The sequence below is a fragment of the Cyclopterus lumpus genome, chromosome 9 (assembly GCF_009769545.1).
Source record: "Cyclopterus lumpus isolate fCycLum1 chromosome 9, fCycLum1.pri, whole genome shotgun sequence".
Classification (NCBI taxonomy): Eukaryota; Metazoa; Chordata; class Actinopteri; order Perciformes; family Cyclopteridae; genus Cyclopterus; species Cyclopterus lumpus.
Window position 1 is genome coordinate 5,968,575 of NC_046974.1, and position 68,366 is coordinate 6,036,940.

Here is a 68,366-nt window from a genome sequence, read left to right on the forward strand (position 1 = left end):
ATAATCCCCAAATAAAACATTCTTAAATTTGTTTTATATATCATAAAACAATATGCTGATCACCAGATTACTTCACAGCTTATTATCTTTAAAGTGTTTTATATAATAATGTCATACAGTTCAAACTTATTTTTGTGGATTGATTTTTGAATAATTTCTGTTTAACAACAGATCCATAAAACTTATTTTCTTAATGTATTTCTGAAAAACAAATCAATATTTAGTGTTTTTTTTGCATTAATCATTCGCAACATTAGAGACAAGAAAAACATTTTAAATTGTAAAAATATAATAAGAGTCAGAATGTGTTATTACATTTATAATGAAATAAATCAACATAAATAAATCTTATAGATTAAAACTGATGTCTGATGATGATCAAAGTTAAAGAAACACAACTGGAAACAAAGTATTTGGTTTAGTGGATTCACTAAATGTGAGATTGAGTTCTGATGAAACAAGATGCTGATTTAGTTATTATTGAATAATCATTTGTTTCTGTGTGGAAGTTTATGATCTGATGATGTGATACAGTTTGATTATTACATATATCAGTTTCTGTTATAACTGTTGATTGTATTGATTATATCAATGAGATGTTGACACACAGTGAAGTCTAAATAAACACAAACATGTCTGAACATCACAGAGAAATATCAGGTTGACAGATTTTGATATCAGCAGTTTTAGCATCACCAGCATTTCCAATACTGAACCACGGGAAGAGTTCCTCAGTGAAAGTGTCTCTGTGAGTGTAGATGTGAGTCATGTCTTCAGGGTCGTAGAAGGACACCTCCCCCCTGTCATAGTCCAGCTGGACTCTGATCCTCTGGAGACTCTTCTCCACTCTGACAGTCTTACCAGCTCGATTAGTGTATTTTCCACTACGATTACATAAACACCAGACTCCATCTTCTGGAGAAGAACCTATCTTTCCCTTCCTGTCAACGGACTCTTTAACCAAACCTACCAACCAGACAGGATAGTCTCCCACCTCCACATCCCAGCTGTGTTTCCCTGAGCTGAAGCCCTCAGATCCCAGAACCTCTGTATACTTAGAGAATCTCTCTGGATTCTCAGGAAGCTTCTGGTTTGTGTCTCCACGTCTCAAACTGGTCAGATCATCAGACAGATGGAGACTGTAGGCTGCAGTGTTTGGGTCCAGAATGACAGGACTGAAGTGGACCTTGTCCTTCATCTTCTCCCAGACTCTGAAGGACAGGTTGCCCAGGTGTTTGGCCACATCTATCAGCGCTCCTGAGACCAGCTGTGGATCTGACCGTGAGCTCTGGACTCTGGCTCTGGTCTGAGTGTGTTTATAACTGCTGAGGAAGGACACGTTGTGTTTCTGCAGGTCTTCTTCAACAGCAGAGATGCTGTCTGACAGAGAGGAGATCTGCTCCTGAATCATCTCCATCTCTCTGCTGATGGTCTTCCTCTTCTGCTCCTCTTCCTCCCTCAGAGCTGCCAGTCTGGACTCCTCTTCCTCTTTCAGGAACTGGTGGAGCTTGTTGAACTCTGCTCTGATCTGCCTCTCTGTGGACAACAGCTGCTCCTTGGAGTGTTGAATCACTTCCTGGTATGTTTCCTCCACTTGTTTGTGTTTGCCCCTCTTGTCCTGCAGAGACTCCAAGTCAGATCTCAGCTGGTCCTTCAGGTCACTGACTGCTTGTTCTAGAGGAACCACCTTGTGACTCTGGTGGAGAGGAAACTCACAGACACGACACACAGCTTTCTGCTCGTCCTCACAGAACCAACAAGGGACTTCTGGATGTTTCTCACACACGACCTCCTCTTTCTCCTTCTCTTGTTCCGTCTCAGGTGAAGCTTTATTCTGCCTCTCAGCAAAGGAGTCAGCCAGTTCCTTCAGTACAAAGTTCACATTTGGATCTTCTTTTGAGGATTTCCTTTTACAAATGGGACAGTTTTTGTTTCCAGCTTGTTTCCAGAATAGTTCCAGGCAGCGTGAACAGAAGCTGTGGTTGCAGCTCAGAGACACAGGATCTCTGAACGTCTCTGAACAAACGTTACAGTTCAGGTAACTTTCAACAAGAACTATTTTCTCAGCCATTTGTCTCGGTATATAAATGATCCTTCAATATCAAGACTCACCAGGTTACTGTCCCGTCTCTTCACTGCTTTAAATACTCCGACCGTGTGTTTTCCAGCAGAGATCTCAGTCCCTGTATTGGCGTCTCAGCTCTGTTCAACAATGACAACATCTACTTTTATTTTCAATAACCTGTGTGACAGGTTTAATTAACAGGAAGAAATGCTGCTATGTCATGTAGTCACCAGCAGGTGGAGTCATGATGTCTTTCTGAGGTAAACTTTCTCTTCTTGATTAAATACAAATTCCATATTTAAGCAGCTGTTGTTTTAAAGTTGAGCTCAAAACTAATGTCTCGTTTTTTGTTCCACTAAATAAAATGATAACTGATCATAAAATGCCACAAACAAGGAGAAGAGTGTTGTGTTGAGGACTGAACATGTCAACAGGCTCACTGACACTAAACCAGTTTCACAGCATATTTCATTTTTTCAGCAGCTGTAAGATGTTCTGATAAAATGTCTAAAAGACTGTGTTCATTTCCTCCAGGTGGACTAAATACTGATCACACTCTTCACCTGCACTTATAAGAACCAACGCTGAGGTTTTAATCTGATTTGCTTATCTCATTTTCTATATTCATCACGAGTCAAAGGGGCCAAATGTTTAGTGTGATTTATTTAGTGAGTATTTATAAAAACATGAGATCAAACGCACTAATATGACTATTGGTTTTCAACATTGTGTCTACTCTATCTAGAAACCTTTTTATCTCATTATTAAGATTTTTTTTTATCTCATTAAGCAGAATAATGACAGTGGCTACAATAGAATAGTGATGATAAAAGCATTAATGAAGTTATTGTACGTGATGCACGACTTCTACCCACAATGCTGTGCAAATTACACTAAGTAGCTGGACAATCCTCCTGTCCATGTTACCAAATCCAAAACGTGGGACAATATGATCAAATCAGACGGTGACACAAACACCACGTCACTTACTCTCTTCGTGAGAGAGAGTTCTACATAAGTTTTGACAAAGTTTGTTGAGGTTGGGCGTGTCACATTTCTTCTTTCTGAGTTTTACAAAACAATCATTGTCTCTGTCTGTCTGTAACTCGTGCGTATAATAACGTTGTGGGACATAAGTTAATGAACTCTTAAAAGTCCGTGTGAAACGTCTATATTTGGACTTTTACAAGTTTCTCATCAAGGTGGCGAATAATATATTCGCCGTTGACGACGACGAGGCATCTGTTTATTTATTTCTGCATCGTAGTAAAACTTTTCACTCTGGAGTGACACACTCTTGTATATTCACACTGACAAACTATGTTGGCATAAGCTGAGTTCTCTTTCCATGTTTTTAAAATACCTCTCAAAAACTGGAGTCCTAAAATGTCCAGGGAAGAGATGGAAACAATCATTAAACTCCAAATTACAGCAGGCTGCTTCCGGTAAAACACTTCTTTTTTTTATTTTAAACCCAGGCCGTGTACATTTTAATATTTGGTTTTCCAGACCTGAAGGGTCTCTGTCCAAAATGAGCTTTAAAAGGAAAAAGGAAGAGAAATATTGACTATAAACAATGCAGGGTCAATGTTTAATCTCTTCACCCATAAAAAGATGGAAGATAAAATACCCATAAATGAAATCCTCCATAAAAGCAGCTCCTTAAGGAACCTCTTTCCAGGGAAACGTGTGTGTGAATGTTGTACTAATAGACCGTAACATGGGAACATGTCTGCTGAATCTTCTTATTAAAGTCATATACACTTTTGTACAGAACAAATATTAGAAATAGATCATGCCCCCCCCCCCCCCTACATCTCTTCCATTAAGAGGATATTTTAATATCTAATTAAGAACAGGAGGTATAATTACAGCAAACAAAACCTGTTTAAATGTTCATATTAACGTGACTATTGATTTAAAACTGAGACGTGTGCTGTTGCTGAATACCTTTGTCTGAAATGATGGACCCATTGTTTAAAAAATGACTGTTAAATCTGCCACTGTTAATGTAAACTGCGTAAGTGTATAGCAACCGTTGCTAAGGGAGCTTATCGTAGCGAAGGGTCACTTTAACCTTTTGACCCCGTCCAAAAAAAGACAACACAGACAATCGTCCCCTTGAAATCACTGGAACTGAGTACTTTTACTTTTAGTACAAAATTGAGGTACTTTACTTGAGTATTACATTTCTCTGCTACTTTATACACATCTGCTCCACTTCCTTTCAGAGCGACATATTTTACTTTATACTTCACTGAGTGTGTTTGACTCCCGATGTTATTTTCACACGCTAAGATTTTACATTAAAAACATACAAACAATTCATAAAATATGATGCATTTTTTTCTTTTCTTTTAAAGGTGACGACAAGTTCCAACTTTCGTTGCCAGTTGAACTTTTCGTAATTATTGTGCCGCCAACGTCCTTATTTATTCTTGTTTTTAAAATAGTGTATTTTGGTTTTCCTAAAAATCTTAACTTTTTTTTTTTTAATATTCTTTTTTTTTAACTGTGGCCTTATTGTCTGTGATCTTGTATCACAGTGACCCGGAAATATAGTCGGGACATTTTTCAATTTAGTTTATATTATATATGGCCCAAAATCACAATTTTTACTTTACAATCTGTACACATACGTCATCCCTGTCCCGGGACCTCACATCGAATCAGGAAAAACTCCCCAAAAATAACTTTTCACAGGGAAAAAAGTGAAGAACCCTTCAGGAGAGCAACAGAGGAGGATCCCTCTCCCCGGATGGACAGAAGCTATAGATGTCATGTGTAGAGAATGAACAACATGACATATTTACATAAACACATTACAATGAATATGAATATTCTCAACTTTTAAAACTTTATGTTCCAACATTTCTTTAATTCCTATGTGCATTTAAAAACTCACAAGAGAAATTCACTGAAATTCACGCAACACAACACACCCATTACCATTTCACAGCGAGACTATATCGTGCACATAAAGTAGATATATTGCAGGATCAATATATTTTCGACAAGCTTCAGCCAGTATGAAAGAACAAAGTTAGACATTTAGGAAAATGGCGAGAACTTGATGGAAATAATCATGTCTGTGCACTAAATATGAAGCTGCAACCGGTAAGCTGAGCATAAATACTTTTTTACACTTTTAACTTGTGAACCTTGTGAAGTAGTAAGCGGACCTTAAGTTAAATATTGTTATTATTTATTTTGTGTCGGATCGAAGGAGGTCGTGTTGAGACTTGAACATCCGTCGGCAGGCTTTTCGGGTTTTTAAGAGGCATCGACTTTTTTGCACTCCTCGATCTGATCCGCCTCGTTGCACTCATCCACCACCTTGCCGTCGATCACGGTCTGGGTGATGACTTTGACTATCTTCCTTGTCCTTACATTGGGTATATCTGTAACACAGAATTAAACCAAAACTATATATATACTTCATCTTTCTTGTCTACTGGAAACGACACTTAAAAAGAACACAAACAGCCATCTAGCAACAATGCAAAGTATTAGTTTTCCCACCGAAACTTCAGTATGAGTATTATTTCCCTGGGGGATTGGTAACCTTCACATGTAACCTAATGTCAGTAATCCGCATGCCGGTGGGTACCAACTATGACGAACTGTACAAAAGGGATGAAAAAGGAAAAGGATCGAATGCCAAACTTTCACTGTTTGGTGCTGTTTTTTTGTTTGTTGACTGTGTGATAAGAGCAACAAATACAATTATTTTGTATTTCTCTTAACAAGCCAATGCCGGCCAACGAACAAGTAGATTTCTACAAATAACCTCCGGCAAGATTTACCACAGGAACATTTTAAACACATTTTTATACTAAGAATCCCTCAAGCAAAAACAGCCTGTGGTCCTTTTTTAAATAAAGATAATCTGAACACTTACTTTTAGGAGGTTCTTTCACCCTGAAGGACAAAAAGAAGAGGACAATATCATCCAAGAGGGAAAGCTGATACTAGACTCACTCAATATGCAAGAAAGTGTATACTGTCAATCCTAAAAAAATGTCTAAGTATTTCATAGGGTGTGTGCACAATGCATTCATATTCAGGGTAACTACATGTAGTCCCGTGTAAAAAAAAAAGCCATATTAGTTATACCCAAAGCCTTTTATGAGTAACAAAAACTCTTTTTTGGGGGGATAATGGCATTTATTTTTTATTTTTGCTCTTGCTTAAACGTATATATGTTGATGGTTTGATGGTATAATTTGGGCCCTCGCTCACATTTCCTCTCCCTCCAGCAGCCTCCTGTAGGTGGCGATCTCCATCTCCAGGTTCTGTTTGATGCGCAGCAGCTGCTCGTAGTCGGTCTTGTTGCGCCGCATGTCGGAGCGGAGCTGAGACAGCTCGTCCTCCAGGTGGGTCAGCTTGGCCTGAAGACGCTCCATCTCCGCAGAGTACTTGTGCCCCGTTTCTCCCAGGTTCCCCTCCAACATACCGACCTGTCAGCAGAACACACGTGATCAGGGCGATAACGAGTATACTCTTATCCTTCATTACAAAAAACAATGAAGGATAAGATAACATTACAAAGTGATGACGATGTTTTGTTTCTTCTCTTTGTAGATGACGCTTTATCCACACTTCAAACTTGACACTATAGCAAAGACAATGCAGTGTATATTATCAATAATTTAGATTGATTTTGATAAAGAGCACCAACAATATGGACAGTTGGGGGGGAAAGTGACATTTTGGAAAGAACGCACATTTAAAGCTGCATTTATCTTGTTGTGTGTGTGTGTGAATGTCACATTTTATACGTTTTATGGTAAATGTAATTGAGCAGAATTAAATGTAATTGAAACCAAATGAATTTAAGTGCAATATTCACTTTTTTGAGCTCTTTTTTTGTCTGCGCCAACTACTTATGAAAATGCTTATTACATTTCACGGCGTAGCCAATGCACTAATACACTCCAATTTTTATTTAATTTTTTTACATTTTGATTCCCTTTTTATTATTCAAATTCTTAAATGTAACATGCTCAATTTAATTTGATTGTATTGTATATTTGTAAAAAATGATTTGCTGCTGCTTCAAGAGAGTTCCCCCAGGGGACGAATAAAGTACAATCCAATCTTAATTAATTAAAAAATTAGCCTTGCAAATACACACGGAAGCGTTTTGGCGGCCAACACTGAATAAAAACATCTGTTAACAAGAAAAACTACACAGAGCACCTTTCAAACTCGGACTGCTTGCACAAAGCACGACGTATTATACATAATATTCCTCTATTAGGTTGACAAAGGTTGTACATTTTTACCATCCATTATTGCTTTTGTATGTTTACCTGTTGAGCTCATCCATTCACGCCCCTCCCCCTCCCCAGATACTTGAGGCTGTCAGCGCCATAATATCCCTGCATTCAATACTGTGTGCTCTCTATTTGGCGAACATCAATGAGCTATATTTGCCTCAAACATTGGCCTGCCCGGCTCTCCGCCTTGTCACACTGATTGATTGTTGGAGTGCAATGAAACTGCTCGTTTGCATTGTGCCGTTTAAGACTCTTTGTTGACAAGGAGAAAGCAGCTGTTATCTATGGATGACGTGTGTTCAGAGGAGAAGCGGTTAGGACTGGTTGGTGCTTCCTATCTGTCAGTGCAGCACTGTACCTGCTTCCTGTCTGTCAGTGCAGTACCGTACCTGCTTCCTGTCTGTCAGTGCAGCACCGTACCTGCTTCCTGTCTGTCAGTGCAGCACTGTACCTGCTTCCTGTCTGTCAGTGCAGCACCGTACCTGCTTCCTGTCTGTCAGTGCAGCACCGTACCTGCTTCCTGTCTGTCAGTGCAGCACCGTACCTGCTTCCTATCTGTCAGTGCAGCACCGTACCTGCTTCCTGTCTGTCAGTGCAGCACTGTACCTGCTTCCTGTGTGTCAGTGCAGCACCGTACCTGCTTCCTGTCTGTCAGTGCAGCACCGTACCTGCTTCCTATCTGTCAGTGCAGCACCGTACCTGCTTCCTGTCTGTCAGTGCAGCACCGTACCAGCTTCCTATCAGTCAGTGCAGCACCGTACCTGCTTCCTGTCTGTCAGTGCAGCACCGTACCTGCTTCCTATCAGTCAGTGCAGCACCGTACCTGCTTCCTGTCTGTCAGTGCAGCACCGTACCTGCTTCCTGTCTGTCAGTGCAGCACCGTACCTGCTTCCTATCTGTCAGTGCAGCACCGTACCTGCTTCCTGTCTGTCAGTGCAGCACAGTACCTGCTTCCTGTCTGTCAGTGCAGCACCGTACCTGCTTCCTGTCTGTCAGTGCAGCACCGTACCTGCTTCCTGTCAGTCAGTGCAGCACCGTACCTGCTTCCTGTCTGTCAGTGCAGCACCGTACCTGCTTCCTGTCAGTCAGTGCAGCACCGTACCTGCTTCCTGTGTGTCAGTGCAGCACCGTACCTGCTTCCTATCTGTCAGTGCAGCACCGTACCTGCTTCCTATCTGTCAGTGCAGCACCGTACCTGCTTCCTGTGTGTCAGTGCAGCACCGTACCTGCTTCCTATCTGTCAGTGCAGCACCGTACCTGCTTCCTATCTGTCAGTGCAGCACCGTACCTGCTTCCTATCTGTCAGTGCAGCACCGTACCTGCTTCCTATCTGTCAGTGCAGCACCGTACCTGCTTCCTGTCTGTCAGTGCAGCACCGTACCTGCTTCCTATCTGTCAGTGCAGCACCGTACCTGCTTCCGGAGATTGTCGAGTTCGACCTCCAGACCCTGCAGGAAACGCCGTCTCTCAATGATCTCACTTTGGGCAGAACGCAAAGCCTCGTTGTTTTCTTTGACCTCCGACTGCACTGCTTCCACCTGAAGACATCAATATAATAACGTCGAGCATGTAGTCGACAGAATTCCACGAAAGAAAAAGGCGACGTAATAAAGCCAGACGAGGTAACGGACCTTGTTGAGGTACCAGGCCTCGGAGTCCTCCTTGTTCTTGCGAGCGATGCCCTCGTACTGGACCCTGAGCTCAGCGATGATGGCGCCCAGATCCGGACCCTGAGCCGCGTCCACCTCGACGCTCACTTGCTCGTTGCCCAGGCGAGTCGTCATTAAACTCATCTCCTGTGATCGTTTAAAGAGGGGAAAAAGGCAAAGCAGTGTTTAATGCTGGAGGACTCTAAAGCCGTCTTACTCATCTACTGATGAGAAGTAGAAGAAGTAGTCAGAGCCTTTACTTTTAGTTGGAGTATGCCAAATTATATCAGTCCTTAAGTAGGATTTTTTTCAGCTAAACGTACTTGAAGGTTTAAAAGTGAAAGTAGTGCAATTAAGGGTTTATTTGATGGGGTTTGTTGTTGAATAATATGTGTGATTAAGTCCCGCACACTTTGTTTTTATTGAAACGAGTGTATTTAATTAAATGTAACTTTAGTTGACATTTCCGTAACTTGAAACTAGAAGGACTATATAACGGTTTGCTGCACACTGTAATTATGAACATTTGAATTTTGAAGAAATTATTTTAAACCAGGTTCATTTGGCACGTTCTTATTTAGTAAGAATATTTCAAAGGACTACAGTTAAGGACTGAAATGACCCAGTAAAGAAGATGTAGTGCACTGAAGAATGTCGTGTTTTACAAACTGCTTTGAAAGTATGTACAATAACTAGTAACTGTAAGTAATAAGTATTTCGTACAGTATTTCATTTTGTTTCACTCTTCTTCTTTTTTCTTTTTGAGACATTGTTTTCAACCAGATTGCGTTGCGTGCAGTGGCTTTGAACTCCTCCTCCGCCTCCTCCTTTTTGTTTTTACGTGCAAGATGAATATTAATATGAAAAACAAACAGTCTTCAGTCAAGTTTGCAGTCCACATCCTGGATCCTGGGATATTAATCTATGTAGAGATGCAGGAAGCTGGTTTTCATGCGCGCTTCAACGACCTCCTCCGCGTAAACAAGACTGCACTTTGACAACTTGTAAAGTCATTATCTTGACGAGGAGAACCCTGGGTTGATCACGTCTCGACGTGACCTTCACCTCGGCGGGGATCTCACCTCCTCGTGATTCTGCTTCAGGAAGTAGAGCTCCTCCTTCAGGCTGTCCAGTTCTGATCGCATCGCGGCGGTGGTTTGGTCGTGGTCAGACTTTGCCTTCTTCAGAGCCTGACAGTCCCTCTCCACCGACTGGCACAAGGTGGCCTCTGCCTCCCATCTGCAGGTAGGGAAGAAGGTCATCAGCATACATTGTGCAACACGCGTCCCAAGTTGGTGTTTTCATTACATATTGATTAGAAAAGGCCATTTAATCCAATATTTAAATGATTATGAACCCTTTTTGAGAGCCCCAAACTGCTCAGTTTGTATGCTGAATCCACAAAATGAAAGAAAAAGTAGTTTATACTAATTAGAGTGAAAGTGAATTCTTGGGAACTGGATTTTGGCATAACAATCTCACCCCAGAGTTCTTGCATACTTTCTTTTAAATCACATGTTATAGCCTTTATCCAATAATTCAAAAGGAAGAGATTAAACGCCCAACAGGTTGGGTTTTTTTTCTTCTTCTAAATATCTCTCAAATCATATGCTCATCTCTGGAGCTTCAATTTAAATGCTAATTTCAGTCTTTTTTTTTTTAGCCCGGAGTCTATGTTTATTGAGAATCAACCAAAGCAAATTACAGAGTTCTCCTTTTGTTTACTTAAGTAACTGTATTATTACCGCACTGTAAAAATACTTCATAGAAGTAATAATGTAAAGTATTATCAGAAAAAATTATATTTATACATAATATTTCGTTGCTACTATAATATTGTATTACGGGTTTTGACCTTTTTAGGAAAAATTTCGATCAAAACCATGACTTGATTGTATATATTGATTAATTGTCTAACATGAGCAGCATTTTAATGTTGTAGAAAGTAGTATATAATGAAAATACTTAAGTAAAGTACAAGTACCTCGAAATCGTACTTAATAACTCTCTACCATTGATAAGGCGTGAAAATGAGAGCGCCGATCTTGAATGATGCAACACGTGTGAAAAGTACCACGCAAACTCATGCAACGATCTGCATGTGAGGCACACACCATAAATAACTGCAGGTTGATGCATCTCTCCCTCACACCCGGCCACAGAACATACCATCAACACAATGTGAACCCCCCCCCCCCCCCCCCCCCCGTCTTTCCTTCAACTTCCCCCTTTTTGCCAACTCTGGCCTTCTGAAACTGACGATGTGTCTCTGACCTGCACAATCCATCACATCCTGCGCCTCACCCGGTGGCCATCTTCATCCCCCCTGGCGGCTGCCTGGGCGTACCGTGGGAAAATGGGCCTCTTGTTTCACAGCCTGACATAAAGGTCATTTATTCACATTGCTTTGGCCGTCTGGCGCTCGCATGTGAACCCCGAGTCGAAAGAAAGGAAGCAGTGTGTGAGACACTCACTTGACCATGAAGTCATTGGCCGCCAGCTTGCCGTTTTCAATCTCCAGCATGACGCGGGCGTTCTCCAGCGTCTTCTTTCTCACCTGAGCGGGCATACACACAAGGACTTGGAACGTGTGCAGATTTATAGAATGTAGAATAATAAAAAAAAAACTTCTGTGTCACATCTGTCTGGCTGCATCCCCGTCTTCAACCCCCTGAAGTTTTTCTTTATCTTTTGTCTCAATAAGCAAAAAATGTAATTTAGCTCCAGCGAAGGTGATTGTGAATATCGACCTGGAGGTCTTTAATAAGTTTCCACTTCCACTTTATCAAACGTATACATCCCACCTTTTGACCTCTTTACAATATGATTGCAAGTGTGACGATACAAAAGCGAACACATTCGAGCCGATCGACATCACCGGGGTGCAATCAGTCTCTCAATGAAGGAAAATTCTCTACGATTCACTGACCTCCTGCCCGATGGCATGTGCCTGGGCCATCTTCCCCTCGATGTCGTGCCCCCGCGGAACCTTCTCGAGCATGATCTGCTTGATCTTCACCTCCAGTTCGGCGTTGGACCTCTCCAGCGAGCGCACCTTGTCCAGGTAGTCGGCCAGCCGGTCGTTCAGGCCCTGCATGTCCTCCTTATCGTTTGCGCAGAGGCTGGCGCCCGGCATGTTGAAGCCGTTGCCCAGTGAGACGGAGCGGGACGGGGCAACGGTGACGGGGGGCTTGGAGAGGAGGCTGCGAACGTTCTCCCTGACGGACATGCTGGAGAAGGAGGGCTTGCGCACGGAGTAGCTGCGCGCGGAGAGGGCGGAGGCCATGTTGTCCGCTGCAGAAGATTAAGATGAACGTTCAATCGGGGCTTTTATGAAGCTGCACGTACTGCTTGCTCCGGAATAGGATCGGAAGCACGACTTCTTTGTCAATATCCAGGACCTTCAAGCATGCTTTTGATTGATTTGATGAAATTGAAAGTGTGTTGAATCATGAATGAACTTAGAAAGAAGGATCAACAATGAACAGAAAGTCCTTCAAAAAAGGGACAAAACATTGCGTTCTTTTGCATTTCTCTGAAATGATTGTGCATCTCTTTGTTGTCGTTTTGCAGCTCACCGCAGTGGTTGTGCATGTCCTTGTAGTTATTGTGTGTCTCTTTGTGCTAAATATATACTATATATATAAATATATGTTTCGGTTTGTGTTCGTAGGTTATCTAAAAAGTACACCAAAACAATCTATTTGATTTCATCCCTCTATCTGTGTCTTGTAACTGAGCCTTATCTGCTTCCTCCTGTGTGAAAATTAAAACATAAAGTTGTTATTTGATGAGTAAAGCCAGAGGAGAAAGACATCGCAGTACTCACATAGCTCTCGGTTCTTCAGGGAGGTCTTGTGCTGTTTTTTTTCGACCCCGATGGAGCGAGTGACTGCTGGTTTGTTACTGTACCAGATTTCACAGGTGAGTTTGTCTTCGTTGGGGCGGATCCACTGTCGGTGTGTCCCATCCCACAGCAACAAGGAGGAGGATGCAACTGGACACCCGGTAGAGGAGTGAAACAAAAATAAACTGGTCCGCAATAAACTAAACACGTTAGTGTCAAAATTAGTAAACGCAGTTAATTGTCTGCCGGATTGGAGGTTTGAAAACAGCAGCTGTGCATTTTGACACTTCAATTTAACAGTAGAACTACATCTCCTGTCATTTAAATCTTATTTCAAATAACTTTATTATCAAAAAGAAGGAAAATTAAGAGTATAATACAAATATAGTTTTTTTTTTGGGGGGGGGGGGGGGGGGGGGGGTGTTATTGGTGTACTGAGGTTTCTTTCAATGAATTTAAACCTTTACGTTGGACCAAATGTAGATGATGGAAAAAAATTACTACTACTATTATATTAGAGCTAATAATATAATGAAATTATAAGTAATCAGGGAAAAATGAGGTAGGAAAAAAAGCAGTTTTACCACGAGTCACCATCATTGGTGTCACCCATTATCTGCACGACTATTTAGCACACGAAAATGACTGAGCTATATGTTTGGCATCACACGGTGGCGTTCATCTGACCCGTGTGGTGAAACCCGGGAGGACAAACTGGTGTGGCCAGCAGGACTGGAAACCAGCACCTTGCTGTCGCCACAGTGATCCCATTTAGTGTGGACACAATGCACACATTGCTTCACCGGAGGACAGCCCGGTGGGAGGAAAGGGGAACAATGGAGGGACAGGAATGAAAAGAAAGGGAAGACCCCTGAGAAATGCGTGCAGGGGCGTAGCTGTGGCTGAACTAAGAACCTGGATTATATTCCAATGTTGGCCATTTAAAATGGGTCAACTATCTCTCTCACAGTGTGTTACCGGTTTGTAAAATTCCTCTGGTGAGCATTATTCTCTCTGTATCAGAGCACACAGTGACACTGACCTGGTTTAGTGCCTCGCATGCCTCTCAATCCACCTACCCCGGCCTTGTACACACACACACACACACATACACGCACACCCACACACACACACGCACACACACAGAAAAACACTGAAAATGATCTCCAATCTCCTGAGATTATAGCCACATGATCGAATCAAGACTTCAATATCAAATAAAAGAGGGGATGTAATTTCAGGTTGAATGACATTCTCTGTAATCTGAATAGAGGATGTATCACCCTCTCAGGCTTCTGACACGGTAAACGTGAATATGACTTTGTTCAGCTGTCAACATTGAAGTTAAATCAAGTCCAACAAAGTCTCAACAAAAGAAAAGTATTATTTCCTGTATTCGTCCGCTTTCGCATAACACCGTATATAGGTGTGTGTAACAATGCAAACAGCTCTTGCAATGCAAATATCAAATACTTACTGCAGAATATATCGTTACATATTAATACCATATCCTTTTTTCAAATATCGAATGTTATGTCTCTCACAGACACACTTGAGAGACGTATTTCCACATATTGCTGCGTGGATGCACCGCCGCCTTGTGGTAAAAGGACGTACTGCACAATATGGAGGGATCAGTTGCTGCTGCTATGACAACATATAGTCTATGTGCTACATACTGTATTATGCACAACACGTGCCCAGAAGAAGTGGACAGAGAATAAAATCCACCTGTGCACTGATGCTCGAGGTCCATTAGTAAAAAGTCTAATGTTGTCCCATAGATGATATACCAAATTACAGCGCAACAATTATATTTAAAATGCAATCCTGAATAGATTTCTGTAGCTTTTACTTTGGTCTCCACATAACTCCTGATATTTGTGTCTTCAGCTGGAAACCGTCTATCTGAAATGAAGGTTTTTGACAATTAACAATTAGTTAATAGGAATGAGAAGAAAAAAAACTGTGGCGCCGCAGAATTGGATGATTGTAATAAGTTCATCATTACAAGTGACCTGCTTTTCTAGCTAACGGTTCCATTTTGATTCAACGTGAATATGAAACCATGGTTAGTGCAGCTTGCAAGTGATTCAAATTCATCAAATCTTTATTATACTACTTCAGAAGTGTAGCGTATTCACCTGGTACTTATTACTTCTTTTTGTTGTTGTCAGTAATGAAGAGTAGAATTAGCATAACGACCACAGATTGATAATCAATCACCTTCCTCTTTATTTTGTATTGTTTTTTCATACTTATTGTTGTTTTCTGTCGGTAGCCTACCCGTCTGCTGTTTCTGGAAACCCCTGAGCTGCCTCTTTAGGAGAGTGTTTTGTGGAGTGGCACACTGGTGGTTATCATTTTTTTTTTAAAAGGGGTATTATCAGTGTATCGCATCTGCTCAGCCTTCCCGGAAGTTTATTTATGGGAGTTTGCCCATCCGGTCGATGTGTTTTGTGGACTTGGAGGAGGCTTCCGACCACGACCCCTCCGAGGCACCGAGGCCGTCGCTCCGAGCCGCCCCCGTCCTTGTGTCACCAAAGGTGAGAGCTGTGTTCATGTGCTCGACCCAAAGTCTTCCACTTTTCCAGAGCTTTCCAGAGAGTAGCTGGGCCTCAGCCCAAAAGATAGGGTGCGGAGCTCAGACATCCCAAGGGAGCTCGAAGTAGAGCCGATGCTCCTCCGGGTCGAACGGGGTCATCCGAGGTGGTTTTAGGGCACGTGGATGCCTCTCAGATGCCTCCCTTTTTGGAGGTTTTTCCGGGCATGTTCAACTGGTAAGTGGCCCCGGGGTAGACCCCGAAACCCGTTGGAGGGTTTATACAGCTTGTTTGGCCTTTGGGCTACCCAGGAAGAGCTGGAAGACATTGCTGGGGAAGGGGGCGTTTGGAATACCCTGCAAACGCCTGCTGCCCCCACAACCTGGCCCCGGATGAGCGGAAAAAAGATAATGGGTGGATGGACGGTGCATTATGATCCCGTGGTGAAATTCACAAGCTACAATAAATATTATTCTTAAATTGGGCATTCTGCACGACATTTTGAGTGCAGGACTTTTACTTGCGGTTGAGTTTTTCAACACCTTTTGTATTACTACTTCTTTCAGATAGGAGTACAACCACTGTTCACATATCTCTTGTCACCAGAGAACCCAGTCTTCCAGTTTGTTGTACAGTAGCGTCACCTCAAGATCCCGATATATATATATATATACAGCAAACGGGCATCTATACCTCAGTAATGCCCCGAGAGAGAGAGAGTGATTTAGATCCGGCTCCAGCGTCTTACAAATCAAACCGAAGTGCTGCGATATTTCAAAAGCCGTTGTCGTCTCCCCCAATATAAACACATTCTGGGAACCTGCTGTGGAGTCCATGTGTTTATTTTTGCATAGTGCGCGGCTGGCCGTCAGCCTGGGTGAAGTGAATCATGTGTTTCAGCTATTTCCTTGCTTTTCGTCAGCCCTCCTCCTGCTGGCCTGTGCTACTGTAAGAGTCATAGTTTACACACGAAAGAAAAAAGTGTCTTTGTTTATTTCTCAGACCTTCTATAGCACACTATGTACCGACCCATATAGTCCGGAGTCAAGTATTCATTTTGCTTTTGTTTTTTGCCTTTTTGTTTGGAAACATGATACTGGATCCAGTTGTGGGCAGCTTTTATTGCCATGTGTTAAATGGTAGGCCTGTGCAATATCCCCATTTAAAACGTAACACCCCTGCAGCCACAAAGTAAAGTCATCGTGGTCCAGTTTGCCTAAAGAAAGAAAGCTTCACCTATAATTGTTCAGTCATTGTCGTGTTTTTAAAACCCTCCCGGGGTTGTTTGTTGACGTGGCCTCAGAGAGTCCAGTTCTGAATAACAACTTGGGTCACCTTTTTGTGGGAAAGGAGCTCAAGTTGCTCACGAAACAAGCTGATGGATGGCGTTACATTTAGATACGATATGAGAGCTTTCAGAGATGAGCAGCTGCTGGAGGAAAACCACTAAAACAATGCATTTTGAAGGTGGATGCCACATTTATTTTGAAAAAAAAAACAGAAAACAAAAGGAAAAAAACCACTACAATTTTCTGACGCATAAGCCAAGTTTACCACTAACTTAAAAAACAAAACATTGCCCGTAATGTCTTGAGTTTGTTCTTCGAGATCCATCGTAATATTTAAAACAATGGGTCTTTGTTTCAGACAGTCGGATAAAAGCATGTACTCTCATTTCTAGCCTTCAACCGTTGACTTTGTTGGCTGCATATTGCTGGTAGATTTTATCAGCTGTATAGCTTGCATGTTGCGGCGACGATGTCAAGAGGCCAGGTTTTAAATATAACAAGTATACCCCAATTTAACAAAGTGAGACATGAGACTCAGCCCCGCACTCGACAATATGGTTGTACATTTCCTAAAGTGATTATTTCATCAGGAGATAGTGAAATACAAAGTTGTGTATCGCCTGCATTGATACAGCTGATAACTTGCGTTGCCTGTTCATTATTTCACGCCTAACAAAGTCACACAGTGCACTTAGATGTACCTCTATATTGTCAGTTTGGTGGTACAGTTATATATCTTTATTAATGATGAGATCACGAGTTGTTCCAAAAATGTATTATCCATATTCCACATGACTTCCTCATGCCATTCAGCTACATTGCATGCCATCATCAGCTCAGTCAAATAATATCCTGAAGTGAAAGGGGGGGGGGGGGGGGGGGGGGGAGGGGGACGAAACAAGAAGCATATGGCAGCGTCTGAAACAAAACTTCGAGGAGGAGGGTGCTGATGAAGATGGCTCACGTTGCAATCTTCCACAGAGGTTTTTGTTGACTGTTGTGCAGGGGGAGAGCTCATCAGCGTGAAGGAGAGACATGTGAATACGCGGAGACGAGGGGGCTCTGCAGTGTATCTGCTCATTAGGTGGGCGACGCTGTAATTCGGAGAGCGAGCAGCTCTGCAATCAGGGGCCTATTCATTAGCATGGGGGGCCCGCTTTCATCTGTAACCACTTGGAGCTGCCAATCACCCCGAGCGGACCGCACCGACATGATGACAAAACGGCGGCGGCTGGGCTTAAATGCTCGTGGGGATGCTTGTGCACGGCGGAGGAGAAGACATGAACGCTGCCTCGAGAGGGGACTTTAATGGGGAAGAAATGTACGTTTTTTTTTTTACAGTGTAGTGCTGGCAGGTGGCCCAAACTGTGTCAGCCTGATAATCATCTCTCCGCTCAGCATATAGACAGCTTTTGTTCTCTGGGGGGGGGGGGGGGGGCTTCACGAGGAGGAGCATCACTTTCCTGAACAGGTTTCCTCCTGGATTGGAATTGATTAAAAGTGATTGATTGGTGGTGTTTGGAGAGGGGAGGGAGAAAAAAAAGTTTGGTTTGTAGGTTAAGTTTAGGAAAGAATAAGAGTATTTCATCAGTCTTCTCTTATGTCTCCTTCCTCATACACTTACAGTACTCTCCCACACAAAGACACACTTACTTCATGGACCTGAAAAGGATGCAGACGCACTCGCATCCACCTGGCCTAGTCAAGGGGGGGGGGGGGGGGGGGAGCTTTAATTAAATCTTTTGAGTGGTGTAAGGGAACCTTTTGTGTGAGTGTTTTTATCCACTGTAGTCCTGTTCCTCCTCAATTAACACGAGAAACATGGCCGTCACTCGAAAACTGTATTAATGCGGATATGATGGTACACTAGATATGTGTTGGCCTGTTTCAATTCCTCAGAGAAAACGGGTTCACAAACATGAGACAAAATAAATAACCAGCAACCTGAACAATCAGGGTATTTCCCCACTAAATCCATTAAAGGTGTATGTAGGGCAGTGGTCACCAACCAATATCTCTGACCTCTGCCTTGAGGCTTTTTATTTGGCCTTATTTGTAATTTAACTTTTGGTCCAGCTTTCAAATTGATGTGACCAAAAACGCACTCAATGACTTAATTTCAGTGCAACATAAAGAGGAAATTATTTATTAACCGCACACAATATGAAGAAGAAAAAACACATTTGCAACGAGCAGGCTGGATGAACTCCCAATATTAATGTTGTATTTATCAACTGAAGTTACAACACAACACTGACAACATGCTCAGTCAGTTACTAATGTAAGTTCAGTTCAGCTCTGTGTCCAATCACAAGGCCATCAGAAGCCATGTGACTCCAGTCTGTGAGCTGTCTGTGACTGAACACTGTCTGTGAGTACCTTGCTCATCAGCACAGGCAGCCAGTCTGTAATCCGGCTCCTGGACTTTTTGATTTGGGGATTTTCTAAACTCCACTTACGCGGTTTTCGGGACAAATTTTTTTCACCAACGGAAGTTTTCTCATCTTTTCCGTTGGTGATTACCTTCACATCAACTCTACAGACATCCTCATATTTCAATAATTATAATAATAATAAATACGAACATATTTTAATCATTAACAAGCAAACTATCTGTGCAAGAAATAACTAATATTTGACAAAAAATAGCTTCTTGTGGCTGCAATTTCGTACTGAATATAACAATAACAATAAAAGCGCAACCTGTGAAAAAACTAAACAAAACAAGTTCAAATATTTGTCAATAAAGAGTTTTACACTGCATCTAAAAACAACAATATTGTGCAACCTGTGCACAACAAAATTAGTGCAGATATCTGTGAGCCATCACGTTTTATCAGCATTAGTGGATGGAAGTTGGAGGCTTGATGCGGCCACTCTCAATTCATGCTTCAATGTTGAGCTTTTGTTTTGAAGGGCAACAGCAGAAAAGCCGATCTCACTGAGGTTAGGACCTGGCGAGTATCTTGTCCGTCGCGCATGCGCAGACGTAACCTGTTAACGCCGTAACGTAAACATTTACACGAAGGTAGAGGCATTTCAACATGCATTTATTAATGACTTAGTTGTATGTCTGTACTTTGAACTAGTGTAATATGTGATGTTCTCAACAAAGGTCTTTCTGCATGTCCCACCTGGAGCACCACGGGGGACTACGTTCCCCTCATTGGGGGAGAACAGCTGAGAACACTTCGGCTGTGGAAGAACCCATTCGTGAATCAGGCGATCAGAGATTTTTTTCTGACGTTGATCTTCTGAAGTCCGTAAGAAAACATTCTAGAAGACACTTCTGAATTCATTTTTTATTTTATTTTGGAGAGCGACAGGGAACGTCTTCCGACCACTGATGGGGAGTTCAGGAATACCGTATACTGTAGTTTCAACACAACGCTCAACCAGCACACATACAACCCCTGCATGTAGTTATTGTTACACCCATTATAAGATATGATAGACATAATCGTAGCAATTAAAGATGCCCATAATCTTATACTTTTAAAAGAAGTAACCTCGGCCAACTGCATGGCCGATGAGGTCCACATGTACTTGTGTGCAGATTTATTCATTGCATTCTTATCTAATGTGTTTATGTATACAATAAATCTATACTGGGAGATACAGCATCAACTGAATGTTTCTTCTTCTTGTTAACCTTCTTAAATATCAATATCTCACCCAGCATAACAAAAAAAAAAAAATCCTGTATCAATACAGGGCTGCTGCTTGTTTCTCGGCATTGTGAAGCTGGAAGTGCAGGGGGGCGTGGCATAACCTGCATTCACTTTAGTGGCAAAAAAAAGAAAAAGAATACAAATAAAAGGGGCACATTGATCCAGTTTGGAAAATTTAGATCTAATGATATCCTTTAACTCAATCTATGCCATTCATTCCTCACATCGCAGCTCCTTAAGTGCTGTCAATCAATGTAACAACTGTAGATAATCTGTGTTAAAAGGCCTCATAAAAAGCCAACAAGCTGCCAGATTAATGGCCACGCTTTCACAGGAGGATTGATCACATTTCCTGTTAAGTACAGCGTGTAAATTGGAGATGAAGTGCAGGACATTGTGCTCAATAACAGGTTCCAACAAGTGCTTGACCTCTGACAGTCGACCTTTTAGATTTTTGCACTTAGTGTGAAAATAGTGCCGTGATATGCGTTCACGTTTCTGTCTTTTAAGAGCGTGCATTTCTCCTGACATTTTTAGCCACACACACACACACACACACACACACACACACTTGCTCTCGCTGCATGATTAAATTAAACCTGATCCTCAATTATTCAAAAAAAACTAACATCTTCATAACGGCTCTGATACATTTTTATTAAACTGTAGCAGTATTTACAATGTACAATCACTGCATTATTTCATTTCAAGACACATTTAAAAGTGCTTTTTTTTTTTTTTTTCTTCTTCAAAAGTTTTGTTCTGAATAAATAGGAGTGTTCTGACAACAATACAACAACAAACAGTAAAGCTGCAAATGTGCTCATCACCAATACAAAAAACAAAAACAAACAAATGCTGAGGTTTAACTGTAATACTACAACACTCCCTGTTTTCATATTGCAGCAATATCATTAAAATACCTTGAGTGGGAAAACAAAAGGAAAAAAACAATCCTGACCTGATGCACTGTTTTGTGTCCAGAGGGAAAAATAAAAACGTAAGTGGTCTTCTCATCTGCAATATAAAACAAAATTATAAAAACTCCCACGTTGGCATGAAGGTGAGCCATTTCTCCACAGTCTGCTGTCTTTTCAAAGACAGTCTCTCAAGCAAAGAAAAAATCCAACTGATTGACAACAGATCGCCGAGGTCCTGCATGCCACGAGGGATTTGGACTCCCCAAAACGCAGCGGATTGGTATACGTCCCCAAAGGGATGCAGAGAAAGGAGACACGGGAGGTCAGCGGCTGATGGGAAGCTGTGGCAAAGAGATGGACGGATGGGTCAAGTGGCCCGGGGCGGCGAGGACGGAGAAGGGATGAGCTGCACGAGGGAAAAGAGAGAGAGAGAGAGATCGCATGAAGTTGAGGGAGCAACGTGAGCATGTTGATGTCATTTAATTTGAGAAAATGTTGCTGACGACGGGGGAAAAAACAACAACTCCTGAATGTTGAGTGGAGCCACGGAGACTTCAGGGTATATTCAGGATGTGGATTTCTTTCAAGTCATCGCCCCGATTCACTATGTGGAATTTTTACTTTTTATGAACTGAAAAAGACCAAAATATGGCTTATAATACTTAATACTTGTGGTCCTTTCTAATCTAAATTCATACCCTTATACTAATTATTATTTCTTTATTGCAAACTAGAATCTCAGCCTATTTCACCCGGCATCTCACTGCTATATGTGAGGATGAAAAGTACTCATGATGCAGAATAATTGCCCTCTCGTTGTTGTACTACTCCATAATACATCCTTTTATTATCCTATTATTATCATGCCTGAATGTGTAAGTATAGCATTTACATTTTACAATTGATTTGATCTATTCTCAAGACAGTTGGGCACATTTGTGTGCAACAGTGCATCATATTTTCTAACCTGATGTTTTTTATGTCAAGTCTTAACATGTCAAATAACTACAACTGTCAGATAAATGAAGTAAAGTATATTTAGTACATTTCCATCTGAAATGTAGTAGAAGTCAAAAGTAGCATGAAATAGAAATACACAGAGTAAATGTGCTACGTTGCTGATTATAGTGTTGGGGAATAGATTATTAAACATAGAGCATTTAAAGTAGAGAATGTTCTTATTTAAAAACATATATATATATATATAAATGTGACAGAATTAAAGAGCCTGAAACTCACTGTCCAGGTATCCGTGCAGGGCCAGCAGGTGTGATCGGTCCGGGCTGCCGAACGGTGAATAGTGGATATCGTCGGGCAGCGACGGAGGCATCCTGGACATCGGGGCGCTCTGAGAGAAGCCGCTCAGAGGCGGGTGCTTTTTGTGTCGAGCTCGGCAGTTCTGAAACCAAACCTGGGGAAGTAATTCAGACCGTGAACAAGTAGCAATCAGGGAGGGATGTACTCAACAACAACAACAACAACAACAACAACACTGGAAATGAGGGTTTTGAGTGTTGTTCCTCTCACCAGACCTCAATAATCCTTCAGATTAATGCTGTTAGAACGTAACCTACAATGAAACCGGTCTGACTCAAAGCTTTTCATCGGTCAGGGTTTTATGCATTTAACGTGGTCTAAATCAGTAGTTTACACACACATCTGAGGAGTCACAAGTTGAGTACATTGGGAGAAAAATGGAAAAGAAAATTCAAACTTTCTCAAATTGTGCTCTTTTTCTTTTAAATGCGTTGCCTCGTCTGGTCTCATAAGACCCTTAAAACCGGTCAATTTCAGAAGGAAAACCTGGTCACAGGTAGACAATGCTTCATTTTAAAAGGAGCTATAGAAGCAAGAACATTTCTGAACTCTGGGGGGAAATTCTCTGGATTTAGGTGATTATTTGTCTAACAGAATCAATCACATTCTTTTTCAAAGATTGCGAACATCTGTTTATTAAAAAAAATGCTTGAGAAAACCCACGTGCGTATCAGATTCAGCATATTGCAGAGCTAATTTGCAGCATTGTGTATACAAGTGGTGCAGAGTGTCGACAGTATTTCGTGACCCCTCATCACGGATCTCCAAACTGTGATTAACAGCTCAACCGGAGGAGCGTTCTCCCTTTTCGTGGACTTTCATTTGGACCATTTTTCAGAGGCCAGAAGTGGTAAAACAATCCTGTGTTTTGCAAGAAAATACCCCCCCCCCCCCCCCCCCCCCCCCCCCCCCCCTTCACACTAAATACCTCACAACCCCCAGGTTTTAACTGCTTAATGCATCTTATATTTGATTATTTCCTACCTGTATGACCCGTCTGCTCAGCCCCGTCATCTCTGCCAGTTTCTGTAGAGTCTGAGCGTCGGGGTTGTTGTCCTGAGCGAACTGAGACTGCATCACCTGCGAGAGGACACACAGTCATGAATCCACACACAAACACACACACACACACACACACACACACACACACACACAGGTAACACTACACTGACTGCAAACACACACACACACACACACACACACACACCTGCAGTTGCTCAGCAGTGAACGATGTCCTCGCCCTCTTGGCTGGTTTTGGTTGGCAGTCCTGATCAGAGGGCAGCGCTCCCTCCAGAGTGAGTCCTGTCCCTTTAAGAGAGCACAATCTCAACAGGTCTGTTCCTTCACCCCATAATTACATTTCCATCAGCACATTGTGCAGTTACACCAAAACAACATTGGTCTAAACAGCCCATGTAACACAATTAAGATGTTTTCTTGCCAACAACCGCACAGTCCAAAGTATTTATGTCACAAGCAGCGAGCACTATAGTCCACTAGCGGTGTGAACAATAAGGTTATTATCAATATTAGGATTTATATCACACCAACTTTGCTTTTTAGCTGAAATATCACTTTCTTCTTATTGTATTTGATCTGTGATTTTGTTAGAACTCCTCAAAACGTTCAGTTAACTTTACAAGATGTAGGTTCATCATTTTATCTTGTGTTGGGTAAACAGATATTTATCTTTAATTAGAGAAGTTAACAAAGATCAAATAGTATTTTGTGTAAACTTGTATTTTTTATATTTCTCTTAATAAGAGGTATACGTGACTGCAACAAAGAGCTACATTGAGCTCATGTTGTCATCCAGAGAGGAAAAAAAAAAGCGACTTGACAGGAAAGCTTTAAGGGAAACTTGGAAACTTTCTATAGATCGAAAGCATATATTTGTGTTCCATTTGTTGACCCCTTACATATATTGTTGCTGGTAATCCAAACAGGATCATTAGAGATCCGTGTTTTGATGACGTCTGTTACCGTTTTCCGCCGCTCGGCGAAGGTTGTCCAGCATGATGTCGTAGTGGCTGCGGCAGAGCACCCGGCCCTCCACCTGGCCGAACTCCTCCCCGGTGGACAGCTGCCTCTTGCAGGAGAAACAGGCGAAGCAGGCCAGGTGGTACACGCTGCCCCGAGCCCGCCGCACCCAGTCGCTGGCGTACACCTGCCGGCCACACTGGGCGCACTTAGTGCCGAACCTACTGTGGGGAAGGAGAAGGAAAACGGGCAGGTGAAGGTCGGCTGGAGGTCACAGACCTCAAAGTACAGATGTCCTGAACCTTCACAGAATATTTGATTGTTGAGCATCCGCCAACCAAACCCTGTTCAATATTTGTTTATTCTTCCCCTTCATATTACAGCTATACACAGCACACACTTCTTTGATGGCTTCTTATTATAATTTGCTGTATTTTGTATAATATCTATATGCAGAGGAGTGTTATTGTTGATCTGCTGTGGCAGGAAACTGTGGACGAGAGTCAGATCACCCCTCTCTTTATTTTCTAAATACACTAAATACTGAAGTGGTGTCGAGGGGGCTTTTTACAGTCTCATTGTCCTTTAACCCGCCCCTGCTAAGGGAGCGTCTGTAGTTCCAGGTTTCTATGTCAGTTCATTTATGATAGATTAATGACAACTTTATCAAGTAAATCGCACCATGTGAGCACACTATTACTAACATGTTGCAACACATTTACAACTTGTCAAATACTGAAGTTTGATGAGTGGCCTGGCCACAAAATTCACAAATAATGCAGTTAATATTGTACATCAGTGGTGCACTTTTTCTAACCAATTTCCATTCAATCAAATTACCAAAAACTAAATGAGGGAGGGGGGGGGGGGTTTACTGCATTATTCCACTTTGCATTCATCTGATAATTATTTTTTCACAAACTTGTTTGTGTTAGTGGTTTGCTGCAATATATTAAAAAAGATCTTGGAGACCAAAAGCACATCATGGCCCTTATGCAGAACATATTTTTCAATGAGAAGCCAAATCCTGTTGTACTTGTGTCCAACAAATTACATTACATATATATATATATATATATGTAATGTAATTTGTATATATATTATATTGGGGAGCAAAGATCAAGTTGATGGAGAACACACATAAAAATAACCATAATTTTGTCCAATAATTTATCACCTGGATAAAGTCATATTTATGTCACCTGTCACTGGAAATTCATTATTTCTTTCCATTTAGGTGTAAAAGTCAAATGTTTATTTTATAGATTAGCTCTTAAAAGCTCTTGAGATATACAGTTTGAAATATTTTGTAAAAACATTCAGTTCTATCAGGATTGAGAAGCATTTAAAAATCATCCTGCATATGGATTCCAGAAATAGTTAAATTATGCTATTTTTTTATGCAAATTTGATTTGTCTGCATGGCTTTTTTTTCATTAAAAACCCAGGAATTATGCTACGACTGTTTTTATCAAAAATAATGTGTCCATTAGGGGTCGTTTACATGAATTTAGGGATTCAATAGGATATTTTCTTTGTGTTTTAAGTCGCAGTTAAACCTCGTATCGGAACAAGAGGATTTAAAACGCTCTCGTGTTATTTTTTACGTGTCTATTGTTTCGCCAGCGGGTCCATTCGTTAATTTTCTTTTGTTTTTTAAAGACTCAACAAAATGTTATTAAAGACATCTGCACTCAAATTAATTTGCCTCGAAACAACGGGGATGAACCATGCGCAGTGCACTGGCAACGTGCACTTTATTTATCAGGATAAACTAAATCGGCATGTGGAAACAAACCGAGAGAAGAAGAAAATAAATCAAATTAACGTGGGAAATAAACATTTCGTTTTCAAAGTAAACGTTTGAATAACCTCAGTTCAAATGTTGCAATCAGGGACATTTTTTAATTGACCTCAATTAGTCATATTTAGAAATCGTTAGAGATATATACATATTTTAAATATCATTTTTTCAATGCATTGACTCCATAACTTAATTAAACTGTAGCTGACATTACACTAAATCGTGTCACATATTTAAGCTTCACAGAAACAAAACAGATTTCTCTACCTGATATAATCCACTTTGCAGAATATTTCTTTGTTTTTGACGTAGCAGCTGTTGTGCTGCCGCAGAGATGCTCTGCACACGGAACACTCCAAACACCCCAAGTGCCAGTTCAGGTTGTTGACCTGTGGAGATTAAACATAAAATACAGCACGCTTATGGACTAATGCGCGTCCGTGTGTGTGTGTGTGTGTGTGTGTGTGTGTGTGTGGCCGATAATAGTGCATTGAGGCTCTCTACCTTAATTCTAATTTAACTCGTCGTATGTTTGTTTTCTTCTAAAAGCAGAAGGAACTCGACATAATGCATTTTAATGCCAGAGCAAAAAAATCATCACCACATTTCTGCTTTTCGCAGCCATGTTTGCGCCTATTTAGTTGAGATTAGTCGGAGGTGTAAATACAGCGATATGGAATAACACGTAAAGCTAAACACCGAGAGTTTCGTGAATACATTGTATTATTTCCGAGAGTGTAAATATGTGTCGCTGTCCCTCATATTATGTCTCACCTTCAGCAGGTATCGGTCATGGATCTCCATGCCGCAGCTCGCGCACTGGTTCTTGGCCGCCGGAGAGCAGAGGCAGGCGGCCTCCGACGGACTGGACTCACCGGACTCCTTCTTCACCTCCGACTTAGACTGCGTCACAAAACACGGGTTTAAACCAAAAGACAGGAACGCTTTCATCGTCTCTTGATGATTTTTATTTATAAGAGTCGCTGCAACAAATAGTCCGTGAAATATTTCAGACCTGAAGATCCAGTCCAAAAACGCAAATAAGGCTATGTAATAATAATTTTTTAAATGTCATTATAGACTACAGGCTTTATTTTTATCCAGCGACTTTAATTGACATGTGTATAATCTACATGTATCGTTAACTTACTTGTACATATCCACGCGCATGTGCTATGATGAGACATTTGTTTAGGTTTCACTTACATTTTTACGACGCAAAGGTTCATCTCAGTCTAAAAAAAACGTTGCATTCTTTACTCTAATCCTTCAATTAGAAGCAGATAAATTGAGTTTTTGGCGAGTGTGCTGTCCGCCACATCCCTGTTCTCATGCGCGCACACGCAGCCTTAAGTTACAGTCGAGCCGGGTTTAATAAACCCTGAACCTCTGCCAAACCCAGAGTCCTGCGGCGGCTACCCGGCGCGTCAAAAGGCGGAATCGAAGAAGCTTACGCCGATCGAAAGACAAAGAAATCGAAAAAGGTTGCGAAGCGAACTCGTCCAGATGTTTGTGACTCACCATTTTCAGGTCTTGAACGCTGCCTATTTGGAGAGAAGATGGAGCTTGCTCTGCGCATTACGCATCTCTGCCCCAACCCACACGATATCCGGTCCAAAACAAGGAATAACAGTTTCTCCTGCATTTAAACCCTGGTAACAAAAGAAATTGTGATGCAATTAGAAGAAGGAAGAAGAAGAAGAAAAAAACAACAACTATATATATATATATATATATATATATATATATATATATATATATATATATATATATATATATATATATATATATATATATATATATATATATGATCGATCATTCCTCTTGTGCGCAATAGGAGGTTGTATTCCCATGCAATCAAGTGAAAAGAAAAGGATGGCACTAAATCTGCAATTAGCGGTGGATTGAAATGCTTCGCTTGATAAGTGGCAACTCGAGTGTCAATTTCATCTGGCAATCAAGAAAAAGGCAACCAAGCCACCAAGCTAAGGGAGAGAGGGGGGGGGGGGGGGGGGGGGGGGGGGTCGCATCCTAATTTCAATAGCTGTATAATCGAAAATCGAAAAAATCTCCAAAGTGAAGTGGCTCAATTGGAGATCGGTCTATTCATAACAGACAATGTGCAGAAACTGCAGCTGATCTCGAGGCATAAAGGAGCTTGATTGTCTCGTCGTCGTGATGGACCCGTTTAAGTACTTCAGGCTCCCCTGGGTGATTACAGCTGCATTCATAAACTGCCAAAAAAAAAAAAAAAGAATCTGCGTTTAGGTGGCAATCCGGAGTCCGTGTCGAAATTAACCGGAATGCAAGATTATGTTAATTACCAGTTCGGGTGTAAATATTGGAGGCAGTGAAATGAGTAGAGACTGCCTATATGGTAATAGAAAAACATATACTTTCATACATGGAAAACCTCCCAAAAACAGCGAAAACATCGTCCGATAAAAGTTTCCCCAGAACTTCAGAGACAAAATATCCGAATAAATCCGTGAGACATCTTTTTTTCTTCTTCTTTTTAAACAAACTCTCTTTCTCTCTATTCAACACACACACACACACACACACACACACAGACACACACAAAACCCAGTGCCACCAGTGTGAGCCTCAGACTCCGCTGTGGTTTCGCTCCCTCCGCCTCGAACTCAAAGTTTACTCCCAGTTCGGTCAGACAGGATGTGATGCTGCCCATTGGACCAGCGGACCCGCGGATGGATACCCTCCTTTCTGTGGGCTCACGAGCAAGGGCATGGATTCATGAAGAAGAAGAAGAAGAAGAAAGAAAAAAATGATAATGCCGAAAATCTGCCTGCAAACACCCACTAATTATCTTACATTTCTTTATTTTTTCTGGAAAATGATGCACGGTTGCATATTGGAGGCCAATGTAGTTCATGTTTTAGATGTTAACCATTTAAATCACTTCTCTGCATCACTGATTGCAGAGTGATGGAGGCTAAGAGGTGTTAAAGATGATAATGGTGCAAGCTACCTATTCAGCATATTTCAACTTTAAAAAGAAGAAAATAATGTATTCTTTTTTTTAAGTATATACACGTTTTACAGTTTTATCCACTTGTCCTTTTTTTCTGATCAGTTTAGATGCTTTTGAATTCAGGTCAAGCAGGGAACCTTAAGGATGCATTTAAAATATATATATATATATATATATATATATATAAGTCTGTCTGAAAACAACAATCACATGCATATTACAAGTGTTATTGGTGACTGGAGTTAGAGAAATTAATTGTTTTTAGCATGAACTCATGAAACTCCCCCGTTTTCTGTCACTACACTGCCAATGACACTTTAAGAACATAAATCTTAATCATAAAAAGTCAACGTCGAAGGATGCATTTTGGATGCAATAACAACTTTATTTGAACACCCCTTTAATAACTCGTTCATGCATTCATCGCACATACACTAAGTTACTGTTGTCTGCTTAATGGATTTAAGTTTAAGTCTTTTTTTCATGTTTTATTGGTCATTATATGATGATTTAAGGGGTGCTTTAGTGAAACAAACGTATATTTTTTTTATTTGTAGAGCCTGGGATGAAAGATATATTCAATATCGTATTAAGTTATGTTCTTATCTGACACATGTTTTGCCAGTGAAATTGTATTTTTGTCATCCCTGCCATATCCTGTAAACCAATTACTATACAAAGTACAAGTTGAGAGTTTATTCTGTGCGTTAAAGTGGAGTGAAGAGAACAAGGCCACCTGTCTTCATTGACATTTTAGAGATTTCTCAGACAGGTGAAGACTCTTTTCCTTTTGTGTTGAAGGTCTTACACTTTAAATTCATTTCACGATAATCAATACGCTCCCACCTACAGAGAGAATGAATAGACTTGAAGTAAAGGTTTCCATGAAATCAATGACACTTTAATTCTTATTGATCACTTAAAAAGCATCTCTAACACAAGTGCGTTGCCTCTTTGTACAGTCAGTGTGACACACTTCAGCAGCTCCGTCCATTGACTGTAATTACCAGGTGGAGCAACGGGAAGTGAGCTATCAAGGTGAAGGAGGTCTCAAAGGAGGGAAGAGTGTTATTTCACCTCCATTACGGTCGCTCCGTTGTGATGATGTGCAGGTTTTTGACCAGTTTAATTTGTTTTTTTGTAGACCTTTGGGATTTTTGAGGTTTTACGATTCAGGGTAAGATATACATAAGAAGCTGTTTTGGATCATTTCCACCCTAAAAAGTACATCTTCACCTTTACGAAGCATTTGACCTCAAATTCATTGTTGTGAAAGCCCCTAAAGCTCCATTTAAATTGGCGTTCACTCCTTTAAAAAAATGAGTTTAAGGTGAACTAAAGAAAAGTTGTAATATCCAGGGAGGAATAATAATAGAGCTCCTAATACAATCGGAACATTTTAATCCAATAATAATCTAATGACGGGAAGAAGTATTCCATGCTTTTGATTAAGTGAAAGTAGAAATACCACAGTGTAAAACTATTCTGTAATTACAAGTCCTGCATTCTTAATCGTAGATCAGTATCAGAGTTCCACAAGTAAAAGTACTCATTATGCAGAATGACCCATTTCAGAATATTGGATTATAATGAGTTTTTCTATATTCCTCACTTTAATGTTGCAGTTGGCAAAGGTGAGGTTCATTTGAATTATTATACAATGTCCTACTTCATCATTTTTAATAATATGAATCTGCAAATAAATTAAATGTAGTGGAGTAAATAAATAAATGCATATTGCGCAACAGACAACAGAGAATTTCCTCCCTGGCGACCTGGCAACGTGAAATGCACAAAAACCTCCTGCCTATATGTGAGGACCTGTTGCATCCCGTATGGCTCTGTGGATGTGTGGATGAACATGTGTGTGTGTGTGTGTGTGTATGTGTTTTGTCCTGCAGGCCTTGACCTTCTTCTACACACAGCTGTCTGCGATCCACCCAAACAATAAGCGACCAGCACGCTCGCCACATTAAAAACAAACTCCCCCGCATGCTAAAGCTATTAGACCCCTCCAATGGGCCCCAGTGGACATCTCGATGGCCGCTATGTCAACAATGTTTCCGACGTGTGTCGTCCGCTCGCTGTGGAGGTGTTCAAGATGAAGTTCAAATGAGGGCGACGTCTTCATTGCTGAACGCTGGGAAACAAGCAGCCTTAAGGTGTGGCCCTCTCGCCACAACTGAATAACAATGCTTTTATAACGCGGTCTTCACTTAGACGTGAAGCCTAAAAATATTCAAGGTCTTGGCGGTTAAACAGTAGTGTAATGAAAAGCTGGTTGATTTGGAATATCCCGTGAAGTTGAGCAGCCGAAAGACGTCATCTGACAGCTATACTGAGTCTGATATTTCAAGGTTGTTTTTTTTTAAAGCGTTGCATTGCCAGAAGCAACCATTTTCTCCTCCTCTCACAGGGGTTCGACTCCCTTTTCTGAAGCGCGGTATAACCTTATTAAAAAAAGACTAGGACTATTTCATTCAAATGTCTTCTCAGATTTTGACCCCTTTCTCTTAAAGTCAAACAATACTTAACTTGTCATCTTGAAAACCGCATTATTGTCATGATGCAGATAAGCTGCATTTTAAAGGAGCAGTGTGCACTATACACTGCATCTTTAATAAATAATGAATACTCACTGCTTCCCCCTCAAACTTAAATGTGCTTATGCTTATTGAGATATGTAAGATTTGGAACTATCCTCGCTATCGTAATATGATTCTTGACTTTTCTCGAGATCAGTTATATTGGTCGGAGAGATTGAGAAGTCTATTTTATGCTCTTGCCACGTGTTACATAAAGTAAAATGTGATTCATTGCGGTGGATCAAACATAACTTTGTGTTTCGTCATGTGTTTCTTCCACAGTGACATACAAAATTAAAGGTGAACATGAATTTGAGAAAAGGGAAATAACAAAAGAAAAACATCAAAGTTGTGAACATTGAGTTTTGAAAGGATCCACATATACATGCACAGTATGTATAAGTACGTGCACAATCTATAACACGTCAATGCACACACACACACACATATTCATATCCACTGTTATGCACACAGTCTTTCTCTTCCTCAGGTCGAGTGCATGCAGTTCATGGTTTCCCTCCATCTCTCAGCTCTCTGTAATTCTTTTGGGGCGAGGTGCGGACAAAATGCAACGTGCGTGATTCATCCCTCTTTCTTTCAATGGCTGCACGTTTTACGGAGAGAACCCGGCACCGAGTCACGCCAACTGGGAATGACGGATGCTCTGCTCTCGGGCATGTTGGCTGGAAGAAAACGTGTTGGAGAATGGCGGAGCGAGCCCCGACAACGCAACGCCAAAACGTCTTATCTTGTTTCTGTCCATGTGAATATTGTTAGATGTTTGAGATTATTAGAGTTGGATCAAAGGCTTGTGTGAGAAAGCTGTGGTTTTGGCCTACCGCCCATGTAAACCTGTATTCCCAACCGATTCGCTACATCAGTGGTACCCCAAAGTGATGGATAATAGTTTAAATTGCTAAAAGTCAGCTCAAAGTAATAGATAAACAATCCAAATCATTGTAATAGTTAAACAAATACCCATTGATACACTCTGAATTAGTTCAAATGTATTAGAAGTAGTTCAAAGTAAGGAAAAACACACTGTTTAAACAGTTAAAGAATAACTCCTCCAAAAAGCATGAAGTGATGGATAAATGTTGAAACCAAAGCGGTCGTATAGTAGCCTGCAAACACGACCGAGGCCACAAACGCAGACAATTCAATTGTATGAGAACAATGTTGTGACAATAACCACTTTTGTTTATTAGTGTTAAAAAAAAACATCCCGTTTATAATCCCATGTACTTTTGTACAGATGATGGGGGGTATATGAGCTGGTCTGACAGGGCTTCTCGGGGGGTCGTGAATTCACTGCTGAAAGGTGCTTAGATGTTTCCACCGATTTGATTTTTTTTTTTTGCGTGCATGAAAATGGACGATTTTTCAGAGTGAGTCACCGGCGAGGACGCGCCGAAGCACGTGAATAATGGGAGAAAACCCCGAGAGCGCCATGTGAATGTTTTCCTCTGGGAGCTCGTTGCAGAATCAGTTTGACGTTCGCGGCGTCCAACATTCAACAGGCTGCATCTACTCTTGAGATCAAACCCATCTAGATTACAGTCCTGCAGCCAAGCTTTCAACAAACAAAGGAAATGGCACATTACACCATCCCCTTTCTCTGAAAAGTTGTATTGGAGAGAAAAAGAAGGAAAAAAAACCCTCTCCAGTTATTTAACAAATACAAGTTTATTTGGAGTACAGACAAGGAAAAATGAAGGGCTCTTTTTTTTTCTCTCTTCAGGGCTTGCACTCCATATGACAGCAATTTGGGGGTATTGTGTATTTTGGCCCGAGCGTGTGGTCTATGATAGATGACAGGAGAGAAAATCACGAGCCGCTGGCTTGAGCACAGACACGCAAATTGCTTTCAGCTGATTGCCGTATTCTGCTTGATATTTTATCAAGTGGATTACAGTATGCCTCGATATTAACAGCCAGGAAGCAGCTGATCAATTCCATTAACAGAGGGAAGAAAGAGGCTGATGTTTTCCCCTCTGCTGGGTGAAAAGAACAAACCCCCTCAAGTGGCCCGGCGAGCATTGGGAAATTAAGTGTATCCTCCATTGCGTATTGTTTCACCGCACCGGAAAAAAAAGAGACAACATCCAGAAATACAGATGTCTTACAGATTATCCCAAAACCACACTGGTATTGCTTTGTGATGAAACTGAATTTGCAAATGTAGCCCCGGTGTGAAAGTAGGAGGTTAAAACACATTAAATGACCTGCATATCGCTTTTCTAGCCTTCCAACCACTTTGACACTACATGACATCATTAACCCATTCATACACTGATGGGAGGAGCCACCAGTCCATCAGGACTAACTAACATTCATTTTTGGGGTAATTTTGGGTGTTAAGTGTCCTCGAGGACCCGTCGACGTGGGGATCGAACCGCCAATCCTCTTGATTGAAGGACGACCCCATTAGTAAACAGATGTTGTATCCATATGGAATCATAGTCGACGGGACAAGATTTTATCATTCTGGTTCCTGTTTGTGGTCTGAGCTTTTCTTTGGTTGAATGCAGGTAAACAGTTCACCTCAAGCCTGCGGAGAAAAAAAAGGAAGTGTTGGAAATATACTCCTGTTTGCCTTTAAACTGGGATTAATTTAGTTTAATAGAGAAAGAACGGTTAACCGAGAGGTTCAGAAGACGTCGTCGTCAACAAAGTTGTAAATGTGTGTAAATAGTCAAATTAGTTCAACTTAGTTCAGTTCTAAACCACATTGAAAGCATTGGGGTAAAGTAAATAAAACAAACAAACACATATTGTGCCTTTAGTTTCAGCTAGGCCTTGTTTTGTCTGCGTGCACGCGCGCATGTGTGTGTGTGTCTGTGTGAGAGAGAGAGCGAGAGACATAGAGTGTTTGATCTGATTTTGCTGAGAGGAAAAAGAGGTGAAATGGAGAAAAAGAAAAATATTTTGCCAAAGAAACCTGAGAGGGTTTAAGTTGCTTGTGTTAATTTGTAACTCCTTTCAGTTTTGGAAATATTGGTTTCAGGCAATTGAGTGATTTGCTAATTTCAACAGAGGAAATCTGTATTATTTCAAATGTTACTATTTGTTATTTTAAAGGAGTTTGATACTTGCAATTTGTGTTTTTTTCTTTCTTTCTTCTTCTTTCAACTTGAAAGGGTGAAATAGTCACTAACTGTTCGTCACATTCAAAATACTGGTCTGGGGTCAGTGCTTAAAAGAGTAACGCAAAGTGAACTTGAATGGATAAAGTGCTCAGTTTGACAGTCTTTCTAAATTAAAGCCAACTTTCCACATTACAACTTTAAAAAGTCCTCAGATTGACTGTTCACATTACGCAACGTGCTGTCTGGTAATTGCGAGTCTCTTAAGTTTGTTCACGCTATACGGGGGGGGGGGGGGGAATCACGTGCATCAGGATCTTTCACAGGAGGGAACCCCGTGGGTCTCCAAACCCAATGTATTGATGTTTCAGTAACCTAAAGGTGCAGCAACCACCTGACGGACTCCCCCAACAGGTCCAGAAGCATCATCGGCCCACGACAAGCCAACGTGGATTTGCTTGTGATTTGGGGCTTTTTGTTGTCTAGTGGAAAACTGGGATTAGAAATCTGAGGCCCATCAACCCATCGTTCCAGTCTGGAGTCAGAAACATTATAGAGTGACATACATATAGTTTGTAAACCTACAGTAACACATGTTTTGGCCCCTTGAGGGGCACTTAAAACAAGTTGTGAACACAACACGTGGCATGTCATCACCTTTAAACAAATATTTAGCAAACATTTGTTCTAGTCTACATCTATTTATTTATTTATTCTGCCTGTGTGTATAAATTATTGTATATATTATTCAGTTACCGTAGACTGTTTACTGTTTTATTTACCGTTTACTGCCTATTGTTATATTTGATCTTACTATGTTTTGCCCCTTTCACTGCTGTAATCCTGTAAATGACTAATAAAGGATTATTTGATCTTATCTTATCTTATCTTGCTTTTTTGAAGCTATCACAGAGTAACATTATCATTCATTTGGCGTTGTGTTCATGGCCACCTGATGTATGCGATCATTTAGTTCAGGTTTTAGTCTCTACCGACTTCTAAGGGAAATATCTGCCTCTTTATCTGCTAGTCTCTGACTGTTTCTATTTAATTTATTTAGTTTCTACTTTCGCAAGCTTTAAAAAATGGGGGAAATCCACCGATTTGACGCAATAATTGACTTGTCATGAGGAGTACTGCTCAGCCTGTGTTGTATATTGTCTTCTATCTGGAGGAGCTTTTCTAAATTCTGAGAAAAATAACCATCGCGATACAATCAGGGTTAACTCAGTTTCGGCTTCAAATGTATAACAGAAAGCTTGTGCTCGGGTTGAGGAGTTTAGAGCTCAAAGTCAGGATATCTCCCCGCTTCTGCTGCCTTGATTTTGATCTTTCTTTTGTCAATCTGTTTCTCACTGAATCGTTGATTCCCCCCCCCCCCCCCCCCCCCTTGCAAGTAAAAAGGTCCGACTATCCATTAGCAAAGAGCTGAACCTCCTCCAGCGTCAGGGTCTCTGATCTGTTGCTCCGCCTTACCTCTAACCTCCTTTCATACAGCATAAGTGAATTTGACCCCTCAACCTCCCAGAAGAGAAATTTGCTGTGAGCAGCACTTTATTTGTTTGTTTGATACGACAAGGACATGAATCTGTGGAAGGGAATTTGAGAGAGAACTTGTTGTTTTTCCTCGGTGGCAATAAGTCGGGAACGTACGAAGAGACGACAGAAGACAGATACAAAGAAAAGTTAAATCGGGGGTTCCTTTTCGGCACAATAATAAATACGATAATACACACACAGTTGCGATAGCTCCGTGTGATTTTAAATGTAGCCCTGCTCGGGCCTCTGATGGCGATCATGTCAAAGATCAGCTACTTACCCAATCCGGTAACCAGCACCAGAATGGAAAATTACCTCCTTCCGACCACTTGCGCTCACCTGCAGTGACCCGGAGCAATCAGAGGTGAACTGAGGGAATCCTAATCACGAGAGAAGCCTTTAGGTCAGTACATTGCACACACCGCACACGTGGCAACCACCCAACCTCCTCCCTCCCCCATCCCCCATCCCCCCCCCCCCCCCCCCCCCCCCCCCCCCCCCCCCCCCCCCCCCCCCCCCCCCCGACTTCGAGTTCAAGTGTTTAAACTGTCACATCAAATAGGTTCAAACGTGGAGATCACTTGTGCAGGACGCATCGAATGTTTGGTTCGATGCCGACTGCAATATCCTGCAGCTCCGTTGATGCTTGCGGCTCCGGGGGTGTGGAGCGGCGGAGGGAGGGGGGACGTATGGAAGGTGGGGCAGGAAGCAGAGGAGTGTTTTAGTAGAGCCAGGGCTCCCTCACTATTTATTGTGCTAAGAGTAACCCCGGTCATTCAGCAGGAGCACGGGTTATAAAAGCACATGGTTTCATAATTAACGCATCCATTTTTTAAAAAGACTTATACCTTCTGGTCAAGTGACACCTGGATGGATGCTCGGCTACGAGTGTTTGCGTTTCGTGGACCCCTTAACTTTTGAGGGCCGCTGAAACCGTGAGCACTTCAGATGCGGTGAGTCCGCAGACTGAATTACAGAGAGGGGGGTGGAGGGGTGGGGGAGGTGGGGGAGACTCTGTGGTGAACCGTGCCGGCTCTCAGACCGCTGATGAATGAGTCCAAGTCTCGCTCCGACCCACAGATCTCAGATCATTTTTTTTAAAAGGGCTTGAGTATACTTTGAACACGTGATTCCCATGCACACAGTACAAAGGGAGGACCCGGTTGGTTGATCATCTACAAGCATATGAAGTGCCATCTTTAATGAGGTATTTTAAGATGCTGATGTGTTTCTACCTCACGCCCGCTGTCAGGTATCACGACGATAACAGTTTATGTTCAACAACAAAACAAAAAAAAAAGGAGTTAAATGTGCAAGCTCCATACAGCTGAGGGGAGTCGGACGATAACTCTCAGTGGGTTGTTGCCACCTTTCCCATCACACACAGTCATGTAATGCATCCGTACAATAGTGACCAGTGGAGCCCGACAGTTGATTAAATGTAGACTTTCCACCACTGACACATGGACCACCAGCTGACTCCAGAGGAGGTCTGTCCTCTTTTTTTACAGTCAGCTGCTGCTGCTTCAAACAGTTGTAACACATGATACCTGGTCGGTCTGCTTAAGGACCTACCGCCGTGTGTCGGAAACCCCATCTGAGATAACACACGATGCCCTCGCCTGTACGCCTATCGCCTCTCCCCGTCAGTCGGGTCGGGCCTTGCTCCACAACCGGACAGGAAGTCTGCTAATCTGTCACCCGATCCAGGGTGGGTGGGGGGGGGGGGGGACAAGCCTTCAGTGCTTTCACCAATCGTATTCATCACCAGAGCCGGGCCGAGGCTCATTTAGAGCAGGAGCATAGCTTAACTAAACATCTTCTCCATAAAATAAATGCTTCCAGGTTACTCCCAGTCCAGGTTCCACTCAGAGGGAGCATCTGATCTCAATTACCACGGAGTGCTATAGGAAGCATGCGAGCCTCAGCCAACAGCGCCATGGCAACCAGCAGCACGTTCTGCGAAGGCCCTGCACAGATACGAGTCCCTTTCAGGCACTTGTAAAGGCGGAGAGATGATGATTTGATAATTAGTTCCTGATGCTGCTCATTCTTTTTTTTCTTCTTCTTCTTCTTATCAATCACGTCTAGGAAACAGAGAATGTTATTCAAATGTAGTTTAAAGCATGCATCTTTTTTCGGTTTCTATACTCTGAAAGATCATTGAAGAGTGATGCATGGATGCACTATACAGTCGGGGCCACTCAGGGTTTTTTTCTTCTTTTTTTTCCATTGGGAAATTGAAACATTAAACATGTGAAAATGAGAATAAATCCACCAAGCGTTGGTAGTCATAAGGATGTTTTAAAAAAAATTATTTTAGAGTGTGAAGAGATCACAATTGTGATGCAGTTTTCAAGAATTAGGGTTTTATACATTCCTACAGTTCCCAGAAATCTCCTGTTCAAGCAGTGGGAGGGCTCAAGTGCTCCTCCTACTTCTAAGATTAAAGGTTTTACTGGAAACAGTTATTTTTTTGTGTTTTTTTTTTTTTTAACTTTGGGAACCTAATCAGTGTTCCTTTGTACTGCAGTGCCATTTTATTAAAAATATATTTCTTAAAAGGTACAATCTTTGACAACGTTATGCAAAACACACAAAAACCAAAAGCCTACGGCAAAATGTTTTGTCTTTCTCTTCATAGAACAAACCATAAACACCGGTGCACGAAATATAGCCAGGGTTAATTGTGTTACGAGACTAATACAATCTAGAGAAAACATGCAAAACATGCTGCAGTCTGTTTATAGTAAAGTAATACAATCCAATTTGGATGCAACCTCTGATATGACAACAAATGTATCATCAAACATGTATTTTTCATTGTTGCTGTGACAAAGCAGATCACTCAACATAGAAAAGAAACCTTTTTTTGGTTTGGCAAGAATGATCATGCAGCTGCTTATGTTTTTAATCAGGCCTATATGGTTCAAGAATACATTTTTTGTTAAGCCTGTGTGAAAAAAGAACAACATAATTCAGTAACTCTTCAGAGAGAGAGAGAGAGAGAGAGAACGGATTCAAGGTCCGCAAAGTAAAATAAAATTAGCCGAACATGTTTTTGGTCAAGATTTGACTCGTCTCCATGTGGACAAACTCGTCCTAAAATTGCTGCAATATGCAGGAAATTACTTCAACGGGGAAACATCTCACACAGGTTTGGCTCCGATGACGTCTCTGTGGAAGGTATCAAAGATTACAACAATTCAACCTGCATTGTTTGGTTCATTTAACAAAAAAAAAAAATGAAGACATCCTCTGTATATCCTCTCAGATATACTTTCCCAGTATGTGTCTCTGTGTTATAATTCCTAGACAGGAAGTCCTGAAACCGCTCAGTAAAACCAAAACTTAATAAGGAACAACAATATTATCCAAAGCTCCAGAACATCTAATAAATGCACCCCGTAGTAGAGCAACCTGTATTCTCAATAACTGTCCATTGATTAATATACTTTGATAAGCAATACTACACCCAGGCCAAGTGTTCCTCGTTGAATTACACTGTTATATCGACACATATTCAACAATACATATAATGCAAATACTCTACTTTGTTTATGTCTGCAACATTATAAGGTCAGTTTTGCGTTATACAAATTCCCCCAATTTCACTGTAGTTAAAACGCTGTATTATTTTATCGCACATACATTGTAATGAGGGTGTCTATTGCACAAGACCATTTAGGGTCATCTGGATATTTAGTACCGATTTAGTTCATTTAAAATGTTAGTTATGTGACGTTAATTTGCCAGCAGGTGGCGATAGAGCACTTGGAAATCCTTCAGCATCCTCAACCGTTTACTTTCACTGCAATGACATGAATGCCACATTAAAGCTAATAATGTTCATCATCATAAAAACAGAACCCTTCACACACTAGAGTCTGGATCAACACTAAATTCTGAGATGAATTTGCCCTCCACATCTGGTTAAATATGATCCAGTGGCAGCAGGCTTTCTTTGAGACTAAATAGAGGAAGTAGAGGGAAACTATATGTCACGCCCATCCCCCACAGCTGTTCTTATGAAGCCGGTTTTACCACATTATAAAGTATGGGCTGTTAAGAAAGGAGCTGCAAACACATGTCTCTCAAATGAGTAACATTGTGAACGTACATTTTTCAGGCAACTTAATTTTGAGCCCTCAGAGAGCAATCATCTCGTGGGAATCATGAAAGGTGAGTCCTCAACATTATTCAATTAAACACCTGCAGACAGAATTTGATGTGCCAGATATATATATTCAGATGTTATTCATTTTTTCTTGTAGATTTTAGCATTTTTTCCATCTGGGTTCTCAACCTGTTGCTGCTGGAGAGCTCATGTGCCGCTGACTCAAGTGTTGGTAAGTTTATGTTTCTAATCTGTCATTGTCTCCAAATATGTCCAATATTGGAAAGCATGCTTCAGCGTATTGAGATATTTGACTTAAATGTACACGTACCACACAATACAAATACAGTCCAGCATTCAGAATTGTGCACAAAAGTATAAGCAGCAAAATATACTGAACGTATCAAACATAAAAGTACTCTTTAGGATAAACTTCATGAATGGATGTGTGAATAAACTGAATTCAATAAACTGGATTGCAGAGTGTAATTCATACCATAAACAATGTGGAAAAAGTGCAAGCATTATCATTATCACATTGAACTTTTGTGAAGTATGGAGGCAGCACAGGAAGCCATGCTACAACGGCAGAGAGCTGGAGATATGAGGGAGGTGGTGCGAGGCAGCAAGTGAAGTCCTAATTTGGTCAACACTTCCTGTGAACAGTGTATTCTGAGTCGGTGGTGATCATGAGCCCTCTCTGACCCTCAGGAGGCCCGGTTACATTGTAGTGAGTCAATGTACGTTCATTGTAGATTGTTTTAGCTTTAAAAAGGTAGCGGGACATGATTGACACGCACAAACACACACACAGTAATATGTAAATCCATTCAACATGTGTCTCTGTTTGAATTTTTCTTTCCAATTACTCCTCGTTCGCAGTGAATCCCTGTTGCTATTACCCATGTCAGAACACGGGAGTGTGTGCGCGCTTTGATACAGATCGCTACGCATGCGACTGCACGCGCACCGGCTTCTACGGAGACAACTGCACTGATCGTGAGTACAGAAAAAAGACAGTTGTGCATTTGGGATATGAATCTGCACGTTCAGCTCCTCAAGTAGCGGCTAGCTCCAGCGCTAAACAATAACTCTAACCACTCGAATGCTCTTCTTATTTTAGTGAAAACATTTTAAATACAATAATCTATAAAGTGTAAATATTTCCAAAGTTGGTAATAACTACATCGTGCCCGAGATCCCTTGCAGCTCTTTTTGAACTAAAGAACTAAAAACACAAAGCCAGGGGTCATTTGAAGGAGAATAAACACAAGGGGTGTTTCTCAACCTGAAAACCCAAAGGTTTTTCTTTAATGTGATCTATACATTTATTTATTTACAATAGTCCCAATTTGTACACCCTCTCCAAAGGCCAGATTGATTAGAAGCGTATTGAACGTATATATTCATTCTATCTTTGTGTGCAGCGGAGCTCTGGACCAGATTTCGTCTTGCGCTGAAGCCGAGCCCGGAGGTGGTCCACTTCATCCTGACCCACTTCCACTGGTTCTGGGACCTCGTCAACAACTCTTTCCTGCGAGACACACTCATGAGATTAGTGCTGACGGGTGGGTGAATAAGAGGTCAACGTGTCAATCAATCGGCAGATAAAACTACACGAAAATATTGACTACAAGCCAATATTTTCCCACCACTGGTCTACAGATCGTCGCTGTTATTGTCAGAGCACGTGCACTTTAATACACAATATTGGCAGGATATATATATATTTTTTATCAGTCTTGATGTATTTAAAGGTGGAGATAAAGTTTGATAAATATATTGCTGAGTACAAGGTATTTTTTTAGATGAGGCCTTATGGGTTAATACTCGAGGTCAGAGTGGGTTTGCGAGCAGTAATTAATCTGAAAATCTATTTATTTTTTTTAAGCGCATCTGGAGTTTTATTCCCGTGATGCGGTTTTTGAGAGTTTTCAGAGCGTGTGAGATATGCGATTGCAAAAAGATTATCTGAACCCACACATTTTGACTTGCGTTGCTAAATATTGCCAGAGTGGCATGCTCTCACTTTGGACAGTTTTTTAAAAATATTTGCTAGAAAAACAAAAAGTATTGTTAAAGGTGAAAAAAAAATGAGAGAGAAGAAAAAATTTATTTCACAACATTTTGTAATTTGCTCACAAAGTCAGAAGCGACCTTATTCCAAGCCCACCGACCTACAATACCAAATATGGATACCTCAACTGGGAGTCGTACTACAACATCTCCTACTACACCCGTCTCCTCCCTCCGATACCTGAAGACTGCCCGTTGCCGATGGGAACTAAAGGTGAGACCTGCACAACTTGCACACAGTCAAACGGTGTTCCCGAGGACATCTTTTTAAATGCTCCTTTCTCAACAGGTAAACCTGAACTTCCTGATCCCAAAGTGTTGACCGAAAGGTTTTTCAGGAGGAAGACATTCCGGCCAGACCCTCAGGGAACCAATTTGATGTTCGCCTTCATGGCCCAACACTTCACTCACCAGTTTTTCAAGACGGACCATGCACTCGAAGGTGGCTTCACCAAGGCTTTAGGACACGGGGTGAGACACATACAGGACTGACGCTTCAGCACTCAGCCACAACCAGAATTTAATTATTTTTAAACAATAAATACCTGCTACCTTATATATTAATTATTTGTTGGTTGTGAATGCGTTTTGACTTTTTGAATCTATTGACACATGCGTGTGTTTTTTTCTCTCAAAAGGTGGATGCGGGCAATATCTACGGAGACAACCTCATCAGACAGCATCACCTCCGGCTTCATGAAGATGGAAAGCTGAAATATCAGGTCGTGAAGAAAGTCTTATTTTCGAGAAATATGCCGATTGGCTTTTCTTTTTTCTTTTTGCCGACAGTCAGAGCAGAAGATCGATTGATCACTCGCATGTCTTTTCTGTATATACGTCAAGGATGTGTCACAGAAGGTGACACATCTTCTACTTTATGGGCTAAAATTACAATTCTGCGATCGTTGAAAATAACTTTAATAGCAGAACGCCCTTTGAGACCCTTCTCTTTGAAACGACGTGCTCGTTATCAGGGTTTGAGAAGGAACTTCCTCAAGATGGTTCAGACTCACACCTTCAAACGCGCTCTGAAATATTATTTGTGTTTGTTTACAGACAGTAAATGGGGATGTGTACCCTCCTTCTGCATCTGAGGTCCCTGTGTACATGATGTATCCTGAAGACATCCCTCCAGAAAAGCGTCTGGTCATGGGTCAGGAGATGTTTGGCCTCCTGCCGGGCCTCTCCATGTACGCCACCATATGGCTGCGGGAGCACAACAGAGTCTGTGACATCCTGAAGGCAGAACATCCGACTTGGGACGACGAGCAGCTCTTCCAGACCACCAGGCTGATCATCATCGGTGAGGGCGTCCGAAGCAAATCTTCTTTTCTCTGTGACAGAGGGATTGGCACAAATGTATATTTCATTATTCTAAATAAGAAATAACCTTCGACGGGCTGTTGCCAATCAATAGATTCGGGAAAGCTTATTTCTGATTGTTTTCTTTTCAGTAAAATCCACAAATGTAATTAAGTGAATTACATTTAGGGCTAAAACAATGTTATTTATTTTTTTATTATTAGATAATCTGCTGATTATTTTCCCCAAATAATTCATTAATTGTTTGGTGTTTAAAACCTTAGAAAACTGTGAAAACATACCAAAATATAACGTCTCGCTTTGGCCAAATCCCAATAATATTCCAATTATTATAATTTAAGCCCAAGAAAAGCACCTAATTCCTTGAACTGCATAAAGATTAGTCGAACATGGTAAATTCAATCAACTAATAGAGGAATTAACTCAATTAAATCATTTCAGCTCTAACTGTGTGAACAATGAGTTGTAATTTTGATAAAAGTGTGTCTCAGTGTGTGGCATACAGTGACGATTATTGTTTGTCGTTGTCCCCCCCCCCCTCCCCCAGGAGAGATCATCAAGATCATAATAGAAGAGTACGTGCAGCATCTGAGTGGCTACCTGCTGAAACTGAAGTTCGACCCCGTCCTGCTCTTCAACGAACGCTTCCAGTACAGCAACCGCATCGCCCTGGAGTTCTGCCAACTCTACCACTGGCACCCGCTGATGCCTGACAGCTTCCTCATCGACGGAGATGACATCCCGTACTCCCAGTTTATGTACAACACCTCCCTCCTCACGCACTACGGTGTGGAGAAACTGGTGGAGGCCTTCTCCCGTCAACCTGCGGGACAGGTAGACGGAGTGATTGTTTACAAGAATCCGGTGTTGTTATTGTGGTTTCTTTTTCAGATGTGAAGTACTGTCCTCGAGCACACATTCGTTACTTGCACTTTCAATGTCACTTTATACTTCTACTTCACGACATTTCATTTAATTTTATCGCTTTAGATATATTTTATTTAAGTATCCGTTTAATTCCCAAAGAAGTACAACTATCTAATAGTTAACAAGAGAAAGGTGAGCGAAAAAGTCCTATAAAATAAAATTATTATTATTATTGTAAAAGAGCTTGTTTTTTTCCCCCCTTCTGTCTCATCCCGTTAATCTGCCGACCCCGCGTATTTAACCTGTGACCTTTCGGAGGGGCCTGAGCCCTATAGGTCAACAACCACTGGACTAAAACATCCTGCTGTTTAATAAATAAAGCATGCTCCAGCGTGACCAGCTACACAACAGATTGATGCCTCAGTATTCAAAATGTAACAATGTAAATGCATAACACAGGAATACATGAAAGAACCACTGTGAACATGCGGAACACAGTTATTGTTACAAATGTGGCAGGTCAGTTATTTCAAAACACTGTTTCTAGATTATTGCAGACTTCCCCTCTCAATTACAAAATCTAATGAGAGATGAACATCTAAGATGTCTTTCAGCTGCATCATGTGCTTGCAATCTTTGCTGAGAATTAAGATGCCCAGTGTTGTTTGGCTGCTGGTGTTACTACGAACAGTTCAGTTCAGTGACTTCTCTTTATTTCAGATAGGTGGAGGTCACAACTCTCACGCAGTAGTGCTCAAAGTGTCAGAAATGGTCCTCATAGAGTCCCGAGTGACGCGTGTGCAGCCCTTCAACGAGTACAGGAAGAAGTTCAACCTAAGGCCGTACACCTCTTTTTATGAATTGACTGGTAAGCAGGATTAATGTCGTACGGCGTTTATGCTTTTCATTTCAAATTTGACACTTTTTCTTTTGCCACATTTGGATGTCAAAAGGATTTTTTAGTAATAGCGGTAATAACTTGATAAAAGTTATAAAAAGTCCACTTTATTTGCACTTATTTGCCCAGTTTTCTTAAGCGATCCGTGACATCATTGTGTATCTCATTTAAGCAGCATTGTAGGACAGAGAAATTCTTCTCATATTGGTTCCATCCATTATCCCGTCACAGCAGTTACGTTGTTTCATTACATTGTTATTTAAACACAAATCAGGATGTTTTTTTGATTTTTTACTTAACAAAGTAGTATTGTTGCCTAAATCCAACCAATTTGTGTTCACAATGTTTCACAACCCTGTGTATTTATGAAATACTTCTTGAGTAGCGTCACTGGAGCTGTGGATTGCTAACCCATTCTCAGTCACCTCAGCATGCTATACGCTTTTGAAGTGGGTAAAGGAAACAGTTTTATTAACTGCTGTTTTTTAACAGGTGACGTAGAAATGGCCAGAGGTTTAGAGGAGCTCTACGGTGACATAGACGCTGTGGAGTTCTACACCGGCCTCCTGCTGGAGACGACGCGCTCCAGCAGTCTGTTTGGCGAGAGCATGGTGGAGATGGGTGCTCCCTTCTCCCTGAAAGGCCTGATGGGAAACCCCATCTGCTCCCCAGAGTACTGGAAGCCCAGCACCTTTGGGGGAGAGACGGGTTTCAGTATCGTCAAAACCTCCACTCTGAAGAAACTGGTGTGCCTCAACACCAAGTGGTGTCCATACGTGGACTTCCATGTCCCCCGAGATGAGGACGAAGCCAAACCAGGGAAATTATCCACTGAACTTTAATGCCGATTTCAATAAGCAATATACTGACGGTGGGATATATTGTTGTTGTTGTTGTTTTATATCTTTACATCCATGTCATAATCCTATTCGGACTGGATTTGTTTGGGAGAGAAGCGATTTTAATTCTACGTGTGCTAATTCAGTGGTTTTATTCAGGCATGCTGATACACAAAAACAAGAGAAAAAAATATGTAAATAAAACTAATTGTAAAGTATTAAAGCAATTAGGGACATGGAGAGGCAGCCGGTAAGAGCGGCTCTACTCATACTGACGGACTACGTCACCACTGGTTAGTTGACATGTCGTCGGTGACGGGGTATCTGGTTTGTTTATGGTTTTGTGCGGTGACTTTTTATGTTATTGGCTTTGGTTGCATGTTGGTGGAGGCACAGCCTGGGATGGCTGTATGTGGTGAAATGCATATAGTGCGGGTGCACTGGTGCTTCATCACAGTTTGAGATGGGTGCTTCTGCTTTGTGCAGTTGTATTGAAATGTGTGGGTTTTTTTTTTGTTTTAAGGGTTTTCGCCTTTCTACTAATGGAGCTTTGCTTCATTGTATGGAGAACCAAAATAACTTGGAGACTGAACCTATAAAAATAAAAGGAGGAAACAAGTACAAGTTGTTGTGTCGTGAGTGGAATCCAGTTTTAAATCCGTGGTAGACGACTCAATCCCTAATCCCTATGAAGTGGGGAAATGCCATAGTTTGCGGACCAAGAATATTCCTCCGGACTTTGGAAAAATATTTTAATTTGATAGTATATCTCAGTATGATTATTTTGATCTTGTATTCTTTAGTTATTATTTCGCTTTACATAATAGCAAAACATGTGCTGTACCGATTATTAGAAAATAGTTCATTCACTGTGTTTTAAATGGCCAAAAAGCAAAGTAAGAACAAGTTGAATTATAAGAAATTATTTTTCTCTGTGCATATTAGTAGAAATAAAATCTTCTTTAAAAAGAAGGGGAAAAAAGCATGTTACTGGTGTTTCTATATAATTTGAATAAAGAAAAACCTCCAATTCCAATACTAAATGGTTGAATGTCTGTCTGAGTTCTCGTGCTGACGGACCGACAGGATGCAGAGGGTGGCGTATCACCTCGTAGCGCTGCGTGAGATAAGTGACCACACGCCGCTGCGGTCCTGCAGATGTCTGAAAACGAGAGATATGGTTGCAGTACTTCTCTGTTTCACGTGCAATTAGCTCATGCATATTAAGTGTTTACTAAATCAGTCGTGGCAGCTTGCATGCTGAACACACTGAAGGCGTATATACTGTGCACTAAATACTTCTCATACAGTGCGTAACATCAGTAACCGTGCCACGTGACTCTGGTGTTTCAGGTTCTGGATAAGAGTTTATATTCATGCACGAAAATGGTCTTGAAATATATTTAGATCTACGTAGTGCTGGAAGGACAAAGCTAAACAAATACTGCGATAAGATAAGAAAGTTATTAGTTCTTCTTATACCATGTGGACTGATGACTGGTATAAAACACTGATACGGGATGTGTGTTTTATGAAGTTTGGAACGCATAGTTATAGAGCTTTTTAAAAAAAGGTCCAGACATACTTTGTGTCGAAAAATAACATTCCCGTGCAAAAATATCACTTAAGACGTTGGTTGTATGTCTAAATGTTTTATTAGTACAGCTCCTCTCACCCTCCTTTGGTTTTCAAAAAAAAAAAAGGTGTTAACAGTCATGTAGCTTGATAGAAGAGAATGAGCAAGTCACGGAGAAAAAAAAGAAATGCAATAATTTTTTGACAAAGTAAAGTATCCTTGGCTGGTTCATTTTATGTCAATACAGTACAACACATTTAAGTCTTACTGCACTTGAACTAACCCGTGACATCACAATGAAACGGGGTTCCTATATAACGAACAATTGAAATAATATTCAAAACATGCACCATTTCACTTTTCCGTTTCAGTAGTGAAATAAAGAGTAGAAAGCAAGCCCACAAGCCTGAAGCTGAACCATAATACTTATTGTAACACAGGGAGTAATACAGAAAGTGCTGTGCTAAAGCTATGAAAATACACAGGTACACAAAGGTGTGGACGCTAATACAGAATATTTCAGCCTCGTAGTTTCATTACATTTTTTTAAATAAATAGATCATTTTGGGAAACGTGCACATTCGAGTTAAATGAGGAGATCAATATCTTTCTTACGTATGTGTGTGTGTGTGTGTGTGTGTGAAACAGTACAGATTCAACAAGGAAAATAAATCATGTTTTAAATTAGTTAGGTGTATTTCCCCTCCATACACCTAAAGACTGTTAAGTAAAAAATATATTTTCCGACTTCTAATTCTGTGGCCCTGTGCCAATGATGAGTCAATATATAAAATTATGAAATATGTTGGATGACTGTTGAACTCTGGTTGTTCATATGAGCGTGTCCTGGACTTGAGGCCTTAATTTGGAGCTACTTACTCTGATGAAATCTGGCATTCGATTGGTCATTCTCCTGACGGTTAACTACCGGGGGACTGAACAGAGGTGCAGCCACTGAAGTGGAATTAGAGACTGAACTGATATGAGTGCTAGTGCCCACTGCCGTTGAAGCAGTGCCTGCTGGGTAAAAATGAACATCTACCGCCACGGTGGTGAGGCCCAAGGAGACGTGGTGAGAAAGGAGCATGGGAGGGTTGCCATGTGAGATGCTCAGGCTGTGGTGGATGGGTGCCATACATGCCTCAGCGCTTTGCAGGGTTAAGGAGGAGCGCAGACCCTCCTCACGTCTGGATGGCGGAGAGGGGGAAGGTGATCGAGAGGGTAAGGATGAAGGGGGAGGCAACGCGTCCTGGCATGGGCTGCAGCGGTTGTCTCCTCTGTTACCGGTCCAGTCCTCAGCACACTGCAGCTGGATGCTGGGCTGCGACAAACTGCAGCCCTTCTCCTCCTCCTCCTCCTCCTCCAGAGCAGCATCAATCTGAAATAGTATATCACAATGATAATTTAACTGATTTGATCAAATAAAGGGTACTCGAGTGACTTCCTTTTCTGCGCTACAACAGTGCTGCCTTGTTTGTTCAATCTGTAAAGATGTGTTTCTGTGTTATCAAACCTTTGTGTCAAGAGCGGGCTCAGGATAAGTCTCTACGGTGACTAACTGATTGTCCAAAGCCAGTTGTGTGGCATCCTGAAGATCCTCAAATGTAGGCTCCATCTGCACCGTGACCAGGCTCGGCCCTGGAGGTCGGGCATGGGTGTCTGATGTGTTGGGGCTCTGCTCAATCACTGCCACACAGTCGTCGTCTTCAAAAGCCCTGTGCGAGACACAAGACACTCTGGCTTCCTGCATCTCCTACAAAGAGATCTTTTTGCGAGGCCTCGTCTCGTGCATTTCTTTGTCTTGTATAATAGTGCATTTACCTGTTTTCATACGTACGTCCATCAGCTCGACTTTCAGTGTGTCGCGCGGCGTCGCCTACGTTCATCTGAGCTGTCAAGGACATTTACATTTCAAAGCAATAGTTTGACATTTTGGTAAATATGCTTTCTTCGCTTTCTGGTGGAGAGATAATACCTGTATATTACATATAAGCAGCTCATAGCTTGGCACACAAATTGTTAGCCTCAAGCAGAGATCAGGGGTTGACTCCAGAGGTTTCTTTCATTGACAAACTTGTAGTCTTCTTTATTTGGAGTTTTTATCCCGTTTTGGCCGTCGCCATCTTGTTTTTTTTGTTTTTTTACAAAAAGTAAACAGAAGTTACCATATTTAGCCTCTTTTACTCTAAATGGGACTATAATTTACAAATTGAACATCGTGCTGTATCGAGGCAGACGACTTGAAACCAGCAATTGAGAACATAAACTCATGTTTACAATGTTTACTGAAGTAATAAATCAAGTGAGAAGTATAGGGTCATTTTCTCATATAGATACCCAATAGCAACCAGAGTCGTCGCCCCCCGATGGCCAGTAGAATGCACGTTTAAGGCACTTCCGCATTGGCTTCACTTTCCAGAATCGGAGGTTACCGTCTGCTAAAGTCTTTATACAACTTCACAACTGTATTCCTCAAAAAGCTATAAACAAACTGTGATGTCTACAATTGGTGAGGCCCCCCTTTCAACAATCAGACATGTGAGTGGTGTCAGTTTTCTCGTCTAATTCTCCGACCCTTAAGCGAAAAAGCACATTACCCAAAATGTAAAACTATTCCTTAATGCTTTCTTTCCGAAGTTTACCATGTTCAGAATGTGAAATAGGTGTGCTGACATTTGATGTGGCTGAGGATCTCTGACCTGCTCGGCTTGTCGTTGCAGATTCGTTCTTCTGGACCACTGAATAGAAGGTGACAGTGATGAAGATGAAGGCCAGAGATACACCCACACCCACCACAATGGGAATGTCATGTTTCTCCAGCACGGGCAACCATGATGGAGACTGCTGCGTTACTCTGTGTGGAACACAAAACTTAACTGAAATATTGCTGTTTTTTTTCTTCTTCGCAATATCTATCGCTCCACCATATAATATGTTGACCTACCTTTGATCATTGCTGGTCATAGGTGATTGGGAGGTGTTCCTCTTCAGCCACTCTGTAAGCTCTGTGTCATTGGCTGATTTTGCTCCCTGACCCGGGTCGTCCTTCTGGCTAGTATTTCGCTGAACCTTATCGGACATATTGACCTGGTGGACAACGGGAACCTCAGGGTCCAGCGTTGAAGGATCGGAGGTCTGATGGGCGGTTGAGATTGAAGGCTGGATTTTAAGAGCGTTTCTGGGTTGGAGTGGAAAGGTTTCCGTCTGAGGTAGATGAGCTTGTGAGTGGAGCAGTGGATGTTGTGTCGGAGGTGATTGAGGAAGTGTAGACATGGTTTTCATTGGTTCCCTGGGAATTTGGGACTGTTGAAGCTTTGTGACTGATGACAGTGGAGGTTGTGTGGAAGGCAGATATTGTGGGTTCGTTGTTAGCTCAAGATGAAACTTCGGAAGAAGACTTTGAGTGAACGTTTGTTGAGGATCAGATTTAGATATTTGTGAGATGGTTGATGAAGGCTGCAGATGTGTTTCCTGGTGTAGACGTTGACCTTGGTGCTGGAATTTGGTTTGAGAAATCTGGGTTGAGGTTGACTCTGGAACCGATTGGTAAATTGTACTTTTTGTAACCAGCTGGTGAGTTTGAGTTTGAGTTTGGTGGAGTTCAGCTCGAAAAGCAGAAGACTGGGTGATTGAACTAGGGGGGCTCGTATTGGTTTGGGTTGCTGGACTCTGTGTTGGAGACGGAGAATACAAATCCAACTTTTGAAAGCCAAAGGGTCTACCCACTGGAGGGTTCGACGTCTCAATGAAGGGCTCTATGATTTGACTGGCTAGAGACCCAGCACGGCTGTTAGATCCCTGAGAATCAGGCTCTATGAACAAGCCGTCACTGACTTGATGCTGACTTGATGATTGTGTACCCGATGATGTTAATGTCAAATGGGATTGACTTTCAGTGAGTAGATCCTGAAGGGTTGTACCCAGAACTCCCCTAGTGACTACTGATGTTTGGCTGTGTATTACTGGCGCCTCACTATTTGAAATCAAAAGAGGATCACTAGTCAGCGGCGGTTGGGTGTGGAGATCTGCTGACTGGAAGTTTGGATGTGGAGGAGGCGGTAACATTGGAGGCTGCATCTGTGTGACTAACGGCTGGGTTGGATTGGTCGTTGGCGGATTGGGGCGGTGCTGTAAAAGATGGCCCAGTGATCGTAGTGGCATCTTGAGCTCCGCCACTGCTCCTCTTGAAAATGTAGACAATGTGGTGGTGCCGTTTGTTGTCGCGTCACAGTGTGATAAGGAGCCTGGAGATGTAAAAATGTGTCTTCAAACAGTTCTATTGGTTAACATTAACATTACACCCACCAATATAATGGCTTAATCACACAGCAGCATTGCTCAAATCTGATCCAATGGGGAACCAGAACCCAATTAGCTTTCAAGTAAGTTCTCTCATTAGCTCACACAGACAATACTACATACACGTGGCCTCCTTATGCTGTGCCTGTACACGTGGATGGTGTGTTGTCCCAAGGTGTTGCTCAGCCAAAGAGTCACTTGATTGGGCAGCAGGCAGGTCTTTGCTAGTGTTGGTGCTCTAGAAAATAGGAAAGACTTTTAGTTTCAGGAAGAGTGAAACCTTTGACACAATCAGAAATACACTAAGCCACAAAACAAGTAATACGCAGGTTATATGCCACAAATATCAGAGCAGTGTCACCAACCGTTGACAATGAAAGGTCACTATACTGTACGGTAACGTTGTAATGAGCACAGACATTAAAGAATAATCATTTACAGCTTCGGGACAGAAATCACACAAAATTTGAGAGCCATACAGCGTCACCACATAAGCCACAGCAGTCATTACTCACAGCAGACAAAACCAGTCTTGTCTGCTTGTCTCTATCAGCTGGACGATGTTCAGCTTAGGACAGAGGACAGCGTGAAGGACAATCCGTAAGATTGCATATGGGGAAAAAAAGGAAGCAGCTTGTTATATAACAATATACTTTAAGTTGTTTGACTCAAAGTAAATGTAAAGAAGATCCCAAGTATTGACAGCAAACACAAACACATACACACTCTCTGAATATCCTGTGACAATAAGACAATATTAGCATGCATGTTTTTAATATTGTTACGTATTTGTCACCCTGTCAATGATGAAGAAATGACAGGTGTTCTGTTGAGCAGGCGTCAACATACCTGTGACGGCGAGGATGCTACGTCTCTGGTGTCGTCCTGCTCGATTCTCAGCAGTACAGTGATATTCCCCGACATCAGAATACTGCACACCGGAAATGTGAAGAGCTCCATTTTCTGCATGGACCATAAGATAACAAGTCATACGATCGCGTCCAGTTTGGGGTATCCATAGATTAAAGTACAACTTCCAATGAGAACCTGATGAAAATGGAAACAGCTCCAAAGACACCTTGGGACTCACCATCAATGTGTCTGTCTTCAGTGAGGCTGATGGGGGTCGGCCTCTCTGCTCTGCCCCTGGTCCAGGTGTAGGTGATGGGCAGAATACCTACAGCCCTGCAGGGCAAGACCGCCGAAGCCCCGATCCTGCAGCTCACCTGACCTACGAAGGTCACGATGATTGGACTCACTGGGACGAGGAAAGAGAAACATGGAGCCATATTAGGCCGAAAAAAGGAACCCTCACGTACTGCTTTATGTGTCATAGCATGAAGAAAGGGCAATTAGCATTATTACACCATAATTACATTATCAATATTGTACCAATTTGAGGAATATAATACACTTTTGTGACGTGTCAAGCATTTTGTGTAAGGAAACAACATATTGTGCATCTGGATCATTGTTTAGTGGACAAAGTGTACCTTTGTACATGTCACATTCGTTTTAAGGGGATCGTGAGATCCAATATGGTAAAGTTCAAATAAGACTCTATTTTTCTATTGCACAACCAGTAAGATATGCACAATCCCAATTATCTTTGGGTCATGCTACTGAGTAGTAATGAGCTCTATCCATACATTGTGCATATTCCCCACGATTAAAGTGTTCACTACAAGATTTTAAAGGAGAACGGTATTCTTTTGTCTCAACAATTTGAATCTTTGAAGTGTTAAATGCAACAAAAGTCAGTTTCACACGGTCCTGTCTTCTCCTGGACCTCAACTATTGATGTTGGTGCATTACATTGCAGTTAAGTTTGTGTTAATATTACCAGCAACCCTCAGCATCGCTGTGTTGCGGCTGTGGCCCAGAGCGTTGGAGGCCTCGCACGCATACACCCCCTCATCGAAGCTCCGGGCTGACTGGATGTAGAGAGTGGCATTTCTCAATCTGTATGAGAAAGATGAATATGGTCATAAGACAGCTGTCATAGTACTTCATGTAGTTAAGTAAGTATTGTACTCAAGTACAGTTTTGAGGTACTTTATACTTATTTTGTATTGTGCAGACACATGCACTTCAAAGGATAACACAGAAAATGCTATCAACCATCCTTCCCTTCCAATAAAGTCACAACATGTTAGCGTACCCCACAACGATCTTGCCTCCAGTCTGCTTGGAGTGGCCTCTCTTCACCCAGCTAATGGTGGGTGAAGGGTTACCGGACACCTGGCACTCCAGCACCACCCGAGCACCCACGGGCACGGTCGACACCTGGGGCCACAGTTTCACTGACGGAGGGGCTGCCGGAAAGAGAAGAAAACAACGTTATTATACAATGTGGATGAAGCGACGGCGTGTCCAGCGGAGCAGTCCCGTGGGTCTTTTGTAATGTCATACCCAGCACTGTCAGAGTTGCTCTTCTGGAAGTGACAAATCTTTGCAGGTGGATGTTGGAGGCCCTGCAGAAGTAGCTCCCATTGTCGTACTCCTGCACACTGCGGCGAATAAAGTCAAGAAACGCGCTTGTAGAAACGCTAATGTTATATGTTATTAGCTTTATTAGCAGTAGTTAAACAAAACTGCACACATGGCATGTCTTTTAAACACGCATACATGCACACACACACCTGTGGAAGAAGAGGTCTCCACTGGGCAGCACAGTCTCGTGAGCTGTGGGGGTGAGAAGCTGGTTGTCTTTGAACCAGGACACCTGAGCTGCTGGTCGGCCGTATGGAGGCCTGCAGGTGACCGTAACATGTTCTCCTCTCTTCACCGTCAGGTTTGCGGGCTGCTGGATGAAAGTCCAGTCCATTTCTGGAAACACAACAATGCGCGAGTCCCGATTCGACTGAGTGTGTGTATTTTTTTCTTCCACATTTTCACTTTATTATGCTCATAAAGCCCCCCAAATCGATCTCATTCATTTAAGTTACTATCTGTGATTCAGTTTGTGTTTCTTTCCCTGTTTGAGAAAGAGAACTATACTACCTACTATAACAGGATTTGCAAATTGCACCGGATGTACATACATACAAAAGATATACGTGGAAAAAGGTCACAAGTACAATACAAATGCTATTTTATAAAATAAGTGAAATAATCATTGAAAGTCAAAATAAAATATGTAGTAAATTTGCTTATTGCTTTTTTTTTAATCGTTTCTGCTCACGCATTTGACAATTTCATTGTCAAAAGCAGAGGCTAACCTCAGGGAACAGTTGGTTAAATGTGGTGTGAGATAGAAGATTTGTTTGAACAAGAAATGACGCTAAAAAATGTAACAGTTTAATTTACTGCAGACGTTGGCACACAGTACCGGCAGGAAGTAGGAAGGCAGGCTGAGACTTGGTTGACTCTCTCTGGTTGGATACTTCACAGTGATAAGAGCCCTCGTCCTCCTTGGTCACGTTCCTGGTGAACACGGACAGAAATGAGAATTTTAAAATTCAGTCTCGTTACATCGTTTTTATAGGTCATCATTACAATTTGACAATAAAGAATTAATATTCTTCTCGTCCCCATGCAGTGTTGGACCTGAATGTGAGCAGCTGTCCATTGTTCTGGAGGCTGAACGAGGACGAGCAGTTCGACAGGAGGAGGCCGTCTTTGAACCAGTGCACCATGGGAACAGGGAAGCCACGGACAGCGCAGCGCATGGAGACCTCTGTTCCCATGGCGACAGTGATGTTGTCAGGGCCCTGGGTGATCTGCAGCCTTCTAGGGACACCTGCAAGGTGGAGGGACAGCGCTTTAAGATATGAACCCCCCACTGCAGAAAATGTCATTCAAATGAGACCTTAAATGCCGTGTTGACCCTTAACAAAAAAAGTTGAATAAAAGTCCTTCAATCGGGGAATAAATCATTTTTCTTGCGTCCAATTAGTTTTTTCAAAGACACTTTCGATTAAAGCACATTTTTTTTGTAATGCTAGTGATCAATGCCAATTTCTGTTTCAATACGGATGCAAATGCAAGATGACAAGTTTTCACTTTACTTCTACTTTTGAGTAATAGACTCTTGAGACTGATATGCGTGTACAAACAAAAACATAATAATTCGTAATCAGAAGCAACGTGATTTACTGGTATGAACTGCCGAAGTGAAAACAAAGACATGCGCATGCACTCACCCTGCACACTGAGTTTAGCCGGGCTGCTTTTCTTGCTGATGTTCAGTGAAGGGCTGTGTGTGACACATGTGTATATACCACCGTCCTCTAATGTCACGTTGAAAAGATGCAGAGTGCCCGAGGTCTTCTTCTGGTTACCACCTCCGTACTCACCCTGAACAACAACCACTTAAAGTGTAAAGCATGCCGTAGAATACATCTGGCTCGAAATGTTACAATAATATACCAATTGGTATAATTATTTTTGCCCTGAGGCCAACTGAGGTTTTTTTGCAATTCTTGACACACTGCAGCCCCAGTGTCTTGTTCAGGCACAGCGGGTTTCATCATTGGAGCTGCCTCTCTCCCCATTTCATTTACTTTGGCTGTTCCCAGCAACCTGAACAACTGCCGTGTCAGGAAGCATCGGTTCATGTTTAAAAACACCCAAAAAAAGTGCTGAACAAAAAGTGTAAGTGTCAAATAACTTCCATGGTTGGCCCGACAAAAGTACGTCTCGCCTGCATTTTACCTCACACATAAGTGGCATCAATATTTCAGTTGTTCAAGGATATATTTGGAATATATATATTGGTTTTTTTTGTTCAATTTGGACTTGTTTCAGACAGGAGAAGGTGTAACTGAGACAAAAAGACCCCACAGCTTTATATTGTATTCATTGTATTGCCACCCAGTGACAAACCACTCTTGGAGATGGATCTGCTGTGGTTTCAAATGTAATTTGACAAAATAGCTCGCTATACAAATTCAGTAAACAGGTTTAGTGTTTATCACTATCTGAGTGTGTTGTGGGAGACAGAGAGCAGGAGCCAACAGTCTTTCAGAGCTCACCTGAATGTGTCTCCCACTTGTGACCAGTGTCCCATCTTTGAGCCAGGTGATGCTCGCGGGAGGTGAACTTTCCCCTGACACACACTGGAAGAAAACTCCCTCTCCTTCTCTGACCGTCTGGTCCCGGGGGCTGAAGAACACATCCTCCAAACCTGCAGCGTAGACAAGGATGTGGACGTTAGAGACAATGGAAATCAGCCTTGCGGCTGTAATTGGGTGCATTTACATTTTATTTTAAAGTGTTCATCAATGTACATTGTCCCCTTCGAACAAATACACTTGAATGAGTGAATGAATGAATGACTCACTCAGTTCGGATGAGACCGCCAAGCTGGACAGGATGAGTAGGCAGAGGTGGGAAGTCATCTGTGGAGGCGTCCTGACGGAGACACAGACATGCATCCTACTGCAGAGCTCCCAGAGGAAACCACCACACTGCTTCCTCCATGGTGTCAGCTGAAAATATGTGCACACGTAAAAAGAGTTTGTATTTGTAATGTGATCAATTTCAACCCTTGTCTCTAACAATGTAGCTACACAAGGTAAAAATGACCCATGCATGGATATGACTTCATCCTTCATTTTTTTTTTTTTTTTGCATAAACTCTCTCTGCACCATTACCACATGCAACAGCTGTCATTTCAACCGCCGTATGCGTTGATTCACTTTTGTTCAGTTTCTCCCAAATGTATTCAGCGGGTGAATTTAACATCCCTCTCCCACTTGCTCTTAATGCCCCCCCCCCCCCTCCCTTTTCTCTTTGCTTCATTCCTATTTCTATTTTGGTTGTGAGTCTGTGGCACCGCAGCAAGCTCAGCTTTGTCCTATTTAATCCCTTGAATGGGCCCAGCTATATTATAGAGCTCCCACCGTGGCCCTCCACTCAATGAAAGTGACATGAAAAGAGGCTGCGGAGCTTTGTACTGTGAAGATCAGTTATTGGTCCTCTGCAAGGAAAGCTACCCGTCTGATCACATAGGCTTTCATGATGCTCAATATGGCCGTGTAAGGGCTGATGCTTTATTGTTTGAACGTGCCACACATTCTGTGTATGCAATGCTGACATCTGCACAAGTAAACATTAGGATATATTGAAGGGAAAACATGCCAAAGACATGTTTTGACCCCAATGGGGCGGGTTGGGTGCATGTGCTTTTGCAAGAATGTGAATGTCGCGCAGAGAGACCAGAGAAAAACATAAAGAGATGTTCTGGATCTGATTTATATCACTTTAGCAGGTTGAGCAAAAAGATTATTAGAAGAGTTGTCACATGAACCTTGATCGGTTGGAAACAATGTAGAAGACACGATGAAAATACTGCATTTATTTTTTAGGAAAGTTACAGCTTCTATCTGATTTTTTAAATTTTTTATCTATCTCATCGACGTGGATAGAAGCGCACTTACTGTGTGGAAATCCGGTGGTCATACTATTATAAAACACAAGTGTCTTCTACTGGTCTTGAATACTTAAATACGGTTAAATGTTCCAACTTTGACAAGTTTTTCAAAATATGAATGAATCAGATTGAAATTGTATTACATTATTGTATTATATTCTAACAATCATACACAAAAGTATCACATTATCAATGTTGAGGTTTAGAAACATTCATTTGATGATCGTCCCCTTGGCTCGGCTGCTTTTAGAAGACAAAAGGAAATCAGAGGATGTGATAATGTGTGTCCCACCAGTGATGACATGCTTGACCAAATTTAAACCAAACAAAACACCTCGATTTCAGACATTAGTACGTTAGTCATCACTGTTGAACTAAACCCATCCATGAATTGCTTGAATTGGCTCAGCGGCTGGTTTGTTTGTCTCATAACAGATAATTTACACAGCTTAGCATGTCATTATGAGGTTGTTTTTTTTAGCCCACACACGGACTCTCAGGCTCTTTCTTTTAACACAGATTGTCAAAGACGTAATAATATTTATTTTCTATTCACTTAATCTCTTAATTAAATAATACAATGAGTGAAGATGCTGACTTAGTATGCAACCCATCATTGCTGTGAGACGCAAATACAGGCCAGGCGACAAAAAACTCAATGCACATTGTTGCATTTCTCCAAATGTTGTTTTTCTGCAAAAAAAAATAAGAGAACAAAAAATTGAACGACACTTCTGTCACTGTCTGGCTGGTCGCCTGTAAACGGGACTAAAAGGGTCTGTAGCCGCAGCGGATGAGCTGAATGCATCACTTCAGCTCAAGTGGTCGGTAGTCTGGAATTATAATTTACAATCTAAACCTCATCCTCAGCACCTGAAATGATTGTGGGGCAGTGATTCAATTTCATTTTGTACACATTAGAGTATTTTCCAACTAAAAAGCTGGAATTTTTCTATTTTTACTGATTTAAAATCAGATCTCTATTCATAGTTGGCATTTAATGTGGAGCTCAAGTGACATAAAAACAATGATTTGAAGCATTTGCCTTTGGCTCGTTTTCCGAGCAGCCAGCATGGACAAAAAGTAATGTTGTTTAAATTGCTTTTTCTTGTAATAAGTCACATTTAAGTGTGGCAGTGCTGCACGTATTTACCAAATGATAGTTATTTGGTCAATTATACTGTTATTTGTATCTGATAATAGTAAATAAGCTACAATTTGAATTGCTCCATCCTGTATTTTGTGTAATTATTTTCTTTCGTTAGTTGTATAATAATACAACCATTGTTATTTTTGCAGTCTCTTTTATCATCATCCTGATCCGTACTACAACTACCAGATGAATTTAGCACCGGAAACTGCTCCCGTGCACTCAACAGGCAGACCAGAGGATGCATTCAGTGCATGTTGTGCAAAAACAATACTGGATGGTGTCCTCAGAAACTGAGGTGCTTAATTTGCATAGATCGAAAACAAGAAATATGGACAATAAACACAACACATTACTTGAATAGTCCCCCCAAAAAAAGCACTTCAGACTTAATATAAGACAACATTCACAAGATGTTCATGTCGCAACACATTGAGAGGATCATTGAGAGTATCGATACTTACTCTGCTCACGTGTCCAAGGATTTCTTTCTGTGTTGCTTTGCATTCGTCTGTAGTCTTCAGTCTGTAATCTGTAGTCTGTAGTCTGGAGTCTGGAGTCTGTAGTCTGAGCACAACCTCTGTTGTCCTGATGCATTTGCAGAGCTTCCAGCTGAGAGAGAACAGCCGCACGCAGGTACTAGACAACCTCCACCCTCTCCTTTCATACACACACACACACACACACACACACACACACACACACAATGTGAATTCTCATTAAAAGACAACAGCTGTAATGAAGGACAAAACCATTACCTGCATGCTGATTATTTCAAATAAACAAAAGCAGCAAAATGATAAAACTCTCCACACAAAACAGTCATTTAAAATGTGATGTCTAGTGATTGTAGTGAGCGAAGAAGCGTGATATTAGAACATGTTTATCTGCATATAGACATACTAAGATAACACCCATATGTGAGGTGGAAGTGCTAGTTTAACTGTTCCCTCCTAGATGTAAGTTAATGGGGGGCGATAACGACTGCTGCTGCAACACTGCATCAATCTATGAGGAGAAATTGAGGACAAGCATTTAGGGAGGAGGCTCAACAACTCATATTCAGATTATTGTTTTCTTAAACCAGATGAGGTTCATTCAATACAAAGTCCATCTGTCAAGATACTTTGAGCTTGAGGGCCACTTGGCTTGTTCCTCTGCACACTATCACAGACATTCATGGTTCCTAGATGAGGAATCCTAATGATGTTGGTCCTCCCCTGACTTTCCTTTTAATAACATTTGGTACAAATGTTCAGGTCCTCCTCAGGATGAATTGTAACAACGTTGATGATGCTGCGACTTCTCATCTAATAAATAAAATAAAATAAACGTAAAACTGATGACATTCACTTCAGCACCCATTAGCATTGAGCTCAAAATATCCCTTTATCCACAGCCCCACATAGCTGTTGGCTTTTAGTCTTGTTTCTATACCGTAAAGTGAAGTAAAACAGGAGGAGAGTAAATAAAAAGCAGACGCATGCAGTGGCTTCTGTCTCATTTATTCACATACATGGCTGCAGCTAAGACACGGTAGTCTTGCCACATGTCTGCCGGGGTCAGATGAAGTCCTTGCAAATGTAAATTGACGATCCATTCAGCATAATCAAATGGAAAATGAAAGTACAAATGCACCGATTTATAATCTATGCAGGAAGGGTCATTTTAATTAAGAAGACAAAGACTGATTTAGCAGGCGAAATGCAACATTGTTGGATTCGGGACAACATCAAACACATAAATCCACCAAAGGAGGTGTAGCATCCCAGGTCTGCAGAAATAATCTGCGTGAGAGCAGTTTAACGCAGATGTTAGGAGAGGTTTCTTTGTGGTAAAGACCCATTGGCTATAGAAGTAACTGGTGATGTGCTCCCTCTGGCCTTCTCTAGCACACTGTCCTTGTGACATATGAACATTGAGCTTTTTCACATATATTTCTGACTTTTTGTCTTGATTTTTTGTATTTTCTATACATTTTCCTTATAATGTTATAAGTTTTTTTTTGGACAAGCTCAGGATCACATCGCATTGCATTCCACTACAAGTATTATTTTTGTATGAGAAAATATTGAATCCTTGAACTGTTGTACATTGATTATTACGTTATTGATCCCAGGTGAGAAAATCTGTTAGATCTCCTCCAATACCGGCTGAAATGTCCCATCAATCAATGTATTGAAGCAATGTAGGAATAAAAATTCAGATATGTGATTTGATGAAAAGAATGGCAATTATTATTATAATACGTACATCAGTGGGGTTTGAGGGACCCCAGAAAATGAGGACGTAAAGCCAATCTTAACAAAAAAGACGGGAGTTAGAAAATATTTATTGTTGACTACAATAACGGACCCGACAGTTTTAGAAAAACAGCATTGAGACCATAATGTATGTAGAGAGCATTTACAAACTTCAAAACATTACATTAAATGTCAAATAGCAAGACCTCAGTGGCTTATTAAAAAAAAAAAAAAAAAGAATAATCTAGTCCTGCATTTCAATTATTAACTGTCGTACAACAATTACATTTACAAATACTTTCCTAATTGGCACCCAGAGATCCAGGTGGACCTTTTGGAGTCAGGACAGCAGCAGGAGATTCATAGAGACGAAAGGTGAGAGGAAGAGGAGGAATCCCGAAGTGATGAAGATGTGCTGGGCAGCTCCATGGAGCTCAATGAAACCGAGGGCCCGCTCCAACGTTTGGTGAGTCTCGACATTAATGCCTGGAAAACCAAAAAAAGACATATGTAGACCACCAAAACCGGATCTGCTTCATCCCGTCACACCTTCAGAGACATGTTCTCCCCCGGAAACTGTGTTGAACGTGGAACAAATGGCTATTGCTACGTGCAAGAGGGAGAACATTGTGGGAATCATTCTGATGTCATTCACTTAGTTAGTCCTCCCCCCCCCCCCCCCCCCCCTGCAGCTCTTGAATGTTTTAAAATCAGGTGGCAACTTTATTAGAGAGCTGGCCGACTTCTGCGTCAGAATTGATTCAGTGACGTGTAGCTAAAGGCCCGCAGGCAACTCTAAAGGATCAACTGTTCTGTTTTTGGATCCCAGAGCCCAAAGACACAGAGTTGCTTTAGGGTTAATGAACCGTCATCTTTGTCAGCACACTATTTGCTCATTAGCGATCGTAAAGTGACACAAAGTGTGGGGAAGGGGACAATGTGGTCAGTGCACTGGATAAATATGTGGTTAGTATATATACTGTATATATTACGAACTGTTACTAATTAGCTACTGTAGTAAGTCCGCTTCAGGTCTCTTCAAAACCTCACAAGTGTCGACTACTTTCGTAAACATTTAGGAGGATAATAGCAGTGAAAGTCTTTCCAGGTTGGATCAAAACACTGATTGTTTTGAAAGCTGTCTTTGTACCTGTTTGGAGCTGCGACTTGAGTCGTCAAACCTCCAGTATCATGTTCTGTTTTCGGCACTGAGCCCACAGAAGTGTCCGGAAATGAGAAAACACATCAGAATCTGAAGTCTGCTTCACACCAACTCTGGGGCTCACCTGAGATCAAAGGTCGATCTTTAATGTAGGTTTGTTTGTCAGTTTGAACACGTTTCAGTCAGAATCTGTGGTATACATTTTACATCTACGAATACAGTTCAAAGTACTTTGTAAGGTGATAAAAACAGCAAGATCAAAAGTTTGTCAATCAAATAAATATATGTGTTTGTTTGTTCTTGTGTCTGTTTGTTTGTTTGTTTGTTTGTTTGTTTGTGGTTTACAGTCAGTAAAGGGAGGGGTAGTTTGTAGGTGTTTTTTGCGGCGGAAGTACTTCAGGAAACTTTCGTCATCATCCGGGTGACCGGCCGGTCACAGAGGATCCAAGATGGCGACTCACATGTCGAGGTGTAAAACCTGGAGTCGCGTTCAAAGGTAGATTTGGGTTTAACAAATTAACGCTCTTGAGTCAGCGCCCCACTCGAGTTAAAAAATAAATAGCTGCACCCGCAGTAATGCCGGTGTCGTGTCTCTCCCCGACCTCCGCAGCGTCACAACCGCCCCACGTCCTCCTCACCACGATTAGCTCGCTGAGTTAGCTCGATGCTAAGTGCTAGCCGTAATAAAAAAAAAAAAAAGGAGCTGGTGGTCTCGCTGTCAGACTGGTTAATGTGACGTCACGATGATTTAAGTCACCGGCATTTGACTTTATTTAGCATCGAGACGTTGTATTTTATTTTGTGGTGATTTAGCTGGACTCTTCCCGTTCTATTAGACTTTTGATTGACACGCAAAGCTTCTTGGTTGTCAGTTAAAAATATTAAGGCTCATATTTGGATCAATGTTTTGAGAAATGTGAACATAGTAATACTAATTATGTGTTGAATGAACACCTGGTTTACCTGGTCAGCGGAGTAAACGGCTTTGGTGTCAGCCGCAGTAGTGAATATGATTTATTGCTGTCCCGTTACTTTATGTCATGCTATGTGACTATTTTTCACTTCATGTAATTGCCCATGTTTTATCATAATTTACCGTTTTATACTATATTGTGTTAATGCAGTAACACTGCATTGTGTACTTTATGTGTGAAGGATTTATTGCAGTACTGTCGTATTAATGCTGCTTTAGCTAGGTGTACCTAATAAACTGGCAACTGGGTTTAATTGCTGCATTGTTTATTCCTTTTATGTTCCGTGTTTGACTGCAGTGCATAGCCCAACTTAACAATGCATAACACTATAGAAAGTAGCTGAAAGGTTACAGATACATTCAATTAAATTATTCTTTACTTTTATGTTGGAAAAGTAAAACAAATACTGTTGGAGCAGAACCTACAAAATCGTTAAAAGTTTATGAAATAAAACATTAAAGTTTAGGGACAAAGTCAGAGGCATCAGACACTAAATATGTAATGTGTGGGAACTGTTTCGACCATCGTCCAGTAGCTGAACTGATCATGAGAAGAGCTGTATAAGGTTGATGGTGGCTTACCACCTCAATCAAACAATCCTGAAGGCTACCGTAGCTCAAGTTATGGGTTTGAACACTGTTTTCATCACCTATTGTTGATAAAAAACATGTTTAAAGGAACATTGCTTTGTTTTTCTCAAAGGTTTGGGATCGCAGCCTACAGAAAATACAGCAGTGGTAGCCGATACCCAAATATCTCCCTGTCTGAACCGCTGCCTGGGATCCCCAAACCACTATTCGCATCTGGAGATGGTCTGGAAAAATACGAGACCAGGATCACGACTCTAGAAAACGGCCTCAAAGTCGCTTCCCAAAACAAGTTTGGTCAATTCTGCACAGTTGGAAGTAAGTTGCATCAAATATATGCACTTCATAACATCCGCTTGTCTCTGGGATCTGGCTCAAGTGGATACAAATGTGTTTGTTTTCTTCCTTATTTAGTTTTAGTAAATTCTGGATCCAGACATGAAGCAAAGTATCCGAGTGGAGTAGCACACTTCATAGAGAAACTCGCCTTTTCTGTAAGTAAAGCACAGTAAAGACCAGTAAAGTGAAAAGTCAAGGATGTTGAGCCAATTGAAATGATGTCAACCTTTTTTTTTTTTTTTTTTAATCTTCAGTCCACAGCTCAGTACGGGAGCAAAGATGAAATTCTCCTCACGTTGGAAAAACACGGAGGGATATGTGACTGCCAGACGTCGAGGTACGTCGACCTCGGTGTTATAAAAGTAATGTTTGTGTATTGTTACCTTCCATTTGGGAGAGAGGCCTTTCTACTGATGCAAATACGGCTGTCGTTTGTGTGACGCATGATTTGTTTTGATGTGCAGGGACACCACCATGTATGCAGTGTCTGCGGAGGTGAAGGGTCTGGACACGGTGGTCAGCCTTCTCTCTGATGCTGTTCTCCAGCCTCGCCTGCTGGGTAAGTCCACTAAGTCTTACTCGCTTTTTAATTTGCTTTTTTAAATTTTTTATTCCAGTTGAATTTCTACTTTTATTTATTTACCTTATTCTTATTGCTGTTTCAATCTATTTTGCACCGGTATCGTTTTTAATTGCCGTTCTTCTGTTGTAATCTTTGATCAAACTCTGGCACAAGAATTTCCTTCGAGATTTAATGAAGTTCGAGCTTATCCTATTTTCTTAATTTGAACTAAATTTAACTTAACTCAATTTACAAATCAATGGCTACTGTGTCTGTGTTTGTCTACATGCAGATGACGAGATCGAGATGACCAGAATGGCCGTACGCTTTGAGTTGGAAGATCTAAACATGAGGCCAGACCCTGAACCTTTACTCACTGAGATGATCCATGCTGTGAGTCACACCAGTGGTTTAAAGCTTCATGGATATTATTAAAAAATAAGAATCAGTTAATCGAGTAGTAAACATTTTGATTGGTTAATTATGTTTAATTGTTTAGTATAAATGCTGGCAATACTCATCAGAAGTTACCAGAATCTCAGGCTACCTTTTTTGTAGAAAAAAAAAGATTTTCATAATAGTGAAACCGTACGTTACATTTTCAACCTTTCAACAAAAGAAACATAAAATTACAAGTTAATTAAACTATACCCATCATCACAACAGACTCTCTCCAGTCGCTGCAGATATCTCGTAGTCATTATTTGCTGACGATCGCTCCTCGTCCTCGCGGTGTGGACACAATGAAAAACGCCGTTTCTTAGAACTATAATAAAGTTCCTCCGGTCTGAAAACCACCTTTTTACTGTTTGTTTCCAGGCCGCATATCGAGGCAACACCGTCGGACTGCCTCGCTTTTGTCCTGTGGACAACGTGGACAAGATTGACAAGAACGTGCTTCACAACTACCTGCGTAACTACTACCGTCCCGAGCGGATGGTGCTGGCGGGCGTGGGCATCGAGCACGAGCAGCTGGTGGAATGTGCCAGGAAATACCTGCTGGGCGCCAAGCCGGTGTGGGGGACAACGGCCGTGGCCAACGTGGACCTCTCTGTTGCGCAGTACACTGGTGGCATCGTCAAGGTGATTTATTGGGTTTTTATTGTTTAGAAGTTATGTTTGTTGCTGCTATGAGTCCTGTATGTTGTCTCCAGGGAGCATTTATCAGGAAAGACAACAAGAACGTTTTTATCGGGAACATTTTAGAATTAAAGGTGGGGGGGGGAACTGATGTATGCAGTTAGTCTAGAAGGATAATAACCTCTTCTTTTATTCTGTTAGATGGAGAAGGATATGTCAGATGTGAGCCTTGGCCCCACCCCGATCCCAGAGCTCACCCACATCATGATCGGCCTGGAGAGCTGCTCCTTCCTGGTGGGTGTTTACGGCGCCTGGCTAACCCCGAAGACTCTCAAATCGGGTGTCTGATGCATAAATATATAGAAAATGTTTTCTCTTCGCAGGAGGACGACTTCATCCCACTCGCGGTGCTCAACATGATGATGGGTGGAGGTGGCTCCTTTTCGGCAGGAGGACCCGGGAAAGGCATGTTCACCCGCCTCTACCTGAACGTGCTCAACAGGTGACCGTCTCGCAAACATCATCATTCTAAGCAGGGATGCACGCGACTATTAAACTTGATAAAACTTTGCTCGCCTCACTAGTCACCACCAGAAATACTGGTAGGCTAGGCTTATCATTTTATGAATGTACACATTTTAGTTACATATTCACATGCTGTCTCAGCTCTTCTTGTAGTTTGAGGCCATAAAGTTATGTTGACAATGTTTACTGAGGCAATACATCAAGTGAGAAGTAGAGTCATTTTCTCGAAGACCACCATGCAATCAGACTTCTTTTTTTGCTACCGGAGGAGTCGCCCCCTGCTGGCCAGTAGAGAGAATGCACGTTTTAAGTCACTTCTGCATAGGCTTCCTTTGGCAGAACCGGAGATCGCCGCCTGACTTAAACTAGCTTACCAGCTAGCTAGCTAGCTAGCGACGGAGCTTTTCAATAGAGCCATATTCTTACTGGGCGACCGCAGCAGATGCATATTGATTTCAGCAGCATTTAAAATAAGTTTTTGGTTGTTGAACAATGTGACTAACGATTTATAACGTTTAACCTTATGGATTAAACTGTGCTCAATTTTAACTGTTTTCTGAGGGTTTTCTTACTTTTAGACGAGTCAACTATTCGAAGCTTTAACTTCCTTTTAAACGTCAAGGACATTTAGTCGTCGGGAACATCCCTAATTGTTAGTCACCAATGTAACGCCAGTCTGTTTCACTGATCGTGTTTCCTTGTCTGTTGTAGGCATCATTGGATGTACAATGCCACCGCCTACCATCATAGCTATGAGGACAGTGGTCTGCTGTGTATCCATGCCAGTGCGGACCCCAGAC

At 41.5% G+C, this 68,366-nt stretch overlaps 5 protein-coding genes across 5 annotated transcripts; 2 read left to right on the top strand and 3 right to left on the bottom strand.

The window, feature by feature from the left end:
• Positions 1–291: 291 nt before the first annotated feature.
• On the bottom strand, positions 292–2,224 carry LOC117736238 (zinc-binding protein A33-like). Its single transcript, XM_034541435.1, has one exon. The coding sequence runs from the start codon at positions 2,069–2,071 to the stop codon at positions 644–646; it is 1,428 nt and encodes a 475-aa protein (XP_034397326.1). The 5' UTR covers positions 2,072–2,224; the 3' UTR covers positions 292–643.
• A 2,881-nt stretch (positions 2,225–5,105) lies between these two features.
• krt1-c5 (keratin, type 1, gene c5) lies at positions 5,106–12,282 on the bottom strand. The gene is made up of 8 exons (XM_034541436.1): positions 11,926–12,282; positions 11,471–11,553; positions 10,079–10,235; positions 8,979–9,143; positions 8,760–8,885; positions 6,308–6,525; positions 5,967–5,986; positions 5,106–5,466 (listed from the first exon to the last, which is right to left on the bottom strand). The coding sequence occupies exons 1-8, from the start codon at positions 12,280–12,282 to the stop codon at positions 5,339–5,341; spliced, it is 1,254 nt and encodes a 417-aa protein (XP_034397327.1). The 3' UTR covers positions 5,106–5,338.
• Positions 12,283–21,588: 9,306 nt separating this feature from the next.
• Positions 21,589–27,904, bottom strand: LOC117736533 (LIM/homeobox protein Lhx6-like). Its single transcript, XM_034541930.1, has 8 exons — positions 27,889–27,904; positions 27,142–27,270; positions 26,635–26,756; positions 24,567–24,787; positions 23,791–23,891; positions 23,568–23,663; positions 22,506–22,677; positions 21,589–21,672 (listed from the first exon to the last, which is right to left on the bottom strand). The coding sequence occupies exons 1-8, from the start codon at positions 27,889–27,891 to the stop codon at positions 21,590–21,592; spliced, it is 927 nt and encodes a 308-aa protein (XP_034397821.1). The 5' UTR covers positions 27,892–27,904; the 3' UTR covers position 21,589.
• A 12,658-nt stretch (positions 27,905–40,562) lies between these two features.
• Positions 40,563–47,313, top strand: LOC117736668 (prostaglandin G/H synthase 1-like). Its single transcript, XM_034542161.1, has 11 exons — positions 40,563–40,754; positions 40,847–40,921; positions 41,572–41,688; positions 42,117–42,257; positions 42,836–42,979; positions 43,055–43,236; positions 43,404–43,487; positions 43,822–44,068; positions 44,636–44,922; positions 45,676–45,823; positions 46,346–47,313. Exons 1-11 carry the CDS (start codon positions 40,748–40,750, stop codon positions 46,693–46,695), a joined length of 1,782 nt encoding a protein of 593 aa, XP_034398052.1. The 5' UTR covers positions 40,563–40,747; the 3' UTR covers positions 46,696–47,313.
• Positions 47,314–63,911: 16,598 nt separating this feature from the next.
• On the top strand, positions 63,912–68,362 carry pmpca (peptidase, mitochondrial processing subunit alpha; the record flags this gene model as incomplete). Its single annotated transcript, XM_034540759.1, has 10 exons — positions 63,912–63,995; positions 65,176–65,378; positions 65,475–65,554; positions 65,654–65,736; positions 65,864–65,958; positions 66,254–66,354; positions 66,781–67,044; positions 67,243–67,335; positions 67,425–67,543; positions 68,278–68,362. Coding segments are annotated over exons 1-10 (1,170 nt in total), but the record flags the coding sequence as incomplete, so codon positions are not given.
• Positions 68,363–68,366: the final 4 nt, after the last annotated feature.

What these genes read in the sequence shown, in the direction of transcription:
- krt1-c5 (XM_034541436.1), bottom strand. Translation starts at nt 12,282, where the DNA reads ATGGCCTCCGCCCTCTCCGCGCGCAGCTACTCCGTGCGCAAGCCCTCC. An exon ending in CACATGCCATCGGGCAGGAG is followed by an intron (nt 11,554 to 11,925) that starts GTCAGTGAATCG and finishes ATGCCCGCTCAG; the next exon opens with GTGAGAAAGAAGACGCTGGA. An exon ending in CTGCTGGAGGGAGAGGAAAT is followed by an intron (nt 5,987 to 6,307) that starts GTGAGCGAGGGC and finishes TTTGTCCTTCAG; the next exon opens with GGTGAAAGAACCTCCTAAAA.
- LOC117736238 (XM_034541435.1), bottom strand. Translation starts at nt 2,071, where the DNA reads ATGGCTGAGAAAATAGTTCTTGTTGAAAGTTACCTGAACTGTAACGTT.
- LOC117736668 (XM_034542161.1), top strand. An exon ending in CATGAGATTAGTGCTGACGG is followed by an intron (nt 42,258 to 42,835) that starts GTGGGTGAATAA and finishes TTGCTCACAAAG; the next exon opens with TCAGAAGCGACCTTATTCCA. An exon ending in CCCGTCAACCTGCGGGACAG is followed by an intron (nt 44,923 to 45,675) that starts GTAGACGGAGTG and finishes TCTTTATTTCAG; the next exon opens with ATAGGTGGAGGTCACAACTC.
- LOC117736533 (XM_034541930.1), bottom strand. An exon ending in TCACTGCTGAGCAACTGCAG is followed by an intron (nt 23,664 to 23,790) that starts GTGTGTGTGTGT and finishes GTCCTCTCGCAG; the next exon opens with GTGATGCAGTCTCAGTTCGC. An exon ending in CCTGCACGGATACCTGGACA is followed by an intron (nt 21,673 to 22,505) that starts GTGAGTTTCAGG and finishes TCCCTCGTGCAG; the next exon opens with CTCATCCCTTCTCCGTCCTC.